This window comes from Hemibagrus wyckioides, unplaced genomic scaffold (genome assembly GCF_019097595.1).
Source record: "Hemibagrus wyckioides isolate EC202008001 unplaced genomic scaffold, SWU_Hwy_1.0 Contig1, whole genome shotgun sequence".
NCBI lineage: Eukaryota > Metazoa > Chordata > Actinopteri > Siluriformes > Bagridae > Hemibagrus > Hemibagrus wyckioides.
Window position 1 is genome coordinate 120912 of NW_026690769.1, and position 72089 is coordinate 193000.

Consider the following 72089-nt stretch of genomic DNA (forward strand, 5'->3'; position numbering starts at 1 on the left):
CATGTACTACTGCATCATGTACTACTGCATCATGTACTACTGCATCATGTACTACTGCATCATGTACTACTGCACCATGTACTACTGCATCATGTACTACTGCATCATGTACTACTGCACCATGTACTACTGCATCATGTACTACTGCACCATGTACTACTGCACCATGTACTACTGCACCATGTACTACTGCATCATGTACTACTGCACCATGTACTACTGCACCATGTACTACTGCATCATGTACTACTGCATCATGTACTACTGCACCATGTACTACTGCATCATGTAGTACTGCACCATGTACTACTGCACCATGTACTACTGCACCATGTACTACTGCATCATGTACTACTGCACCATGTACTACTGCACCATGTACTACTGCATCATGTACTACTGCACCATGTATTACTGCACCATGTACTACTGCATCATGTACTACTGCATCATGTACTACTGCACCATGTACTACTGCATCATGTACTACTGCACCATGTATTACTGCACCATGTACTACTGCACCATGTACTACTGCATCATGTACTACTGCACCATGTACTACTGCACCATGTACTACTGCATCATGTACTACTGCACCATGTACTACTGCATCATGTACTACTGCATCATGTACTACTGCACCATGTACTACTGCACCATGTACTACTGCACCATGTACTACTGCATCATGTACTACTGCACCATGTACTACTGCACCATGTACTACTGCACCATGTACTACTGCATCATGTACTACTGCATCATGTACTACTGCACCATGTACTACTGCATCATGTACTACTGCACCATGTACTACTGCATCATGTACTACTGCATCATGTACTACTGCACCATGGAGCCCACAGTGACACAAAACTCAAACAGACTGAGCTGTTTACCTGTTTCATTCAAATACAACTTACACTTTGACACAACTCCTAGACTTTGATATTTATTTGACTGCAAATATCAACATTCATCTTCTTACCTATGTTGGCAATGATTATTGTTTGAACAATCAATAAATAAAAATTGTATTAAAAAAGTAAATTTATTATTGAATTCTTTCTGGTAAGATTCATGCTGTTTATTGTCCTTATATAATACAAATACATGATTTCATCTTACATGAATTCAATAACCTTAAAATTGAATGTCTAATTCTTAATTAATCAGTTCAGCTTCCACCCTCATCCTCTGCAATAGCACTTAATCTAGAACATCCCTTTTTCTTTTTTGTAAAAAACCCTATAATAATTTTAAGTGTTACAGCAAGTGACCTGACAGGCCACAAAAATATTTATTTTATTATATTGTGTACCAACATTTGGGTACTCACATTTTGCGGTGACATTTCAGCATTATTGTAATAAACTATAGTCCATGATCTGAACTTTGCATATGTAAATTATGCATGAGGCATGTCTCTTTATCACACATGAAACTTCCATACAGCTTACTGACAACAAGTAAATATCAATGTCCTCTATTCTGGTATTATTTCCTCACTATATGTTCTTACCAAAAATAACCTTAACTTCATTCAAAATTGTCTGTGGATTCAAAGTGTCCTTGTAGAGTGTGGATACTATCCTTTGACCACTGTTTGATGGTCTTTACTACCTTCTTAGCCCTCTTGATGACTGGAATATAAGCAGGAGCAAGCAGAATGGTGTGGTGGTCAGCAGAGCCAAGAGGGGGGGAGGGGGAGAGCTCTATATGTGTCTGGAATTGAGCCATAGCATTTATCCAGTATCTTCCCCTGGCATGTAGTGCATGTAACATACTGCTGAAAACCTTTTAAGGACTTGTCAGGAGAGCAGTGGTTACAGTCCCCTAGGATGAACTTAGGAGAGTCTGGTGATAACTGTTCAATCTTATTCAGAGTGTTGGTGATGTGTTCAGTGGCTGTGGTAGCGTTGGCTCTTGGATGGATGAAAACCAGAATGAGAAAGAGTTGTAGAAATTCTCTGGAGAGGTAAAAAAGGGTGTAGTGAAACAGCCAGAAGCTCAATGTCTGTAGTGCACAGTTTCTCTCTCACTATGATGGTGGAGCACCAACTTTTGTTTACATACAGACACACACTGCCGCCATGTTGTTTCCCGGTAAGTTCACTGTTCCGGTCAAGACATAGTGGAGGGTTAAAGCCATCAATGTGGAGCATACTATCATCATCGTTCTTATTTAACCACGTTTCTGTAAAAGCAAGAACAGAGGCAGTTCTGTATTCATGCATGTGGTTAACGCAGGCTTGCAGCTCGGAGAGAGCGAACATTAGTCATGATGATGGACGGGAGCGCCCGTTGTTTACTTGTTTCCCGTTTCAGTCTGGCTCTGACACCACCCTTCTTCTTTCCCCTTATGGTTACCTTATGTTTGTTGCCAGTGGAGTTGTGTTGGTCGGAGAAGTCCCTACAGAGTATTTCCTTAGGAAAACTGTCTGTGTTCACGGCATGAGGTAACTGAAGTCCGAGCTGCATCAATAAAAATCTCTGGTGTAGCTTGTTTAAAAGCCCTGCTCAGGGACTGACCATGTGGCTTGAACACCATTCTGTCATTCAACAAACCAGCAACCCTTAACTACTTGAACCACCACATCCGAAGGATTCCTTTCAACATGCAACAACAGACTTCTGTACAGGATCACAACACAAAGGAAAGAAACCAGTGTCAGAAATGGGATTCCCACAGCTCCAGAGGAGACTGCAACCAAAACACAGTGCCTTAGACAGCTCAACCATCCTGACACACTGAAAGAGAACAAATTATCAACTAAAGGAACTGAACTAATATTAATTAAACAATATCTAATCAGCTTGACAGGTCCTCTGTTGAAGTGCAGGATTCTGTATAGGTTTTGTAGAACCACAGAAACTAAACTACACTATTCCAATACTCAACTGTTTTATTTGTTAATACTGATAAATCAAGTGTTGTAGTCATTCTAGATAACATTGAGATATTAGATGTTAGGAGAAATTGGACTGCTAATCTTTATTAGTTAATCAACTGGTCAATAAACAATAATCACCAGCATGAAATGGAATTTCCACCTGTTTTGTTGTATCCATGTTCAGTATTTAATTTCATTGTCAGGTTAAACTCCACAGTCGTGGTTAATGGCTCATATGAAAACAGACACTCTGTGCTTTGTAGATTTGGATTTTAATTTAATTAATTTAAATAAATTTTAGTATTTATTAATTAATAGTTTAGTATTTCATCAGTATTTCTGTTTTTATCTAGCCTACTAGAGGCAATATATTAATATAAAAGTTTCAAAAAACTAAAAACATTTACTGTTATGGTAAGAAACGAACATTACCAAAGGGTCCAAAGAGTGAACATAGTCTGTAGTTTGTTCACAAAAATACTTGACAGATTTATTTCATTTATTTATATTCTTCTTTATAATGGGCAGTTTAGCAGATTAAATTGGGCTGACCGATGAAGATGCCAACATTGTCAGGAAAGAAACAGACTCTGTTATTCTAAAATGTTCATACGAGTCAAGCAGTGATTACACTGAGCTTTACTCTTCTTTTCCTTTTACCAACTTAAGAGTCATGCTTTTCTCACAAGATGGAGATATTTACACTTTTACATTCACTTCATCATCAACCTTTCACATTAACCATCATTTAACCATCAAGTAGATGTAGTAACAGTGTAATTTAATAGGCACAATATTAGAGGTTACCTAATGTTGGTAATGTTCTTTGTAGAATAAAGCCCAAAACTTTGTAGAATAAAGACCAAAACTTCTCTAACAATTCCTCATACAGCTAATTTGTGGCTGGTTATTATTACATGAACCCAGTAGACGCTGTAGATCAGAAACCCTGTAAATGCTCTGTTCTGGACATTCATTTAGTTTGATGGAATCTGAAAAACACATACAAACAGGACTATGTCAGTTTTAAGCAGTATGATTGCTTAGTTTGTATTTAATTCGAATGTTCCAGATGTAGATGCAGACACCACTGATTATAAATATACGTGTTATTAAATGAAAAATAAGTGATGATTGCATAAGTATCATTTTATTAAGAAATGAATGAAGAAAGATTCAATAAAATTATTGAAATTTATTATTAGTGATTGCATAAGTATTATTTAAATGATTTAATTATTGCAATTCTTGCATTTTATTAACATTTCCTGATTAATATTTGTGTTTGCATAAAATATAGCTCCCTTAACTGAAGCTGAATGTAAATCCTGGATTCAAATGTAAGAATCAACAATCAGCCGCCATGTGATACTGCAGGGTGGAGCTTCAAGAAGCTTTATGAAGATCCAGAGAGCAAAAGGCAAGGAAAACATCCAAAAAATCCAAACAAAATCACATAAAAAAGAGAAAGTAAAGGTGAATCCACACAGTGATATAGTACACAAAATGAAATGAGAAAAAAATGAAAAAAATTCTGTGCATAGCTAACACAGGCTCCTGTGTTCCATGTTAATACACAACAAAGACAACACATTAGGGGACTTTAGTGCTTTATGACCTCAACTGTAAAATAATTGAATGTAATTTCTTTACTGAAGCAGAGTGATGTCTAAATAAACAACAACAAAAAAAACCTGTACATGTTACATGCATACTTTTACAAGGACTTTATAAAGAATTTGAAGTTGATTTTAAATAGATAGAATGTAATAAATTTTATCCATTTATCCAGTGGTATCCTGGCTAATCTTCCCTACTGAATAAATTTAGAAATTAACTTTATTCTACATTAAAATCATCTATTGAAAGTAATTGAAGGAAAATATTCAGAAAACAGCACCAGTTTCTGTTGTTCCACAAGGAGGCAGAATAAAACAATAAACCCAGCCACTAATAAACATGTGCTGCTGTCACTCTGTAACCATGTCTCTATCAGGAAATGTTCAAGAAACTCAACATTGTAGATTTTGTACCTATGATGTGGATTTTTATTTTTTACCCATTGGATTAATTTTTACATTGAAGATAAAGCTTTCAGATAAAAGGCAGTAAATGAACACATTTAAGTGTTGTGTTATTGGTCACAGAAATAAACAAACAAATGAACTGATTGATTGATTGTCTAACCCACTCGACATTGGACTAACTGTAATATGGAGTTAGAGACCCCTGGTATAATACGTAAAACCTTAATTATTAGATGAATGATAAATGTTTTGTTCCACATGTGAGACTGAATGTAATGTCAGGATGCAGTAAGTCAAGAATCTGTCAGTAAAACTGGTGACACTGTCATATGATGCTGAGGGGTGGAGCTTCATGAACCTCTGAAATGTTAATATAATAAAGTACAGAAAGAATATTTTCATTTTGCTAACACCATTCATCATGATCACTGTTATATTCATGTGTCTGTGGCTTTCATTAGGTAAGTTAACACTGAAAGAAAGGAAGTGTTAAATTAGTGATTAATTACCCTGTGTGATGTTAAGAAAAAAATGTTATTGTTATTTACCTCAAAAATAAAAAATTATTATGTACATATTTTCTCTATGACAGGTGACTCCATGGCAGATCCAATAGAGCCACTTTTCACTCATAAAGTTGTAGATGAAGGTGATGATGTTACTCTGTCCTGCAGCTACAAAGACTTCAGTGGTTCAGTAAAAAGCCTGCAATGGTACAAACAACATCCAAAATCTAAACCTGAGTTCCTTTTTTACATCACTCCAAGTGGAGTTAAAACTGCTAAAATTTATGATAAAACTAAACAAGTGGATCTGAACATCTCCTCTGCTGCTGTATCAGACTCTGCTCTATACTACTGTGCTCTGGAGCCCACAGTGACAGGAAATCCAGCTGCACTGTACAAAAAACCTTGAAAGAGCTTAAACTCAATAATTTACATTCCTTCAAATCAGGAACTCTGCTAGTTTTTGACTCTCACAAATTTTAAGTGAAATAAAACTCACACAACAGAATCAACTCATGAAAGGAATAAGTACATTTCCAAGTATGTATTTTACTTTATTTAAATAGAAAAGCTATACTTGTATTCAGGCTGTATAGGTAACAAGAGGTTTTGTGTTTTTGTTAGCTGATAATTCTGAACTACTGTATGAGTGCAGCATTTGACTCTGCAAGCTACTGTTATAAACAGCCATAGCTAATGTTAGCTTGCTAGCTAGCTATTGTTACAGTTACATCAGAGAACAAACAACTCCTGAAATAACTTAATATATAACTTTTACTGTTACATGTGACAGGTTACAAATGACAGTTGCAACATATACCTTGAGGAATACAAGCTAGCTAGAAAGAAATACTGAATGGATCATTAACTTAGGGAACAATCTCACTTAGAAGTTTCCTAAACAGACTTGCTTTCTTTTACAGGTTCTGAAGATGCAGGATTTCTATGGGGAACAGACACACACAACAGACAACTTATATCTCTCCACTATAGATAGTCTTTTTGCAGTTCCAAATTTATAAATAAATCAATTGTAAATTAAATAATTGCTTATTGAATTTGAAAGTTGTTAGTTTTTTATTTTAATATTTTTTTAATAGTTTAATTATTTTAATAGTTTTTATTTAAGTAATTACTTGCTATTATTTAGACGGTTATAGTTTTCTTTTTTTACTCCAACAGGGGAAATTAAAAAACAACCTTATTATTTAAAATATGTTGTTTACCCCAAATTAATGTTTTTGTTGCTATGTTTATGTATTGTATTGTAATTGTTACAATAATAATAATTACAATATTTAGAAAATAAATGTATCTACAACAGTCTGCCATAAGATGAGCACACTTCCATGTATTTATTTTATTTTGCTCTCTTTTGGTCACCTCATGATTTCTATACCCCAGTAGGATTTTAGCACCAAATTCTATATGCTGAAGCAAATTAGTGAGACTAGCAAGTAATTTTTCATCTACTTCTTATAATATTTTGCACGATCTTGCAGGTTTGTTATAGATGTATGTTTGTTAAAAATGGTATGAATAGTTTAATTGTGTTATGTGAAATTACTCTGCCCCTGAAAGAAAATCCTCCTAATTTGCTCATAATTTACTCCACTGTACATTAAATGCCCATCTTGAATTATCTAAGAGAATATAGCCTCCGGTCTCTCAGGCTTTGTTTCTGTTATTAGGTTTCAATTTTAATAATAATCACTGTTCTCTGTTGTTTCTATTTATTTTTTTTTTCTTTTAATAATCATATCTTGCTCTCTGAGATTGAAGATTTCCTTACTTGACCTTTTCAGTGCTGTGACTCCACTGGTTATGCTGCTATAATATTTTTGGATTCTAATAGAGGTGTGTCAAATGTACATCTGTCACCTTTTTCTTTCCAGCAAAGAAATTCTTCTTCTAAAGTTGCACGATGAGGCACTGATCTTTCATGACTGTTTACAAAAAACATCTGTGCCCTTTGGGGGTATCATCAAATGAAAATCTGCTGTGCATGCAGCTGGTTGTCACGGGTATACCAGACTCCCTCACCAACCAACGCACCCAATCACCCGAATATTAATCTAGCACACCTGCAGCTAGTTTCATAATCACTTCCACTCCTCTATTTAAGTACACCCTTTCCACTCAGTCACTGTCTGGTCTCATACAAGATTCACATTGAAAACTCCACGATTCTCCGCTACTAGCTGTGCTACCTTATGCTCACTTTGCTCCAGGTTTTTGTTCCAGCTCCTACCTTCTCCACTATCGTTCGCCTGGTCCTCCATTCTCCGAATCGAGGTATTTCCTGTTATCTATTCTCTCCGTCTGCCCTCCAGTCACCTCTCCATAAGCTACATAGTACTTACCACTTCTTTCGCTTCTCCACCCATTTTATGGACATTAATAAACATACCCATTTGGGTTTGGAAATAAAGACTGTATCCCGTCTGGTTACCGTAACACTGGTAATTTATGGGTGATTTCAGGTTATTTTTAGCTAGCTTGTATTCCTCAAGGCACATCTTGCCACTGCCTTTTAATATCTCATATGTACCAGTAAAGTTTATGTATTAAGTTATTTCAGGTGTTTGTTCTCTAATATAACTGTGAGAATAGCTAGCCAGCAATCTAACATATGTCTGTTTATAACAGTAGCATGTAGACTCAAATGCTGTACTTATACAGTAGTTCAGAAATATCAGCTAACAAAACACAAAACCTCTTGTTACCTATTGAGCCTGAATATAAGTATAGCTTTTCTATTCCAATTTCTACTTGAAATAATACAACTTTCTGTACATAGTGAGATACATACCACTGATTCTCACTCTAGCTACAGGTAATTACTTTTCATTTGTTAATCAACTGTATTAATAATTACAATGGATTTGTAATCACTTACTTAATTATATTAATTAATTTCCATGTTTTTATTGACCTAATTATTCTTATTATTATATGACCATAATTGATTCTTAAATCAATACTTGGTTTATAAAACATACTACACACTGATATATTTTTTCTGTTACTTTTCACACCAGGCAGTTTTGCAGATAAAATTGGACCGACGGATGAAGATGCAAACGTTATCAGGAAAGAAACGAACACTGTGAAATGTTCATATGAGTCAAGCAGTGAATACATTTATCTTTACTGGTACAAACAATATCCTAACAGCGCACCACAGTTTTTACTGTATAAAGGTGCAAAGTGGAAAGCTTCTGATGATTACAACCAGTGGAGGTTACACTAGTCTAACACTAGTCCTCTCACACACCTATTGCCTGCCTCTGGAAATAGCCAATTAGGCAGTGCATCACTGATACTGGGTTAGTTATTTTGTTAGTTAATTAATTATATTGCTTTTCACATTGCTCATTTTACTATGAATTGTATAAAAAATAAACTAAAATAACATAAAATAGGACAAGTTTTTGCTATATGTTGTGCCTATACAGTCATTTCTTATTTACGTGAAAAGTAGTTTGACGTTGAAAAAGAAATGATGGACAGCAGAAGCAGGAGAGTAAACTTCATCAAAACAACATCAAGTACATCTGGATGGGCATGAAGCAGATCACAGGCTCCAGTATGAAGGACCATCAGCAGGGGGCAGCTTGGACAGAGCCAACAAACTGAATGTGTTTTGTCGCTGTACTTACTAAAGATTTGTCGTGCTGCAACAATTCATCTCTTATGGCTGATCCAGTGGCTGGGTTGGTTCCATATTAAGGCCACAGTGAGAGAATGCTAGATCCTAGATGTTGGACTCTCTCTGTGTATCTTACATATCCACATCAATTAACTGATATATGCAATTGATTTTATTTTATTTTTAATATTTGACTATATATATCCCGGTAGAAGTTTTTAATCACACTCTCTGGTGTCACCCAGATAAGGATGGGTTTCCTTTTGAGTCTTCCTCAAATCATCTAATGGACTTTTTTCTTGCCACTGTTGCCTCAGACTTACTCATTAGGGATAAAGTTAATTTTCACCTTTGTTATTTCTATTCTGAATTTCTGTATTTCTGTAAAGCTGCTTTGAGACAATGTCTATTGATAAAAGTGATGTACAAATAAAAATGAAGTGAACTGAAATGAACTGAAGTGAATTTAATTACCTTTTGGGAACAGACACAGAAATTTTGTTTCAATCTGGATCCAGTTTCCTATCATGATCACTATGGATATTTGAGTCATTGAGCCTATTCATGACATTTGCAGTTCCACAGCAAAATATCATAATTATTTATACATATACAAATAATATAAACACCAAACAAATAGGTAAAGGCTAATAGTATCGTATAGATGATGAATCTTGAAATACAACACCAGCCATATTAATGACTCTAATGAGTTTTCTGTCACAGAAACTGTGTGAAGTGATGATCTGTACAAAGTTACACTACTACAGCATCACTTCCTGGGTGTGGCCTTCTAGAGACGTGTAAAGTTCAGCACATACAGCACTATTATACAGAATCCTCACAGAGCTGTGTTCAGAAATGGATCAACTATACAACTTACTGTACATAGTGAGATACATACCACTGATTCTCACTCTAGTTACAGGTAATTTATTTCATCACTTATTTAATTGTATTAAGTAATATTTTTGTTTTTAGAGTATATAGTAATTTTCTAATTTTCAGGTCAATATCTGGTTTTTAAAATGCCTTACAGTTTTTTTTCTTAATGTTCTTTACAACAGGTAGTTTTGCAGATAAAATTTGGCCAACAAATGAAGATAACATTGTTAGGAATGAAACAGAGACTGTTACTATGAAATGTTCATATGAGTCAAGCAGTGAATATATTTGGCTTTACTGGTACAAACAATATCCTAACAGCGCACCACAGGTTTTACTGTATAAAGGTGCAAGGTCATATAGTTATGCCAGCACTCCTACTGACACTCGATTAAAGACACAAACAAGCAGAGACTCTACTGAACTTACTATCAGAGGACTAAAGCTCTCAGATTCTGCACTCTATCATTGTGCTCTAAGAGTTGGAACACAGTGATACAGAGTCACTGAAAGACTTTACAAAAACGTATAAACCAGTATAAATGAAGATTCTAAAACCACATCAAAGATCCTTCCTTTACCAACCTGTTATCAGATAACCACAGACACAAACAATGTTTGTAGTAATTCTGTGGAATAACTGAATAAATAAAAATGTAAGCAAGCAAGCAAACTAATAAATAAAAAATAAAATGTGTTTAAAAACCACATAAGCCGCACATTCATCACATTAAAGTCACAAATCTACATTGTTATGAACAAACAGTATTTTATAGACACAGATCCATTGTTTTGGATGTTTGGGTGCATATGACATGAAATTAAGTTTATTGATCTTTTCTTGCCAGTTTTGTCCATGATTCACTGTAATTAATAGTCATTTGAAATCATCAAACAAACAAACAAACAAACAAATAAATAAAATGGTAGATTCATTTATTCCTTCAGTCTTGTGTGTTTTATGTTTGTACAGATCACTGTTACTTTGTTGGATGTGAGCTAGAGCAATGACCTTTTACAAACCCCTCAGAACAGATGTGAGTGATTGTAGAACAATGAGATTCATTGTACAGATACAGTTGTACAAATGAAATGAATAAATAAAGAAACTCCTATAGAGAATAGAAAGTTCAGTAGAAAGTTCATTGTCACATTAACTGCATGTACATTTGATTAATAAAGCTTAATGTGTCTTTTACTGTATATATACTAAAACATGACTGTGGGATTATGGATGTCTCTGACATTTGAGTTAACTCTATTCTGTTCCCACTAGAACTGTGACATTCAGGATTTCCTGAACAGATTCTTATCAGCCAGTATTTGTTATGTTGCAGCTGCAGGACACTAAGCACCTGTTTATGATGTTTAGAAGGTAAAGTGGGTTTATATGTGATTATATAATATGTTTATGTAGTTTTATTAATGTCAGAGACACACTGAATAGAAATTAAGCTACACATCTAATATGTTTAAGATAAAATAACTTACTTTTGAGGAAATACTTGACACAGTTATGTACATTTGTCAATTTCCAACAAACAGTACCGCTAATTGACCTCTTATAGCCAGCAATGAATAAAGTATTAGGGTTTAACAGAAGTCAGACAATAGTATGATGTTAAGGGTGACTTTATGAAACAGCTGAAAGGACAGTGTTCTGTACTGATACATTGTGGCTCTGGTGTAGTGGAATATCTGTATTGCTCTGGTAACTGCATCCATTCAAAGGTGAAACTATGTTATTGCTCAGTACATGTTGAATTGTATTCATCAAGTAAAACTATTTTCCATTATGTGCGACAGAATGAATAGAAAATGATGATATGGACACCCATAATTTAATATCATACACCTATAATCAATTCCAGTCCTTCTTTTCTCCTGAGTGAACAAAGTTATCTTGTCCACCATGTAATCCTTTGGACACAGTGGTTTAAAGTAATATTTTGAGTTTAAAGTGAAATAAAAATATTTGTAAAAATATGCTTCAAGTGTCCTGTATTGATCATTTATTTTTCATATAAAACCTCAGATGGAGTGGTGAGTGAGCCTGTTGGTCACATTAGGTGTTTTCAGGGTAAAATAATGAACAAAGCCTGCTACTGCTTTCAGGTCAGCTGTGTTGAACAAAGCTATCACCCCACTCAAAATACCAGTGACTGCCTTGTCACACTCAGTGGACTTGGGGCCGTCAAATTTATAAATGATAAAACCCACCCCATTTTTCTTTGTGTTTAGAAAATGCTTAAGACTGGTTGTGTGGTGCAGTAATTACAGTTAATAAACTCTGGCATCACTCTGCCCCCTGGTGACACATATTCTGATCAACAGTGTCAGCTGCAGGAAGTGTGGAGCTCCACAGACTATGACAGTAAACTCCTTCAGCTTTATCTTTCAGCAGATTACCATCTCTATCATGCTGCTCTTTAATCTTATTCTCTTAATACTTCTACTAGGTATGTTCGTTTTCATAGAATAATTACATTTTTTAATATTTCATTCAGTTTGTACATTTTTCTTTTCTCTTTTTTCCACAGGGAACACATCAATGTAAATGACTGAGCATCTTATAGCAGAAGAGCATGTCTTGGAAGATAATTATGTCATTCTGTCCTGCAATTTCACTGCTACTGCAGGTGATTATATACCAGAGTTTCGTGTCTCCATCTATGTATTTGATTCTGGAAAGCAGTCTGTCAAAGCTGAGAGATTGTGATTTTTTTTTTTGACATTGATATTTTTCAAATATATAACGTACTTGTAAACATATTCTGTATTTTAATTTTGTTATTCAGTGTAAAGAATGTAAACTCACTTTTATGCTGATGTATGCCAGGCAGCTGTGGAATTGTGTAAATAATACCTTACTTTGGATAAAATTAAAGGAAAGTTAAATAAAAGAAAACTGCAGTTTACCAATGCATGAGTTATGGTGTAGTATATGTACTAAACTCTGGAAAACACTCAAACATTATGAAAAAGATTGTGCTTGATGAAGACCCATATTAACAAATCTAGCAGTAAATGCAGTCAGTCTGCCTAAAGATGTCTAAAACCTGGTTAGTTATGCTGCATTTCTTCAGTGAAGATTTTATCCTGATCAGGGTCACGGTGGCTCCAGAATCTATCATGGACACACTAGGCACAAGGAGGAAACACACCATATCACAGGAGTGGAAAAAGTACTGAGAATCAAGCACATGGACACTAACACACATCATGAAGCCTTGTACATTGTGACTCTTTGTGCACGCCTATTTTTTATGCTGGCTACTGGAACCAGTGCTAGTCTATAGCATTAATGATGAAAAGAAACTTGTAATCAGTTATTTGTTAGCTGAATTTGTACATATTGTAAGACTTTTTCAAATTTAGATGGTGTTCATACCTTCTGAGACAAATGGGACTCATTTAGTCAAGTATTTGTTTACTCCAGCATAGTGAAACATTTTATTTAGGGAGTGCTTTATCAAGGGGAGGCTCATAGCATTAATTACATTGTGTAGCATGTAGCACTACAGAATAACTTAAATTAATTTAAATATATGGTTGAATGCAGTTATTAAATATAGACACAACATGAGATTAATAAAGGGTGTCTTATTCTAGTGAACTGCTTAAAATTATCATTAAATTTAGCAAAAATCAGCCTTAACAGATTTAAACATGACATAAAATATATTATGAAAATTCATTGCTTGTTTCAGTCAATTAACTTAAACAATGGATTTATTACATATGATACCAGAACTGACATGACTATGAGTAAAAGTGGGTGGAGCTAGATGTGGTAAGATACAGTTTAGAAAGTTTCACAGAGATCCTGCCATTTATACCTACTGCAAGAGAGACACAACAGTCATGTTACTCTTCTTTATTTTCATCGTTGTTAAAAACATCGGTAAGTCATTTATATTATACACAAACTTTAGGTGAATGCTGGAAATGAACTGATACTTAATCTGATACCTAAACATGATTAATTAACTTACACAATGAAAGTAGAAATGTTTATGTTGTTGTAATGTTTTACAGCAGGTGCTGTTGACAGCAGCATTACACCAGAACAAACCATCATATCTTCAAGTGAAGGCAGCAACATCACACTGACCTGCACATATGATGACTCAGCAGACTATCTCCACTGGTATCGACAAAAACCTCAATCAGAACCGGAGTTTCTCCTGCAGATTCATAAATCCTCAGATGGTGTCACTAAATCTGAACATGACCCAAGACTATCCACCAAAGTTCATAAAAAGGACAAGAAAGTAGATCTGGAGATCTTTCCTGCTGCAGTATCAGACTCTGCACTGTACTACTGCGCCATGGAGCCCACAGTGACACAAAACTCAAACAGACTGTACAAAAAGTCAAGCTGCATTTGTTTTTTTTCTCAGCAGGGGGAGATGTTTACCTGTTTCATTCAAATACACTTTTCTTTCTTAATTCTCAGACTTTGACGTTCATTTGCTTGAATATCAACAATGATCGTCTTGGATATGTTGCTAATGCTTATTGGTTGAATAACCAGAGAAGAATAGATCCTTTAAAAATAAATGTTAATATTTAATAAAAAAAATATTTTTGCTAATGCTCATGGTGTTATTTTGTTATTCTCCTGATGTAATAAAATATAATACAAGGTTTAATAACAATATGTATTTAAGTATTTTAAGGTGCTGATTTTTAATGTAACACTAGTGAACTGAAGACTTCACTCTTCATTATTTGGCAGATTATAAAATAGCACTTGAAATCACAAGTTGTAGTTGAAATGGAAATGGTTGCTCCACTCCAGACTCTCACTGTGCTGCCACATGTTCACTCAGTCTCCACAGCACTAAGTGCAGTTCTCATAGCCAGTGGTGGCAGCTTTATTAATATTAATTCTAAAATATGAATGTTTATTGTGCTTGAGATCTGACGTGTTCAATATATGTTTCTGTGCAGGTTTACTTTGGTCTTGAGTCTTGAATAATAAGAATGTCCACTAGTTTGATTTCCCAGTGTGTTTTTGACATTGATTGAAATACTTCAGCACTTAATTGCTGTTGGTTTTGGGAATATGTCTGTTACCCTCTGAGACCCTGCATCTGTGGAACCTGTAAAAGAAAAACCTTTCTGTTTAGGAAACTTATAAGTCAGATTTTTGTTTCAGGCCCCAAGTCACAGATGATCTTAATTATATTTGATAATAAATCTGTACTACTGTTAATAATTAGGGGTGAATCAATACTTTTCTGTGAACTGCAAAGTGCAGCTGCTGTGCCTGGATCCATCAGCTAAACTAATTTTTTCACAGTGGCTTTATTAAGCAGATGTCTATATCAATTACATTAAAATCAAAGTCAGATCAGAGTCAAATGACAACATAAAATAGACAAAGAAAGAAAAGAGGCTGGTTTGTTCATTACCTCAGTGAAATACAGTATAACAGGTTTATCACAACAAACAAATAAGCTCAATATATATATATATATATATATATATGTATTTTGGTTTCAAATATTATCTTGTGATTAATAATCAATTATTTAAGTAAATTTAAGGTAATTTTGTGTCTTTACTTCCCTGTTAGGACAAGATGTAGGACAGGACATCTTAATGACAGGACATCACATTCTTAATGGCCAATTCAGTGGAGTTGAGTTTTATAGCTGCTTTCAAACCCAACCCAGTGAAGTTTCTGGAATGTAAATCATTCTGACAAAATATAATTAGATGGCTACTTTTGTCAACTATAAACAACAGTTTGTTGATTTGGGAAAAATATTGTTGTTTTGAAAGATACTGTAGTTCCCTAGTTTACTCAGCTGAAGTTCAGAAGTTGAATAAAGTTATTTTCTGCAAATTATAATTTGTTGTTATGATTTGTGAATAAAAATAGACTTGTTTGTTAATGTCTTTCTCTTTTCTCCAGAAGATGGTGTAGTGAGTTATCTTATTGTGGGCCAAATACTAGAACCCTGCTCACATGCCCAAATATGTAGACTTCTGTGATTATACATAATTCTTTGCAAAATAATATAGACTCTATCTGTTGTTCAATCCTACATACATAGTGCTAGACCTATATGTAGAATTTGCAGTAATTACATACAATTTCATTAAAAATGTTTGACTTATATTTGTAATATATTTGTCTCCAGCAAGGACAAGCACATTACAGCTGCATTGAATAAAAAGGGCTCTGGACAGATTCTCTCATCATAGGATAAGAAACTTTACCCTTTCTTTATAAACACAGTTTCATGTTTAAATGACCAATCAGCAGATATGAGATCAAGTCAACTAGTTTTACACAGCGGTTTTATTAAGCAATGAGTTAAATGACAGTAAAGAATAATAGATAACAGAAAGAAAAGAGCCTGGTTTGTTCCTCACCTAATAAAATACCACCTCATGAAAATGTAATCCTATTTAATAAACATGCTTTCAAATACCTTATTGTCCAGACAACATTTATAAAATATAAAAAATCATAAAATAAAATATTTTACTCATTTTAATTATTAGTATTATTTTTTCCTGCTGTCAGTTTTGTTTTGTTTTTTGTTTACTATGTAAAGAGTTTCAGCACAGTTTCCCAAACAAGGCTTAATGTAAAGCCAGGATGTTTCACTGTCATCAACACTGGAGACACTGTCATGTGATGCTGGGGGGTGGAGCTTCCTGAACATTTATCATGGTAATATATTAGAGTACAGAAAGAGCTTTTTCATTCAGCTAAAACCAGTCATCATGTTCACTGTTATATTCATGTGTCTGTGGCTTTCACTAGGTGAGTTAACACCTTTTGTTAGTTTAGATATTATGTATTGTTTATTAATGTCTGGTGTTATAGAAAGCATGATTTCTGTGTGTAATTCTGGCTTGATTGTGTAAAACTTTATGTTCTCTTCTCTATGACAGGTGACTCCATGGCAGATTCAATAAAGCCACTTTTCACCCATGAAGTTGTAGATGAAGGTGATGATGTTACTCTGTCCTGTGAATATGAAACAAGTGCTACAGGATTCTCTCTGCACTGGTACAGACAATATCCAAAATCTAAACCTGAGTTCCTTCTTTATATTCACCAATATGGAGATCTAAGTGCTAACATTCCCCCAAGAATGAATGCTACACTTAAAGATAAGAAAGTGGATCTGATCATCTCCTCTGCTGCTGTATCAGACTCTGCTCTATATTACTGTGCTCTGGCGCCCACAGTGACAGGAAATCCAGCTGCACTGTACAAAAACTCTGACACAGTTTTCTTTCTCTCTCAAAATGTATATTTTTAATTTAGTTTATATTACTAGTAAATGTTGTATTATTTAGAGACAGCTCCTTTCTTGATGGGATGCCAGTCTTTCACAGTGCATCATGCACACACATTCACACTCTCCTTCACTCTTAGGGGCAATTTCTAATTAAATTAGAAGTGCACTAAAGACAAGCTATGGCTCCACATATATAACATTGAACTATATATAGCATCTAGGATAATTCACTCAGACCAGTGATGAGGTAATGAGGAAATCTCCAGAACTAAGGAATGAGTTTGAGGCTTTGCAGGATATAAGAATTAGACCTCTCATGCTTTGCTGCTTCTGTTGGGATGGAGTATATCTGTGTAATTTAACACTGCAGTGTTTTGTCAATTCATTTCATATGTTGTGTGTACTTTAATCTGTTTGTGTTAAAGCATTACACAGGAAACCTGCACTTCACATAGAATTATCTCTTCAGATGGTATAACCACTACAGACCAATTCCTGGTATTTTTACACAAGTGACTAGAACTGCCTTTATATATTAGTCCATCGTTTTTTTTTTCTCTTGTGCACAGTGTCCAGTTTGAGTTCAGTTCAATTCAATTCAGTTTTAACTCTGAACACTGTTACAAACCCAGAGACCACAGATTATTAGGTATGCTCTTGTCATGTAATGTTTCTGAAACAACCAATACAGTTTAGTTATTGAGGTTTATCACTGTTTTCAACAACTCTTTAAAACAATAACATGCCCAAATACAAACTCAGCAACATTTCAGATAGAAATACATTTGGAGTTATAAATCCATCAGACTACCCAGTGCTGTAAATGCAATTTAAATATATGATCTAATATAAAATTATTAATAGAGAAGATCTGGATGACGTGAATGACCAGAAAAAAATGAACCATGTCAAGCATGTCATATAAACATACATACATATATAAATATGTATAGGGATGTAGTTTCTTTACAGTTTATACGATTCATTGTAACAAATGTTTATTCATCTATTCAGACAGTCATTATGCATGTACACACAACTGCATGTTACTTTGCTGCATTTAAGCTAAGACAATGTCCTGATAATATTTGACCTGATTATAATACTAGTACTCATGCTTTACTGACAACATATTTTCATCCGCTAACATTTTTAAGCTGCAGTTGCAGGACAGTAAGCAGCTGCTTATATTGTTTATGAGGTAGAGAGGGTTTGTATGCACTTATCATGTATGTATACATGATTACACCTACATAACTATAACTGCTGTTGGTAGTGTCAGGAATCACTGGGACAGTTCCACTGGAGAGGTGCTGACAGGTGGATCGGCAGAGCCTGCTTTTCTGTTTGTTTTCCTTTGCACTTTGTGTCACACCCTTCCTATTGTTCTGTCTTCCCACCTTGTCACTGTCAAATGTTACTTATCCACCCTGTTATACCAGCTGTTTTTAATATCAATAAATCTATATTAACATGATGTACTAATTTCTATTTGAATGTTTTGAAGTGATTCATATTGTATGTGTATATTCATGTGTAAACAAGATTCAGACAAATTCATCTGAAATGCATTTAAATACAAATAGTTTAATAAGAGAAGCTCTGAAGAAGCAAACTACAGAATATATGAGCAAAGAATTGTGTTTAATAGAGAAAATGTATTCAGTCATAGCTTTATTAACTGCTGTTTATATTCTTATTGTATTATCTGACTGCAAATGAAAGAGAAAAGAACAATAATTCCCGACTGTGGTTATTCAGTTATAGTAGAATAATGTTGTATTGTGTTGGTGATAGTTCACTGATACTGTGTGAAGTGGTGATCTGTATACAGTTACAGCACAACAGTGTCACTTCCTGGGTGTGTCCTTCTAGAGACGTGTAAAGTTCAGCACATACAGCACTATTATACAGAATCCTCACAGAGCTGTGTTCAGAAATGGATCAACTATACAACTTACTGTACATAGTGAGATACATACCACTGATTCTCACTCTAGTTACAGGTAATTTTCATCAGTTTATCAATTAATTAATGGAATTAACTAATATTCATAGAATTAATTCATTTATTTTTAATGTCAGTGTTTTTGGTGTTACACAAAAACATTTTTTGAATGTTTTGATATTTGTATTATATCTTTATTAATAATTTTTCAATATAACAGGCAGTTTTGCTGATAAAATTTGGCCGAAGGACAAAGATATCAACGTTGTGGGGAAGGAAACAGACCCTGTTACTCTGAGATGTTCATATGAATCAAGCAGTGATAGCATTCGGCTTTACTGGTGCAGACAATACCCTAACAGTGCACCACAGTTTTTACTGTATAAAGGTGCAAAGTCAGCAAGTTCAGCTCAGCGCAACCCCTCTGGCTCTCGATTCAATACAGAAACATCCCCAGACTCTACTGAACTCACTATCAAACATCTGCAGATCTCAGATTCTGCACTCTATCACTGTGCTCTTAGAGTAGTAGCACAGTGATACAGAGTCACTGAGAGACTGTACAAAAACCTATGAAATAATTCATTTGAAGTTCAACGTTTAATATCAAAGATACTTCCTTTAGCAACTTATCAGTTAACCACAGACACAAAAGACATTTGTGGTAACATATGCAGCTGAAGAAAGAGAATAAAATAAAGAGGCACTGTGTCACTTGTTGCTGGTGTGTACTGTTTAAAATTTAATTCATTGTACTTTGCTGCAGTTTTTCCCATGATTAATTCGAATGAATTTTCATTCATGTATATGTACAAACACAAATTAGGATTTGTCATGTATTCTAAGAGGCACAATATTGTACAACTTGTTTGGGGATTCACAACATTCAGAAGTGTCTAATTTAAGAGGTGTAGTATAATCTAGGGAAGGAGAATAATATTTTCAAAGGTGTCCCAAAGTAACATTGTCAACCTTGCAGAAAATATCCCAATGGCATTTTCCCCCATTGTTCTCTTAAAGGTTTTGTGGAGGACAGGGGAGTCAGGGAATCAAACCTGAGGTAAATTTTATGCAATGTGCTTGATGATGATGATACTTATGTATTTTGATTAAAAAAAGCACTTGTCTGGTGCCTCCATTGTCTTGGACTTCCAAATGTCATCAAAATGCAGACAAAAGCCATAAATATCATTAAAATAAGTTCAGGTGCTCTAACTGGCAGACTGTTACAGATTTGCAGTTGCAGGTCACCATGTCAACATGACAGATGAAGAATATCAATATTGTATTTATACTACACACTTATACTGATCAATGCGTACTGTATCAGTGGCCGAGCAGAAGATACTGAATCAGAAGCAGTAGGTACTGATAAAGTCATTGAAAAGTAGGGAACAGGTGTGCAGTGGTGGGGCGGTAGGGTGCATACAACGTTAACAAAAACACATGGGAACATAATTAAACCCTGCCAGACCACCCTCTGGTGTCCTGACAGGGAACTGTCCAGCAGTCCATGACAGTAAATGCAGTCAGTCTGCCTAAAGATGTCTAAAACCTGGTTAGTTATGCTGCATTTCTCATTCTATAAATGTAACACTTTGATCAGTTTAATTATGTCTGTGATGGACCTGTATTGCCAGAGAGAAGAGCTTACACACTGTACAGATGGCAGTAGATAAAGTTTTAAAATGTTTTACTGACCTAAACAGAAGACGGGAAATTTTGCCAACAAACATAATTCCCAGGCTACAACACAAACATGTTAATTATGACTAATTATGTATTTACATGTGTATCATTACATAACTGAATTCCACAATGGGTTCATTCATTAATCTTCCTAATCAGAGTCACTGTGGCTCCAGAATCTATCATGGACACACTAGGCATAAGGAGGGAATACACCAGTGGTGGGTTATCAGTGTCAGCAAGGCCTTCTCTGCTGGCCTAAACAGCAGTGATCTGAATCACTGACTTGCATTTTAATATATTTAATATATTTTTCCATGAAAGTGTACTAAATTATTCCCAATTGTCTATTCTCTACATTTCATAGCTTTTCTCTTGGTTGCGCTGCTTCCAGTAGTGTATATTTATGATGAGAGTATTTATCCAATCATATTTCAGTCACTGGCTGACATCATGTGTTGCCAGGGTGAAAGAAATCTGCCTTAAGGCCTTCAGAATCAATAGTGCAGGCGCCCATAGCTTAAAATAAATGGCAATGGAATTGTTAAATTAACCAATCAGATTTCGAGTTGGTGTCACTGGGGCCATCTATCAGGCATACAATTACGTCAGCAATTTCCCGTCCTTTAATTGGATAATCAGAGAATATATACTTTGCTATTTAAAGGTTGATTAGTATCTATTGCCGTGGCGTCATAATGATGGTATAGAGGTGGATTAATTCAGGAAGGACACCAGTGAAGGCCTAGGTGTGAAATGCACAGCCCACCACTGGAATATACCATATCACAGGTGTGGAAAAAGTACTGAGATTGTACATGTACATGAAGCTTTGCACATTGTCACTATTTGTGTAAGTATTTTCATCTCTACTGAAACCAGTGCTACTTAATGAAAAGAAATTAATTTGTATTTAGTTAATGTTGATTGTTTGCATGAAATGAACCAAGGTCCTGCCACTTAATATTGGCTTCCTTTCATTCCTTTCTGTTCTTTGGGCACATCCCCAAGAACACTGCTTGTTGATGTCTCCTTTCCAACAAAATGGAGTTAGTGAAATTATTACAATAGTCATCAACTGAAAAGTTTAGCATGAGCCCATAGAACAGGAAGATGTACATTTGCAGGGTACAATGAAATTGCATCAGTGTACAAGTTCCCTGTCCAGGGCAATCTGGCTCATTGGTCTAGAGTTATGATTCTCACTTTGGGTGTGAGAGATCCCAGATGAGCCCTTCCTATATTGTTAAAATGTTACATGGAATAGCCTGAGTGGGACAAAACTAACGGAAACTTGGAGTGCCGGCTGCTTGGTTCTCATTTGGAAGCTTGTTTATCGAGAGGTCCCAGGAGGTGCAAATCCCATGGTGTATTTCACCAAATAACCTCTGAAAATCAAAGCTCCAACCGTGAGCCTATCCCAGGAATGCTGGGAGTAGGGTGGGTCCTTGGATTGAAGCCTCTTATAGGACACCATGCATGAACCGGGGGGCCTTTCGCGTGTTAGGCGAACGTAATAACCACTACACTACAGAAACTACAAAGAAGCTATTCGGGCTCTCATCTTCAAAATAAATCAATTAAACCAAAAAAGAAAACAAAAAAAAGACAATATCAAGACTTTTGTTCGCCAGTGCAAATGAGCAGAAAACGTGAAAACAGTCACGCTACAGAAACTATGTGGGAGTGGGGCCGGATCTCAGTTTCAGCTTGTTCCCAAGGCACGGGTGCTACAGAGCGCAAAACTCGAGTCTTATTCGACACAAAGCACAAGCCCCTGACCGCCAAAAGATGTTTCTGCCCGGTTTCGAACCGGGGACCTTTCGCGTGTGAGGCGAACGTGATAACCACTACACTACAGAAACAGAAGCGAAGGAAAGTGTTTCCTTTCGGCGGGGGAACCGCAAAGTAAGTAAATAAATAACTATTCGATCAACGCAAAGGCTTAAGCGTTCCTTCAACCGAGTAATGAGTGCGCAGCCTCAGGCGTTGGTGGTATAGTGGTGAGCATAGCTGCCTTCCAAGCAGTTGACCCGGGTTCGATTCCCGGCCAACGCACTACTTTTAAGCCGCATGTTGGAGCGTGGCAAATGTATGAGGGCCGCCCTTGAAAAGGCAAACGGAACAGGAAAGTCCGCCAGCTGCATTTAGCAGGCTTTGGCAAGAGTGTGACGAAGGCTTCTCTGCTTGTGAGAGGTCTTTCCACAAGTGATTTCCACTTGTGTTCTAAGTGGTTGCTTGCTGCCTGAGGCCAAAAAAAAACAGCCCTACTTGTTGCTCGACTCGAACAAGCAAACACTTGTTCATGCACTAAAGCCCATTTGAAGCTAGGCACCACATAGTGGAGAAACTGCTCTAGTCACCTTCAGGGTCCTGATAAGGACAAGTGGGCTCTTACTGGAGCAAAGCTCAAGGCTTGTTTCTGCCCGGTCTTGAAAGTCAAAACGGAACGGCAATGTTTCTGCCCGGTTTCGAACAGGGGGCCTTTCGCGTGTTAGGCAAACGTGATAACCACTACACTACAGAAAATATAAAGAAGCAGCTCGGGCTCTCATCTTCAAAATAAATCAATTATTACAGCTGGCATTATTGATATTAGAGAAATACGCTGACCAGCTGCTGTTCAGAGCAGTTCTGTATCTAAGCAGGTGTTCAGTGTAATCTATAGAGTGTACAGATTTGCTGGGTTTCCTTTATAATTGCTAAAATGGTCACTCTGACATCTCTTGGTGGGGACATGTTTTTTAAAATGGCAAGGTTATAGCTAGGTAGAACCTAGGGAAAGTTTTGTAGACTCAAGAATATAAATAGCATAAATAGAGGAAAAGAAAGATATGTTTCTTGATGAACACAAGATGGCGAACTTGGTTATCTTATGGTCTGACAAGTACAAGAGCACCTTCTGTAATATAGGCTCTGCCTGTTCTTCTATCATTCATACTGCACAAATATTTAACCCTTGCCATTGTTAATCTCAGGAGCTAAACTAATTTCAGACATATAAAACAACTGTTCACTTTAGACTAAAGTGTTTTTTTCTGATTCAACATTAAAGTCCATGGAGAAAAAAGGGGGATTTGTTCATCTCCTCTGCAACTGTATCAGACTCTGCACTATGCTACTCTGCTCTAACCCTAACCCACAGTGACAGGAAATCCAGCTGCACTGTACAAAAATTTTGACAGTTCTGTTATATTGAAAGTTTTACTGAATTGAAGATACATGTTTTAAGGTTTTTCTTCTTGATAAATAACCTGAACAGGCTGTGCTGGTTCAGCACCATCAATGTTTTGGATAGCAGAGGAGCACATGGCTGCGGTGTGGAGCGAGTGAAGCATGGCAAAGCTGTTGGAGACCGAAGAAGACATCCCTAAGCCATTGCACTCGTCACTGCTCCACCGTACCTGGACCCCTTTCAGCCCCTTTCAGCCATCAACCAAGGCTGTGTAACCATGTTTTCCCTATTTTGCTCCTTTTTCTATTTTCACTGAATTTTGTACTCAAAGATTCTTTTTTTCCCTATGTGCACCAAATAAATACACTGTGAATTTTAACCTTCGCTGTCTCATGTATGTCTGTTAAGCCCTCACTGCCTGAGTAGTGTGGGAGATAATTTTGTAAATGAGGATATATGTATGCGGTGTGTGTTTGATGTAGTGTGAAATAATCGGGGGACAGCAGGAGTGAGTTCTCAGGTAAGGTTTACTCGTTAGGTCGTTTGAGCTTAAGAACAATATAAGGTTTAACACGGCATGTTGGCCTGTCACGGGCCTTGCACACAGGCTGCAAGGGCTTTGAAGAACAAATAGTTGTATGAATGATGTCAGTCTGGCAGGCCTTCTCTGCGGTACCAGGCTTTCCAAACTTGGACCAATCAATGGCAGAGATGCACCCTAGATTATTATGGTCAATCTTCGCTCCGCTGGTACCTGGAGCGGCAGTGATCTCATCATGAAGTAAACGCAGCGCGTGCTGGATGGCAATGGTGGTACCAGGCGAAATATCTAGAGTACATACGTAGAAGACAGTGGATAAATCAGAAAAGCCGTGAAGTGTAGAGTGTAATAAAAGAAAGGGTGTTGGCCCCTGAAGGACTGAGAACTTACCCATGCTGTCTCCTGAAGAAGAATGAGGTGTTGGCAAGAGTGAGGCCGAAGACAATCCCACTGGTGGGGGCGGAAACGCCCAATTTGTTAATATAATGATGTAGGGAAGTTTTAATTATAATGGTATTTGAAAAGTTGTAAATTCAAAGATAATGGTGTAAAAAAGAGTCTAAAAGGTCTAAAAAAGAAAGATGGGTGGGATTGTCTAGGCAAAGAACCAGTGACGTGTTGCATTGGGAAGATAAGGGAAATGTATATAAAGGCTGTAGTTGGAGTTCCCCGAAGAGAGGTTGTTGGGACATTCATGCACGAGCATCTCAATTCTTGTGTCAGCGCTGATTACAAAATAAAATCTCTTATCTGCATTCATCTAGTCTGCTTGATTGGCTTATTTAGTTTTGAGGCCTTACTAACTATGAGTCTCACTTAGACTGAGCTGTCGGGTCAGTGTGGAGCTGGAGTCAGATTTTAGTAGTGAGTACAGTAGAATTTTTATTCCACAGTAGCTACAACCTGTATTCTCTAATAAGTTAAAGTCATAAAGTTTCTTCCTCATGTCATCTCAAAGGTTTCCTCCATGTAACTGTTTCCTTTCGGTTACTCATGATTGATTTAAATCTACAATTGCAAAGTATTTCATTAAATTAAAGTTTCTGACTCTGTTCACGTTCATTACATTAAAGTATCTATAATTATGTTATGAACCTGTTTACCCAAATAAGTAGCTAAAAAACTTTAACAACCATGAAACCAGGACAACAGAGAAACTAGTTTCACCAAGAAAAGATAACATGGGACATGCCAAAGAAATGAACAAGTGGGCCAGAAATAAAACCAGACCAAAAAACACATTTCCTCTTGAATCCGTTCATTTATCAGCATCTACATACTATATTCTGATTGTACACATGGATATATCGCCAACATACTGCATAATCTATTGAAAGACATACTGCAAAGAAATATACATTTTTAAGTGCTTATATATTTTTTTCACATTTTGTACTGTTACAACCTGGACCTGAAATGAACTTAACTGGGATTACACAGTATATCATGATTATATATATAATACTGTATATTAAATCATGTTTGTTGACTTATTTTGCCACCTATTGGGATAATAGAGATAAGATAGTGTTTTTCCCCCTGAATGTTTTCATTCAATTACTTTCAGAAATGATCATGATTTATAACAAAATTAATTTTTGTGGGCCATATTAGCCAATATCAAGCTATGAACATGGACTTCGAGCAGTGACAGACTGTAAAATTACATCCAAATTCTAACAGCAACATACTGTTTTTCCAAACAGTACGATACAGTAACATACTTGTAAAATCTTAAGCAGGTTACCATAGAATTTAACAGTAATATACAGTATTTTCTTTTTGTGGTATAGACCAGTCAAACACATGCACTGTAAAAAGTAATTGTTGAATCTACTCAAGAAAAACTTGTAAATTTAACTGACTTTTGAAAATTTGTTGATTTAAATTGATTAGACTGTGTAGTGTGAACTAAACTTAAGAGTACTTAAGAGTATTTATTTATTTATTTATTTATAGGTTCTGGGTCTTTTTCCCCTTTGCGCTATAAAATAACCTGGAAACCAGTAAGATTTAAGCTTATTGCCAATCAGCTGCTGCTACATCACAATCCACCATATTTGTATGAACAGAGCTTGATATATTTACTGGCCTTTGGTTAAGTTTCAGCATAGGACGAAACAATTACTATTACAATTATTATTACTATCACAATTAGAATTACTCTTCTAATTTCTTAAACACGCTTTTGTCTCATGCATGCGCAATGTGACAGAACACAGGTGTTTGGAGAAGACATTGACGAAGAAGAACTCAAAGAACAGCACGTTTTAGGGATGTAGTAGAATGACTAGGTATGCTCACAATGATCTGTTTATAAACATCAGTGTCTCTTACAACTTAAATACAATTTTATTTGCTAGTTGTGTGGAAAGAGGAAAAGACATAAAAAGGCACACTGAAGTAGTTTTATGTCAAATGTGACCAGTGCTACGTTGCAAAAATCGACTTTTACTGAACACTTGTTTTATTACATTTCTAAGCTATTTTAATCGGTTGTAAGTTCATGGTTTATCATTAATGATATGTAAAAACCTGTGTGGCCTTTATGAACATTCTTTCTAGAACGTTTGATCCGCACGTGTGGTTCACATGGAAATGAACAACATGATGCCTGAATTAAGATAGCTTAATTAACAAGCATGTACCATATTTTGTGTTTTTTATTTAGTGTATGCTTATTTTGGGGACTTAAATTCATGCAGTGGAAGTGTAGGTTTTGCTTGTTTTCGTGTGAAAAGTGGGCTCAGCTGTTGAAACACTACAGAATAAAACATGGAAGCTACACTAGAAGTACTCCAATTCCATGTCTCTACACAGATTGTCTGTGCTCATTCAAATCATTTAATGCAATAAGTGTACACTTAACAAAACATCATTCACATCAGGCACATGGTAGCCTATCCAGTCCATGTGATAACATCCCTTTGATATTTCACTGCCCACTTTGCAGTTTTGAGGCGCCCTGCACAGAGTCTATTTTTTTTCTCATTTGCGGCAGCATCTCAAAAATCATAGAACTGTGCAGTTTCCCTACAACTATTGCAATTTTGAGAGCAATATCTACTCTACATTTAATTCCCATAAATGTAGAGAGCATGGAGCATTTGATCAGAGGCAGTTAAAATCTGACGTTCTCTTGTATGTTGCTACACACAGTGTAGATAATGTGCAACAAGAATAGCCCTTGAGCGCTGATCCTGTAGATGAACTTTTGGAGATAAATGATATAGAGATTGAAAACTTTGATGAATTGCGTCCTCAGTTGGAGCCTCACGCTTTCTCAAATTATAGCCTCACTCTCTCAAAATGCAGGTGATTTTGCATGTTTCTGATTTGGCTGCACAGGAAATAATTCAACATATAAATCAAATTTTACTTCTTTCATCTTGACAATGAAAGATGGTGAGCCTCTTTCCACAATAAGCAGAGGAGCATCATATTTTCAGAGTGAATTTCTGATTGCCATGCCAGTTGAATACAAGCTTGATTCAGAGTCAGTCTCTTATGTGCCAGTTCTGCAAATGTTGCAGAAAATGCTAAACTGGGCTGACATTCTATATAGGGTTCTTTGCAATGATCGATTAGTTAATGAATTTAAGACTTACAGAGATGGCACTCAAGATTCAAGATTCAAGAAGCTTTATTGTCATTTCAACCACATATAGCTGACGCAGTACATAGTGAAATGAAATAACGTTTCACCAGGACCTGGTGCTACAGAAACATACAACATACAGATCAAACACAAAAAAAACACAGAGCTAGGACAGAAGTTTGTCTTAGCCACATAAAGTGCACAGTGTGCAGCTAGGTGCAAACAGATCGAAGACAAGACAGTGCAAAAATAATAAATACAAACAAAAGGCAACACAAAAACACAGGACACTTAGTGCCGAAAAGAAAGAAAAGAACATGTGTAATGGAATATAAGTGAAATAAAATAAGATAAAAAGAAATGATGTAAAAAATATTGTGCAAAAAAAATTCAACAGCAGCAGTTGAGGTAGTGCAAATAGAAATAAACATAAGTATAACTATAGCAGCGTATGACAGGTAGTGGTAGTGCCACAAGTAATGAACAATTTAAATTATGTGTGTGTGTATGTGTGTGTGTGAGTGTATCCATCCAGGTGAGAGAGAGAGAGAGAGAGAGAGAGAGAGTGTGTGTGTGTGTGTGTGTGTGTGTGAGTGTATCCATCCAGGTGAGAGAGAGAGAGAGTGTGTGTGTGTGTATGTGTGTGAGAGAGACAGAGAGTTTTGTACAGTTCAGTCTTGAGTGTGTGTGTGTGTTTATGTGTGTGTGTGAGAGAGAGTTGTTCTACAGTTCAGTCCTGGGTGTTGAGGAGGCTGATGGATTGAGGAAAGAAACTGTTCAACAGTCTGGTTGTGAGGGCCCGAATGCTCCGGTACCTCTTTCCAGATGGCAGGAGGGTGAAGAGTGTGTGTGAGGGGTGTGTGGGGTCATCCACAATGCAGTTAGCTTTGCAGATGCAGCGTGTGGTGTAAATGTCCGTGATAGAGGGGAGAGAGATTCCGATGATCTTCTCAGCTGTCCTTACTATCCGCTGAAGGGTCTTGCGATCCGAGATGGTGCAGTTCCCAAACCAGGCAGTGATGCAGCTGCTCAGGACGCTCTCGATGGTCCCTCTGTAGAACACAGTCAGGATGAGGGGAGGGAGATGGGCTTAACTCAGCCTCCTCAGGAAGTAGAGGCGCTGCTGGGCTTTCTTGGTGATGGAGCTGGTGTTGAGTGACCAGGTGAAGTTCTCTGCCAGATGAACACCAAGGAATTTGGTGCTCTTGACGAGCTCCACCGAGGATCCATCGATGAACAGCGAAGAATGGTCACTCTGTGCTCTCCTGAAGTCAACCACCATCTCTTTAGTCTTGTCAACGTTCAGGGAGAGGTTATTGGCTCTGCACCAGGCTGTTAGATGTTGCACCTCCTCTCTGTAAGCTGACTCATTGCTCTTACTGATGAGACCCACCACAGTTGTGTCATCGGCGAACTTGACAGTGTGGTTGGATCTGTGCATTGCTGCACAGTCGTGAGTCAGCAGAGTGAACAGCAGTGGACTGAGCACACAGCCCTGAGGAGCTCCAGTGCTCAGTGTGGTGGTGCTGGAGATGCTGTTCCTGATCCGGACAGACTGAGGTCTCCCAGTCAGGAAATCCAGGATCCAGTTGCAGAGAGAGGTGTTCAGGCCCAGCAGGCTCAGCTTCTCAATCAGCCACTGAGGGATGATTGTGTTGAATGCTGAACTGAAATTTATGAACAGCATTCGAACGTAGGAGTCTTTACAGTCCAGGTGTGTGAGGGCAAGATGGAGGGTTGTGGTGATGGTGTCATCCGTGGAGCGGTTAGGACGATACGCAAACTGCAAGGGGTCCAGTGAGGGTGGTAGCTGTGACTTGATGTGCCTCAGGACGAGCCTCTCGAAGCATTTCATCACAATTGGTGTGAGTGCGACGGGATGATAGTCATTGAGGCAGGAAACCGTAGACTTCTTAGGCACAGGGACGATGGTCGTTGTCTTGAGGCACATTGGGATGATGGAGCTGCTCAGCAAGATGTTGAATATGTCAGTGAAGACATATGCCAGCTGCTCCTCACACTCCCTCAGCACTCTGCCAGGAATGTTGTCTGGTCCAGCAGACTTCCGTGGGTTAACTCTGCATAGAGTTCTCTTCACATCAGCTGTGGTGAGACAGAGCACCTGGTCGTTTGGAGGAGGGATGGTCTTCCTCGCTGTTGTGTTGTTCTGTGCCTCAAACCGAGCGTAGAAGTCGTTCAGCGCATCTGGAAGGGAGTCGTCACTGTCACAGGCAGGTGGTGATGTTCTGTAGTTGGTGATCGCCTGGATACCCTGCCACATGTGCCGGGAGTCTCCGCTGTTCTGGAAGTGGCCATGGATTCTCTCAGTATCAAGAAAATGACTTTTTCAACACTGAGACCTTCAGGATTGTCCTAGGTCTTTATTTTGATGAATTTGAGCTTGCCAATCCCCTTGGCACTTCTCAAAAGAAACAAAATATTTGCTCTCTATTGGATTCTAGCCAACCTTTCCTCAAAAGATCTTTCATCACTTCAGTCAATTCAGCTAGCATTTTTATGCAGAGCTAGTGCAATTTAACATCATGGTTACAAAGACATCTTGCACCCACTTGTTAGGGACCTTGAAACTCTTGAAAAGCATGGTGTATATATTGAACAGTTAGGAGACTGTTTGAAAGGAAGTTTGCTTTTTGTTTCATCTGATAATCTGGGTGCACATTCTTTTGCAGGACTACAGGAGAGTTTCAGTGTTGAGCACCCATGTCGGTTCTGCTTTGCAAAGAGGAGTGAAATCCAGGAGAAGGAGGTCTGGTCGGGAACATGGTGTGAAAGGTGGCTGTGTGTTAAGTGAAAGGTTGGAACATTTTCACACAGTTGGTGGTTTTCCACCTGACATAATGCACAACCTTATGGAGGGTGTCATCCCTATTGAAATGTCCTTGTGCATTAATGATTTGGTATCAAGGAAATTAATATCTCTTGAATCCCTGACTCAAGCTATCAAGCAGTTACCTTACAAATTCTCAGACAAAGTTTATCAGCCTCAGATCATCCCAGGCACATTTGCCTCATAAGGTACCACTGGGGGTAATGCCCATGAGAATTGGGCATTTATTAGACTTCTGCCCCTCATGGTGGCCCTTGATATCCTGTCCTCACAGCATCATCTGTGAGCAATGATGGAATCAAGTATAATCCAGATATGGTTGTATCTGTTGGTACTTTTCCAGGCCTGTCTGATTTCAGACAGTTTTTTCAAAATTCTTGTCATCAACAGTGCTGTTCTGTTTGTGTGTAAAGATCTGACATGTTGGTACATTCAGCACCTGCGTTCTTTTGAACTTTGCTGTCATGTGCTATCACTGACAATCACCAAACTCTCAGAACTCTTATAAACTTCGGGGAAGGACCTGTGTTACACTCAAACATTATATCATATGCTGAATGAATGATAATTCAGGCTTAAAGAGACTTGAAATTATTGAAAAATTGTTTACTCTCATTCTTACTTGGAAGACAAAAAGGCTTATTTTTGTAATGATTTCTGATTGCTGATGTCTGACTACTATGTAAGAAGATAGCAAGCATTGCTTCTCAAACTTCAGGAGGACACAAAAGCATCATATAATTTCATTCAACTTCAAGTGTTTGAATAGTATCAATGGGTTTATTAAGAAACAAACTGAAATGTAATTCATTTTCTTTAAATGGTCATATCCTGCATGCACTCCTGAGAGAGCAGCAGTTAAATGCTATTCTATGTGAAGGGTTGATCCAGTGAAATGGATTATATATTGAAGTTGATTTCTCAGCAAACCAATTTATTTGCCTTAAATGCTTGGACTGTATGGCAGATGTCACATTAAATTATTAATTATTTTGTGTACTTTTTAAAGTACATTTAAACAAGGATGAGTGAAACTTTTCAAATCATTTTTTTCAAAGGATGGGTTTAGAATTATGCAATTGGACAACTGTTTTTCTGTTGAAGCTATTACTTTAATTTAAGAAAACCAACCCAATTCTTTAACCTTTGTAGAGAGAATAAATATGGAGACAAGGACTGTACTCTGAGTTATAGTTTGTGAAAATGACATCAGAAAAATCATACTTCCTGCGAAACCACAGACAGTTGACTCCCTGATGGAGCAACTTGAAGAAAAGCTTCAGTATGAAGATCCAGAATTCAGCAATTCCCTTGTGAATCTTACCTACATTGCTGACTTGCCAGATAAGCCCACATGGAACTGTGATGACAACAACCCCTAACACAGCTGACACTGAAGTCCTGTCTGTGGCTTCTGATGATCATTCATCTCATAGTCTATGGACTGCATGGCCAGAATATTTTGAGATCCCTACTTTTCCTGTTGACGTTGAATACAGATTACATCAGGGAAATCTACAATACATGCGAGATAAAACATATCTACAAGTGTCAGGAGAGCTCATCTAAGGGGCGGAATAGGTGGTATGATAGCCTCAGATGGAAAATGGGTAACTACCACTCAAAACTGCATCAAGCTGGATGTTTGGAGATATCCATAAATGGTTGGAAAAGAAGGGGACAGCAGCCTCAGAGAAACATCACAAGAGGTTTGAAATCAACTTTCTACCGAACTTCCCTGATGGTGAAGATGAAGCCAGCATGGAGTCTAAAAGGAAGGAGATGGTGGAAGACATGAAGAAACGTCATGTTAATTCTGCACTAGCCCAGAACATGAATTCTACATTTGCCTTGTGTAGAAAGGAACTGATAGAGAAGGAACCTGCAGTGAAGAATACAGTGGAAAGGTGGCCAGCCCTTTTCACACAGAGTCAGGTGAATAAATATTCTTGGTTTTATGGATCTTTAAAGAAATAGTTCACCCAAAATTAAAACTGTCATTTACTCAGATAGTTTCAAACCTGTATAAATGTTTTAGTTCTGCTGAACACAAAAGAACGTATTTGTAAGAATTTCAGTAACCAAAAAGATCTCATCCCCCATTTACTTCCATAGTATTTATTTTTCCTATTATGGTAGTAAATGGGGGATGAGATCTGTTTGGTTACTGACATTCTCACAAACATCTTCCTTTGCGTTCGGCTGGACAAAGACATTTATACAGGTTTGGAAAAACCAGAGGGCAAGTGAATGATGACAGAATTTTATCCAAACTTAAGAAGATTTTGCACCAGATTAAAAATGATGTAAGCTCCTCACACACATCACAATTTTTTTTTATATTAAAACAACTGTTGCTTTTGCTGTTGTTCTTTGCTTTGTGTTGTGTTAGTGCCATGAGCGCTATTAAATAATAATTTTCATAACTTTGCAGAAATCCAACATCAACGTGAGACGAACAGCCGTTCTCTATGGATTACCATTCCTTCTTGGAGAGGACCCCACCGATTTTTACAAGACCTGTTTTGTAAGTAGTTTCGACAGGCAAACTGCTCTTTAAACAGTTTTGAGATCTAAACAGTACGGAAACTGAAACACAGAAGGGGTAGAGCAGGGGTAGGTCCTAGAGAGCCGCAATCCTGCAGAGTTCAGCTCCAACCCTAATCAAACACATCTGAACAAGCTAATCAAGGTTTTCAGGATTACTAAGGCTACAGGCAAGCAAATCTTTTTTTCAGGGTTGGAGCTGAAATCTGCAGGACTGCTCTCTAGGACCGAACTTGCCTACACCTGGGGTAGAGAAAAGAAAGTAAAGATAAATTAAGAAAAAAAGACAGTAAGAAGACATTTTATAATACATAAAGAAAAGAAAGAAAACAATAGTAAGAAGGACAATAAACAGGAGGTTGGAAATTTAGACAGGTAGGAAGAATAAAGGACAGATGCAACAGAGATGAAGTCAGTAAAAGAGGTAAGAAAGTACAGTAAAATAAATATAAAATACAGAAAGGAGATTAGATTGAAAGAAAGAAAAATTTTTAAAAAATTCAGTCAATTCTCCTCCATAATTATGTATTTTGATAACTTTTCAAATATCAAATTGTGAGTTTTAGAATAGGTTTTAATTTATATAGCTGGCCTTCCGTTTGATTTATTGTCTTTTCATGCAGTGGTTTGAATGTCTGTATTCGTTCCTGCATCCACTGCTGTGTCCTGATTGAAAAGGCCTGTACATTTAGACATATTGTAGTGTTATTAATTTTGTTTCACATTTTACTGTGAGTATATGCTCTTAAAAGATGTTTTGTGTCTTACTTTGACCTTATTTTTGCTATATGCCCTGTTTTTAGGACTGTGATGACAATGAAGAAATGTCCGAAATTGCAATTGGAATTTTGACTGGTGATTCCCGAGCACTCTGCAACTGCAACACTACCCTACTCCCTGCATCTTGATGCCAAAACAACAGCTATCATTTTGGAAGGTACCATGGTTGTGGATGATGTGGAAAATCTTCCACAAGCAATGTGTCTGCTCTTTGGACTGATTTATGATCTAAACTTAGAGTATCCTGCAGCTCTGAAGAGCACATTTGATTTCATACAGAGAGTGATTTTGTCTCTTGGCCACAAGTCACTCAAACCTAAAATCCAATCACTAAAAAATCGCCTGATGCAGTAATAGTAAAATCATTGCTATGATGTGATTTTTCCCCCATGGTAAACCATTCCTGAGTTGAGCTAGAGTAAATAGAGCTGTCTTTAAGAGAACTCTAAAGGAAATTTTTCAGTACTACATTGATAGTTCAGTGATTTCCAATTGTTGAAAAAGAAAAATATCTATAAGGATGTTTTGAACAATGTCAAGTTTACCTAATGTTAAATTGGTCTTAGAATAGTTTTATTAGAAGACAATTTTAAAGAGAACTGAATTAGGAAAGCTGTACTAAACTTACAGACAATGTTCAGTGTTTGCAAGCTCTGCTTTTGACCACTTTGTAAAGAATTTTATTGTCCTTTATTTTATGAGTGCAGTATGTGCTTTTATTGTCTAAAATGTTTTAACTATGTGAGATATTAAACAATATAAAAACAAAAGGGAATGCTGTTATATCAGCACCCTGAGATCTGGTCGGAGGTAATCACAGCCGATATGTGTTTTGAGCAGAGTTGTGGTAAAAAATCTTGGTTTTAAATGTTTGATTTTATAGTGGAAAATTTATGGGAAGTAGCTAAGTAGAGTTTGGTCACATTATACCATTATACTCCCAAAGCAACTGCACTGTAAAAAATACAACGTTGACTCAACTTAAAATTTTAAGGCAACTTGCTGCACAGCATTTTTGAGTTAACTCAACTTTTAACCCAAGTAGTTGACTTACTCAATTTACTAAGTAAGGTCACAGGTCTCCTAACTAATATTCTTTTGTTAAGTTGATAGAGTTTTGATAGTTTAAAAGGTTTAGTAATTTAATAAATGTGAACTTATGTTTTTTGACATCCCTGATTTAAAAAATGTATTTGGATTTACTGAAGCAGGTACTTTGTTTTTAATTAACATTTAACATAAGGTTATGAAAAAAGCTATAACTGCATGCTTGAAAATTTGAAAATTTCAGCTCAGTGGCTAGCTAAGACCTGAAGCAACAGATTTGATCAAATTCACCAGCTTTAGCATGATTAACTGTATACATTAAAAAATGCTGGGTTATTTTTTCTACCCAAATGCTGGGTTGCCTCTGTTGGGTCATTTTTCTGGGTTATTTACAGAGAATTGGGTACTTTTTGTGTAACCCAGCCGCTGGGTTTGGGTTGGGTTAGCTAGTGACTGCTGACACATCACAGACAAGACCGCCCCTCCCCCAAAGTTCAGCGGTGTATTCAACAGCTGTGTCAACTTCGTGTCTTCTCTTTTGGGCTCCAACACCGCTGACGGTTCATCTCCCTCATGCATTTAAGCGAAAATAATGCTAAATACAAGGTCTGTATACACATTTTCTCCCACTTAAGTCACATATGACAGAAAAAATTATCATTGTGTTTGTAACATTTATTACTGTTACCGTGTTAACGTTACACTCGAACTTTCAGCCTGGTCTGAGCTATATAGCTTGATAGTTTAGCTGACTCTAGCTGACAATAGCTATTAACGTTACCCTCTCCCCATTTACTCCGTGATCAAAATTCTCCCGCATTTCTCCCGAGTTATGACAATATTATTATAACTATTATTATTATTATTATTATAACTAGCTTCCATGATTTTAATGTTGACAAGATGTCTTTGTGTTCTGTGTCGTTTTGTCTTTCAGATCAGGCAATAGATGAAGAAAGCTTTCTGCTTTTAGATGAGGGGACCATCAACTGCATAATCCCAAAAATTGGCCCAAGGCTAAAGTTCATGAAATACTTCAGAGAATTTGTAAGTAGTTACGGTCACTGCAGATGGAAAGGGCTTAATTTTCCCCACTTTTTGCACTATTATTTTAGCAGATCATTTTTTAAACGTTCCCAAGGCATATGTTTGCTTTTGGTGTAAAAGGCAAATTCCTGGGGATGTCAGGAGTATCTTTAAACATTTACAAGCAGTACACCATATAAACAGTTCATCAACATATTTCCAATGTAGTGAAAATGGTTGTGGCAGAACTTTTTCTTACATCAAGTCTTACAGAAGACACCTAGTGAGCAGCATGAAAACCAAGTTGAACAGATTCTTGATGAGCCTCTCGAACAGCTGGCCCAGCCTGATGATGAACTTAATGCCGAAGAGGAGTTAGGACAGGAAGTTGAGGATGAATGGGATGAACTACAGCAAGAGGACATTATCGAATGGGTGACCCTTTTTTTTTTTAGCTAATCTGAAGTCTAGATCTGCCCAGACATTTTCTAACTTAAACTTTGTGGTACAACAGACCTCTAGTTTAATCTTCGATATTGTGAGCAGACTACAATTGCAGACTATGTCGTTATTTAGTCAGTTTGGTCTTGATCAAAGCCCAAAAGTAGAAGAGCTCATGCTCTTGCAGCTGAGCCTTTCAGAGAACTGGAAACAGACTATAAACAGATGCAGTATTTTGCTAAATCAGGAAACTTTATTCAGCCAGTTGAGGAGTTTTTGCCTGGGGTTTCCTATGTACAGCAATGGGATTCCACCACTGGCACTGTCCGACAAGTTGCAGTTCCTGATTCCTATCAGCGTATTCCACTACAGTGCCTTCTTGTCAAGCTACTTGAAATTCCTGGTATTTTGAAGGCCATGATAGAATGGCAGCAGAGAGAGGGTGATGCACTTCAGGATGTCTTTGATGGGGAGTTTTGTAAAACGTATCCACTATTCTTGAGGTTTCAGTTCTGCTACTGCTCTATAGTGATGACTGTGAAACTGTCAATCCCCTTGGATCGAAGACTGGGATTCACAAGTTAGGATTTATATATTTCATCATGAAGAGCTTGCCACCAGACCTGCTATCAAGTTTACGGTCACACTTCCTTCTAGCAGTTTTCAAATCAGATAATGCAATTCAACCTATGGTCTTGATGCAGTGCTGTGCCCTATTGTTGAAGAGATCAGGTGTCTTGAGAGGGATGGCATCACTGTTGATACCCCCGAATTTCATGGTGTTGTTAAGTTCACAGTTGTCCAGGTAGTGGGAGACAATCTGGGCTTGAATGCCATTCTTGGCTAAACTGAAAGCTTCCAGGTATGGGGGTGCAAATCACCTAGGATCTTTTCTGGGCCAGAAAATCCCAAAAGCGATTCAATTTCCTGCAGAGACAGAACAACAGACATCTCCCTCAGTCTCTGAGTCCCAGAGTCTCAGAGCACAAGTACCTACAGCAGAACAAAAAAAACACTAGAAACATCAGGGTCTCTCTGACGTTTAAGATAAATATCGTAATGAGTAATGCAAACCTTTTAACCGGTAAACAAACCTTTCCTTTATTTTACTCAAGCTGTTTTTACTGTAAGGAACGTGACAGAATGTTAGATGTGTTATTATGAAACTGCGATGAGAAGAAGCACTTATGATGGGGCGGCGGGAGGAAATGTACAGTACATCATCTTTTTTGGAGAACAGGACATGTTTAGGCTTACATCCTGCTTCGTGTTAAGGTGTAAATTAAGTAGCCATCTAGAACACCATAAGTGAATTACAGAGATTTTTTTGTTTTCTTTACGTTTTAACAGGATGCAGTTGGCGTACAGCTGGCCTCCGTGGCTCCGATTCGGTTCCTGAGGACTCCTTCTCATCGGGACTCCATCAAAGCAGAGCTCTCCGGGTCCTGTGTAAGCTTATGAATGCCTGTGTAACATGACAGCTGTTTAAATCTGAAAGACTTTGATAATAGAGAACTCCATTAGGGCTCCATTATGTAAAGTTAATTTCTTTTTGTAACTTTTCTGCTCTCTGCAGGCCTACCACTACAACCTCGTGGACGTGTTTTACGAGCTGCTTCTCTGCGGATACTTCAGGAAGGGCTTAACGCCTCAGCCAGTAAGCGTCTTATCGGGAGATTTAAAAGCGATGCTTGAATGCAGTTTGAGAACAGGATCTATTTTATTTCATTTTGTTTTCCCATATTTTAAACCCTGGAATTAACAGAGCTTGTCGTCTCCCTTTCCTAAAGGTTCAGGGAGGACTCTCGGAGCGCCTGCTTGCGCTCATCAAGTGGGATGTAGACGTTCGGGAGCCTGGAGCAAAGATCTACTTCACAGTGCTTATTGTAAGTGTTCAAATATCTTCTGATGCCACGTTACACAAATGGTCAGCATTGTGTCTCTAAGACAGTGACATTACACTGGATTTGTGTTTGTGTAATTTGTTGATAGGATCAGCTTACAGGCCTTTTTGTGGTACTGTTCTCTCAGCCCCTGGAGCTCTACACCGACCCGCCAGCTTTAGCCAGCACGGTTAGGCATCTCCTCGGGCAGCATGTCGAGAAGAAGATGGTGAAGACTTTGGAGAGACTCTTGGCAATGTCCTTCCCTTACTTCTACACCTTCCCAGTACCCACCAACACAACACACACACACAAACACACAATTTATTGCACAAGTTCCCATTCCATACTTTGTTACAGTTCATATTTTGTCCCTACATTGCTCAAGCGCTCCACAGATGAGTATTAATTGATTTTGTAACATTTCAATTGTCACATATTAAAATATCTCTCTTCTTTTTCCCCTTGACAGGTCTGCACAACGATCCCAGGACTTTAGGACCAGAATTGCACAGTCAGTTGTAGCCTGTGTAGCATTTTATCATTCTCACTAGAAATAATTGCTTTCTCGTTACATTTCCAGGTTTAGTGTTAATGAATTATCTGTGTTTGTCATTTCAACCAATATTAACCCTCCTCTCATCATCCTCCTATCCTAACTCTAATAAAGTATTTCATTTGCATCTATTACAGCCTCGGTCAGATCATTTCTATACATCAAGATATGTGTATATATATAAAATGTTGATTTTCAACTCAACTCCAATACATGACATTAGGTTTAAACTTTAATTCATGATAAAGGCACATGGTTACTTTTTGTTTATTCAGTACACTGTTACTCTGAAATGTTCATATAAGTGAAGCAGAGACAACATTCTGCTTTATTGGTACAAACAATATCCTATAATTATATATCCTGTAATTTATTTTCCATTCATACATTTATTTATTCTTTCATGTGTTTATTATACCTGTGTGTATAAATGTATGTTACTTTACCAAATGTGAACTAAGATCCAGAACAAAATGTGAGCACTCCAGACCATAATTCCATTGTATAGTTACAAGAAGTTAAAATGGATGAATAAGGAAAGTGTTAGTCAAATGTGCTTTCCTTTTATTGATCATAATGAAATTCATCAAGATTGAGTGAAAATGAAATGAAAATGGAAATTGTGTATTAACATTTGTATTTTCAGTTAAATGGATGTACAATGTCTGTCAAATTTTAAATGGATCAGCAAAAATCCATTCACAGTTGCATTTCCCAGGTCTTAAGTGTTACGACCCTGACCTGTGGAAACAGCACTTACTCTTCCCTGCACCACCTTCCATTCACAAACCTGTGCTCCACCTCAGTCCTGCCTCCACATATGGCTTTCATGGAGGAGGTGAGAGGAAGAAACCCTTTCTCTCCAAAAAAATGGCAGCATCTTAACAAATTCAGGAACAATATTTTTTTGTACTGATGGTTAATCATTATTCATAGTTTCATGTTTGGTGAAGGTCAAACAGAGTTTATCACAACAAACACCTCATACCAAGTGTCATGTTGGTGGAGGGGTGAGGATTTGGTTGTTTTGCAGCCACAGGCTCTAGAAAACTTTTAATCATTTGGACATTGATGATCTCCACTTTATATTAGAATATTCTTGAGACAAATGTAAGACTGTCCATGAGCTTATGTTGTGCTGAAACTGGGTCATATTAAAGGACAATAATCACAATCACACCAGCAAATTTGTCTCTTTAAGGATGCTGAATCTGAGGACTTGTTTTTGTCTAGGTTAATGTCAGAAATACAGATAAAAAAGAAAAAGACGGGTTATTCTTGTGTTCTGATATGCTGAAATGCTGTAATGATTCCAAATGAATCTGTGAATTGAAACTGTGAACTATTCCCAGCGTGGTGAGCAATACTTTTGTTTTAAAATATATTGATGGTTCTTGATGTAAATAATGTATATGTCTATTTAAATTCAGCTCCTGCAGATGGCAGTACATGACATGAAAATACTCTAGAACTGAACCTGATTGGACCTGGACACAACAGAACCATGTGGAGTGTTAAAGTAGCCATGAACATTAAACCTGAACAAAGCTTCAGCACAGATACATGGTGTGTGGAGTGCAGTCCGACTGAAACACTTGAATTACTGCAGAATCTTGAGCTTAATACAAGATGCTTATGTATTTGTGCACATGCTCTCAAACACCACCTTGTTAGGGGTTTTATATTGTTATAATTTTATGGGGAATTTTTTTCAAATCCTATCAATCACTACAGTACCTCTGGTGTTTTGTTTAGACTTTAAGGGTGTACTATAAATCTGCTGAAGAATTTAATTTCACAATAAGAATTGTTTGTAATTGCAACAATATATTTTGTAGATTAGAAAAGGTTTAAGTTCATAGAAATAGGAAATACAGGAACTAAATATATGAATCTTTTGCTCATTAAATTCTTTTAGAACATGTGTGTGTATTTTACATAATGCGGCAAATCCTGCACTCTGATTGGTTAAAACAGAGGGAAGCTACAGTTGAGGCTTTGTACACAAGAAATGCTTAGATGCTTCACTGAAGACAGAGTAGAAGGAAACTTGACATTTACAATAACATAAAAAGGAAACTTTCAGAAGAACAGAGGAAATTAAAACATGATGGTTTTCTGTATGTTTCTGTTTTTTACCATGTTCATAGGTAAGCTTATATTTTATATATCCCCATATATCATGTTTAAATGTTTTATAACTAATAAAGAAATGTTTCCATGTGTGAGTGTTTTAGATTGTAAGCATGTACTGTATGTATACTGTATAATATAAAATGATAATATTCTGAAATAAATGTCCTCTTCAGGTGAGAGCACACAGGACAGCATTACTCCAACATCTTCTGCTGTCTATGGTAAAGAGGAGCAAGCAGTTACACTCTCCTGTGATTATAAATGCAGTGTTTCTATGAACAATCTACAGTGGTATCGACAATATTCCAATGCAGCACCAGAATTCCTCGTTCTGTTGACGGAATCGGGAGGGAATCAGACAGGTGATACTCCTCATCCTCATTTGTCTGCTAAAGTTCATAAGAGTCTGAAGCGTGTGGATTTGGAGATCTCGCCTGCTTCAGTATCAGACTCTGCACTGTACTACTGCGCCTTGCAGCCCACAGTGACAGGAAAGTCAACTTCACTGTCCAAAAACCTACAGAGACCTCAAACATGAAAGAGTTAAAGAATCACAATAAGAAGAAAAGACTGGAAGCTATGCATAACATCAGCATTCTGATTATTGATCCAATAGAAATGTATGTATATAACCATATATGAATACTTTATTTGAATTGAATAGACAAAACATTCTAAGTGAATCCAAATACAGATAGAAAAGTTAGGTGTGTGTTTGAAGAAGCCACATGTTCACTCACTCTGCAGTATTAAGTGCAGTTCTCATAAACAATAGTGGCAGGTTTGATGGTTTATTTACTTAATGACAGTGTAAAGATCACATGCTGGAAAATGTGGATATTGTAAACTTTTTTGACAAGCAGCTGATTTGACTTATTTTTTTTTTTTTAATTTATTTGTTTGTTTGTTTGCTTGTTTGTTTGTTTTACTGAGCATGAGATTTAATGTGTTCATCATGTGTGTCTTTGCAGGGTCTTTAATATATTTTTGAGAATTACAGGATACCTGAAAGTATGTATAACTAAGAATATGAATTGTGGAAAATAAAAACACAGTTTCCATCACACAATCAGGAAATAAATAAGCTCTACTCAAATAGTGCTCCATAATCAATTCTTGAGGTAGATGAGCTACAACAGCTAAAGACCACATGGGGTTTCATTCCTGTTCACCAAGAACAGAAATCTAAGACTACAGTAACAACCCTGTAAATGACAGAAATCATACTAAAATATTTTTTAAAATCCATAGCAACCACATGGGACTCCATTACAGCTTCCTAGTGTCACCCTATCGAACAGATGAGACCTTGTCACAGTTACCAAACCATACCCCACCAGCCACCTGAGTTTCTTTAGCAACCAGCTAATTCAATTTTATTACCAACTGGAATCATTTTTAAACTTACTGCAAATATCACAGAAACTACTTGAAGCCTCATAATATTCACCAAGCTATACTGGAGCAACAGTACAGTTTCCAGCAAAGAAGCTACAATCCTGTAAACTTGACCTAAACTGAAACCTCCACCTGACACTAAAGCAAGCTTGTTCTACAAGAATTGATTTTGATCTTCATGTCCACCGAGATTAATGACATATTTGGCCCAATGGCAAGAGCTGCTTACTTGGTTCACACTTAGCGTCTGCATTCCAAAAAGGTTCGAATCCCACAGGAGCCTCGCTTTATTGTTAACTTGACTTTGTGTAACCGAGTTCCTTTTACTCGGACCCCAGTCCATATGAACTGGAAGGTCACAGAGAGTTACAGAGTACAGTGAACCTCCATTGGCACACAGCCAGCCGAACAGGGACGACCTGGCTCGTTGGTCTAGGGGTATGATTCTTGCTTCGGGTGTGAGAGGTCCCGGGTTCAAATCCCAGACGCGCCCTGGTTTTACATGGAAGAGAGTGGGTGGGATAAAACTAATGGAAACTTGCACTGCTGCCTTGGTTCTCGCTTGGAAGCTTGTTTCTCCAGAGGTCCAAGGAGGTTCAAATCCCACTGTAATTACCTCTGAAAATTAAAGCTCCAACCTGGAGCCTCTCTCTGGAATACAGGGAGCGGGATGGAGAGTGTCACACTTTGTGGAGACATGAACCTCTGAAATATTAATATAATAGAGTACAGAAAGACCTCAGAATATTGTCATTTTACTAACACCATTCATCATGTTCACTGTTATATTCATGTGTCTGTGGCTTTCATTAGGTAAGTTATCATTGATCTTTTCAGAAAGGAGGGTAAAAGGTAAAACCCTATGCCACCACGTCTGTCTGCTAAAGTTGATGATAAAACTAAACAAGTGGATCTGATCATCTCCTCTGCTGCTTTTAATGTTTGATAATATACAATTAGAAGGTAATTTATTCATAATCACACTCTCTGGTATCACCCAGATGAGGATGGGTTCACATTTGAGTCTTCCTCATATCGTCTCAGGGAGTTTTTTCTTGCCGCTGTTGCCTCAGAGTTGCTCATTAGGGGTAAAGTTAATTTTCAACTTTGTAATTTCTATTCTGAATTTCTGTATTTCTGTAAAGCTGCTTTGAGACAATGTCCATTGTTAAAAGTGATGTACAAATAAAAATGAAGTGAACTGAATTGAATTGAACTGAATTTAATTACCTTTTGGTTATAGACACAGCAAATTTACTTATGAGAGATTTTGTTTAAATCTGGATCAGTTTCCTATGATTTTCCACAGCAAATTATCATAATTATTTATAAATGTACAAATAATTTAAAAACCACACAAACAGATAAAGGCTTATAGTATTGTATAGATGATGAATCTTGAAATACAAAACCAGCCATAATGACTCTAGATTTCTGTCACTGACACTGTGTGAAGTGATCTGTACAAAATAACACTAAAACTGCATCACTTCCTGGGTGTGTCCTTCTAGAGACGTGTAAAGTTCAGCACATACAGCACTATTATACAGAATCCTCACAGAGCTGTGTTCAGAAATGGATCAACTATACAACTTACTGTACATAGTGAGATACATACCACTGATTCTCACTCTAGTTACAGGTCATTCATTTTCATCAGTTTATCAATAGTTTTAACTATCACAATCATATTTAATCAGTTAATTAATTACATTAATTAATAACCATGTTTTTTTTTGGCGACGCTACCCATGCACTTGGAGGGTTGTGGGGCTGTGGTCAAGGGAGGCCTGCCAGGTCGGGAAAGAGAGGCACTCTGGCAGGCGGTCACAATGGTTGTACCACGCATGCTTCCATTACCAGACGTGATTCAAGATCCAAACCCAGGAAAGGTTTGAAAGGCTTAGGCTCTTGTTGACAAGGTTTGCTGATATGAACTTGCATCCCAGTCTGTTGCAATCAATTCAATTCAATTCAATTTTATTTGTATAGCGCTTTTAACAAAGAGCATTGTCTCAAAGCAGCTTTACATGAGAAACCACATCAGAAAACAACAAACATATGAACAGACAAACAGATAAACAGTCCTAGATGTTATCCCAAGTGAGCAAGCCTGAGGTGACTGAGGCGACTGTGGCAAGGAAAACTCCCTTAGATGGTATGAGGAAGAAACCTTGAGAGGAACCAGACTCAAAAGGGAACCCATCCTCATTTGGGTGACAATTGTGTGATGCAGATACAGCATGTGTATAGTGTTATGTGAATCAATAAGGAGGTTGTTGTCCATGGCGCTGCTTGAATATCCCAATCCTCACAAGCAGAACCCGGCTGGAGCTGGTCCATCTCCGGATGCCACTGGAGCCGGCACAGTCTCTGTATGCCTCGGGATGGGTAGAAGAAAGGAAACAATGGAACAGCATTAGCGTAGCTGCTGTTCATAATATTAGCAGTACTAGCTGAATGTGCATTTAATCAGATGTACTGGAGTGCAAGGTTATGGGAAGTGTTAGATGTATGCCTGACTAAAGAGATAAGTCTTTAGTCTACATTTAAACTGGGAGACTGTGTCTGAGCCCCGAACACAGTCAGGAAGACTATTCCAGAGTTTTGGAGCTAAATACGAAAACGCTCTACCTCCTTTTGTGGACTTTGATATTCTGGGAACTACTAGAAGTCCAGAATTTTGTGATCTTAAAGAGCGTGGTGGATTGTAATGTGTTAGAAGACTGGATAGATAGGTGGGAGCTAAACCATTTAGAGCCTTGTATGTGAGTAGAGCTAGTTTATAGTCAATTCTAAACTTAACAGGTAGCCAGTGCAGGGATGATAATATTGGGGTTATATGATCATATTTTCTTGATCTGTTAAGAACTCTGTCGGCTGCATTCTGGACTAACTGTAGCTTGTTTATTGAAGATGCAGGACAACCACCTAGTAATGCATTACAGTAATCCAGTCTGGAGGTCATGAATGCATGAACTAGCTTTTCTGCATCAGATACAGATAAAATGTTCCTAAGCTTGGCAATATTCCTAAGATGGAAGAAGGCTGTTTTTGTGATATTGTAAATATGGTTTTCAAAGGATAAGTTGCTGTCTAATATTACACCCAGGTCTTTCACTGTTGAGCTAGTAGTAACAGTGCATCCTTCTAGGTGCAAGCTGAATTGTGAGAGCTTCTGTGTACTAGTTTTTGGGCCAATAAGTAATATCTCCGTTTTGTCAGAGTTTAATGATAGGAAATTTTCGGCCATCCAATTTCTAATATCTTTAACACACTCAGTTAATCTAGACCAATTAGATATTTCACCTGGTTTTGATGAGATATATAAAGGCGCACGATCCGGGCCGCTGTCTTCGGGACCGTGCACTGCATTGATCTGCATGGATCTCCAGTGGCGACCCGTCAGCCTTGCAGCATCTGTGTCCAACCAACATGGAAATACAGCCCACGGTTGCGAAACACCTAGACCCAGGGCTAGCTTTTCTCACTCCCCTCTAGCACTCCGATGCATTGCGCGTGCAAGAGTTGTGGTAAAGAGGAGGTTAAAGGGCACACAAGCGACGAGGATGGGATTCGAACCCACGCGTGCAGAGCACAATGGATTAGCAGTCCATCGCCTTAACCTCTCGGCCACCTCGTCAGGCGCAGTTGGGGCACCCACGACCAAATGTCCACAGAGACCGCAACAATTCCGTAGAGGAGTGGTTGTTTGGACTTGCTGTTTGAAAAAGCAAGGTGTGAAACGGAGCAGCCGGCGTTGACACCAGTTGCCAAACCCTGGGAGCTATTTCAGCACCTGGGTCTGGGGGCTCCGGTACCGTGCGAGCTCTTTTTTTTTTTTTGCAGCCAGACAGCCAGCTAATGGCAACTCTTAAGCAAATTTGCAGAAGGCACAGGAGCCACAACCCCTGTAAAGCCTTTGTGGTGCCAGAGCCCACAACCACTGCCTTGAAAAGGCTCAGCTGGCAGCGGTGGGATTTGAACCCACGCCTCCGAAGAGACTGGAGCCTAAATCTAGCGCCTTAGACCACTCGGCCACGCTACCCGAGGGCTCAACACTTATAGACCTCTGTGGAGAGCACACTGACATACTGTCTGGGTGTGTGGTACGCAGACTGCACAGATGAGGACAGACAAACTGTGCAGAGGGTGAAAAACAGCTCAAAAAATCATCGGCTGCCCTCTGCCCTCCCTGGATGACATGTCCAGGTCCTGCTGCCTCAGCAAAATCAAGGCCATCACAGGAGACTCCTCACATCCTGCTCATCACTTGTTTGACCTGTTGCCATCTGGGTGGCACTTCAGGTCAACAAAGTCTCACACCACCAGACTTACAAACAGCTTCTTCCCCAGGGCCATTCAGACTGCAAACAATCACTGAACACACACACACACATTCTACCTAATAAAATGTTCAATTCTACTGTGCACTTTAATCTGTCTGTGAATTGAGTACAAGTTATACCTTAATATTGGCTTTGAACAAATTAGATTTCAAACAAATATATAACTGGGAACATTTTGTTGCAGCTTTATGAATGTCCTGCTTATATTGCAGTAGCCCTTTAAAAAAGGGTACAAGTATGCATATGTATGAAAGGAGAGTACATAACCTGAGGTACTGAGATATTGAGAAGGGTTCAGTATTTATATTAACATATTTTTACATATGTTTCTTTATTGACATGCACAACCAATTATTACAACATTATTACAACAATACTAATTCTAACAAAGTCCTGAATATGTACAATATGGCTATATTTGTGGACACCTAACCATCACACCAGTATGTGGGCATTCTCCAAACTGCTGCACGATTGTATAGGATGTTTTTATATTCTTACAAAAACATGTTCCAGCTCAATGAAGATGTTTATTACAAGTTTGGTGTGGAATAAAATGAGTTACCTGCACACAGCCCTGAACTCAAACCCACTCAACACTTTGGGATGAATTAGAATTCTGACTGCACCCCAAGCCACACATGCCTGATGTTTTAGGGCTGTATGGACACATGGACATACAGTATCTCACAAAAGTAAGTACACCCCTCACGGTTTTGTAAATATTTTATTATATCTTTTCATGTGACAACACTGAAGAAACGACACTCTGCTCCAATGTAAAGTAGTGAGTGTACAGCCTGTATAACAGTGTAAATTTGCTGTCCCCTCAAAATAACTCAACACACAGCCATTAATGTCTAAACCGTTGGCAACAAAAGTGAGTACACCCCTAAGTGGAAATGTCCAAATTGGGCCCAAAGTGTCAATATTTTGTGTGGCCACCATTATTTTCCAGCTTTGCCTTAACCCTCTTGGGCATGGAGTTCACCAGAGCTACAGGTTGCCATATATTTACAAAAATGTGAGGGGTGTACTCACTTTTGTGAGATACTGTATACTGCCACTTAGTGAACAATCATCTAATTTTTAATATTATTAGTGTATATTTTGCAACAAGTTTGAAGTAATATCTAAATAATGCTAGTCTAAGTAGATTGATTGATAATGTTAAATTGCCCCTAGGTGTGAATGGGTGAGCAAATGGCTGTGTGTGTGTGTGTGTGTGTGTGTGTGTGTGTGTGTGTGAAAGAGAGAGAGAGAGAGAGAGAGAGAGAGAGAGAGAGAGAGAGAGATAAACAATTTTTTTTTTTTTCAATTATATTTCTGCACATATTTGGTAAGTTCAAAAACAATTTTTTTGGTGTTAAGGTTTTTCTCTTCAGTGAACACAAGATGGCGCAGTCACTTATCTTAATGTTGGTCAAGAACCAGAGCACCACACAACCTGCTCACATTCTCTGAGACATAGAGTATACTTGTTCTTCTATCATACATACTGCTGATATAATATCCTAACCCCTGCCCTGGTTACTCTTAGTGCCTAAGATAATTTCAGAGATATCATTCTGATTAAACAACACAACTGTCCACTTAACACTAAACTGTCATAAGAATAAATAATCATCTAATGTCATTTCTTTGGCACCTGCTGTGTCAGAAACATTAAAAACTAGAAACTTATATGTGAATGTGCCTTTATTCTTCTTTCTCTTCTTCTTATGCTATTGTGAGTACAGGAAAGTTTTATTTTTCAGATTTAACTGTTAGAGCTGAGAAATAAGGGATTAATTCAACCTTAATTACCAAGGGAAAATACTCATTTCTTCCTCATTCTTAAATAAACCATATTCTCTTCCACTTAGTGTTTCTAACATTAATCTGCCTGCTGGTGTTTATACAAACTTTCTCTAATTTAGAGATATCACTAACATATGTAAAATAACATAAATACATTAATTTCCTGCTTTCAGTATGTGTTTACTTAAATGTGCTCTGGACAGGTTTCCCATATGAGGCTGAATGTAAAGCCAGGATGTTTCAGTAAGAATCAACAATCTGACAACAACATTGGTGACACTGTCATGTGATGCTGTGGGGTGGAGCAATTTTGAAGCTTTATGGTGTTAACATATTAGATTACAGAAAGATCTCCACTATTTTCACTGAGCTAAGACCAGTCATCATGTTCACTGTTATATTCATGTATCTGTGGCTTTCACTAGGTGAGTTAACATTGACTTTTTGTTATTGCAGAAATATTAACTATATTATATTAAATATTAGTCTGTGTGGTGATGCAGTGTGAAAATGTAGAGTGTGGGTCTGACTTAAGTATTTCCTGTTGATTATTTAAAGATTAAAAACATTATGTTCTCTTCTCTATGACAGGTGACTCCATGGCAAATTCAATAGAGCCAGATTTCCCTCATAAATTTGTAGATGAAGGTGATGATGTTGTTCTGTCCTGCACATATAAACCAAGCATTACTACAGGAAACAACCTGCACTGGTACAGGCAATATCCAAAATCTACACCTGAGTTCCTTCTTATTGTTGACCAAAAAGGAAATCTAATTTCCAACACTGACCCAAGAATGTCTGCTAAAGCTGATGATAAACAAGTGGATCTGATCATCTCCTCTGCTGCTGTATCAGACTCTGCTCTATACTACTGTGCTCTGGCGCCCACAGTGACAGGAAATCCAGCTGCACTGTACAAAAACTTTCACACAGTTTTGTTATATTGAAAGCAGTTCTACTGATGATGTTGAGCTGCTATTTACATGCTATTTTTGGCGAATTCTGTCTCTCTTGCAATTTATAAAGGGTTCATTTATATATTATAGTTTGACAAATGTTGGATTATTAGGAGATAGCTAATTGTTTTTTAAGCTTCATTAACCACTTTATCCTGTTCAGAGATCTATAGCTTTTCTTGGCAACACTGGAAATGAGAGAAACCTGAGCTCAAAGTAAAAATTAGTTAAACATTTTGCATTCATTAATTGTATAATATTTGGTTTAGAGAGGGATTATTAATATAACTTTTAAAAGTAGCTTTTCCTTATTTTGGTATTCAATCTTCTTGTGGATTTCTTTAGATGCTCTGATGAGTCTACATGCAGAAAGAAGAAGAAGAGGCTTAAAGCCATGTAAAAGCAACAATCCACAGGTTAAAAAATACATGACTGTTGGCATCACAGTGATGACAGTTTTTATGGTGCATCACATAGGATCTTATCTGAGCCAGAAAATCCCAGAAGTGTCTTAATTTCATGTAGAGATAGGAGAGCAGACCCCTCTCTATCATCCTCATCATTACATTCAGGGAAATATTGATAGCATCATGTGAAACTATTCAGCTGTTTAATATTAAACTGCACTCCATGTCAGAGCAGAAGACTCTATGGAAGATAATGAAAACCACTAGAAAGATGATTAGAGTCTATCTATCCACCACTGAGGATCCTTACCAGAAAATATATACAACTTTGTGGATGTTGCCTCCGAGCCTCTTCCAGACACTTTACTCAGATAGTCAGGTATACATCTTTATACACTGATGATACTATTCCATATTCCTTGATAACCTGGAAATAAAAAGTAAAAGCTTGGTTCAATCATCACAGCAGAATTTTACAATATACAATATACCAACACTATATCATGGAAGGCAGCACTGAATCTTTTGAGTTTGTTGCAGTGAACAACAGCAAGTTCACCACCACTGCCTTGAAGAGGCAAAAACTAACACAATGTATTACAGTGTTACAGAGAAAAAATCCTTTATAAATATATGAAGTGCAAAGTTTAAATACTCTTTTTGAAGACTCAAGCTTCTTTTTGTCTGTGAACATTTCTTTGTGTCTTAAGGGTTTTCTCCTTGATGAACACAAAGATGGTGAACTCAGTTATCTTATGATGGGCCGAATACTAGAGCAGCATATAAACCTGCACATTCTTTTCACATACTTTTCACAATAAACCCTCTGTGATATAGGCTCTACCTCTACTTCTATCATACATACTGCACAAATATTATCTTAACCCCTGCCATGGTTCATCTCAGTAGTAGATATAATTTCAGATATACCAGCTCACATAAAACAACTCTCCACAACTGTTTTTAAAATCTCTAGTGCAGTTGTACTAATGTTGTATTTTTCATATGTAACTACCTTTAACCTTGTGTTGTTAGAGTCTTCCAGTCCACCTCACTCCTGAATGTAAAGCCACACTGCTGACACTGTCATGTGATGCTGTGGGGTGGAGCTTCATGAACCTTTATGATGTTAAGATTTGCAAGTTGCAAAAAAATTTTTCATTCAAAAAATAAATTCAATAAATCCTGGATTCAAATGTAAGAATCAACAATCAGCCCTGTCATGTGATACTGCAGGGTGGAGCTTCAAGAAGCTTTATGAAGATCCAGAGAGCAAAAAGAAAACAAAACCTCCTAACAAGCTAAACAAAATAACACAAAAAAGAGAAAGAAAAGATAATGAATCCATAAAGTGATATAATACACAAAATAAAAAAATTAAAAAAGAATAAAATGGTGTGTGTAGCTAACACAGGCTCCCGTGTTCCATACACAACAAAAGACAAGACATTAGGGAATTTAATTTCTTTACTGAAGCAGAGTGATGTCTAGATCAATAACAAAAAGAACTGTACATGTTACATGCATACTTTTATAAGGTTTTATAAAGTAATTGAAGTTGATTTTAACAGAATGTAATGAATGAATATTAGCTATACAAAATTTAGCAATTACCATTTATCCATTTATCCAGTGGTATCCTGGCTAATCTGTCCTACTGAATAAATTTAGAAATTAACTTTATTCTACATTAAAATCATCTATTGAGAGTAATTGAATGAAAATATTCAGAAAACAGCGCCAGTTTCTGTTGTTCCACAAGGAGGCAGAATAAAACAATAAACCCAGCCACTAATAAACATGTGCTGCTGTCACTCTGTAACCATGTCTCTATCAGGAAATGTTCAACAAACTCAACATTGTAGATTTTGTACCTATGATGTGGATTTTTATTTTTTACCTAATGAAATTATTTTAACATTGAATGCTTTCAGATAAAAGACAATAAATGAACACATTTAAGTGTAATGTTGTTAGTCACATAAATACACAAACAATTAATTAATTGATTAATTGAATTATTGATTGTCTAAACCACTTGATATTTGACTGAGTCCAATAAGGAGTTAGAGACCCCTGGTATAATATGTAAAACCTTAATTATTAGATGAATGATAAATGTCTTGTTCCACATGTGAGACTGAATGTAATGTCAGGATGCAGTAAAGAATCTGTCAGTAAAACTGGTGACACTGTCATATGATGCTGAGGGGTGGAGCTTCATGAACCTCTGAAATGTTAATATAATAAAGTACAGAAAGACCTCAGAATACTGTCATTTTACTAACACCATTCATCATGTTCACTGTTATATTCATGTGTCTGTGGCTTTCATTAGGTAAGTTATCATTGACCTTCTCAGAAAGGAAGTGTTACATTAATGATTAATTAGCCTTTATGATGTTAAGAAAAAGTATAATATGAGTTATATAACTGAAAAATAAAAATGATTATGTTCTCTTCTCTATGACAGGTGACTCCATGGCAAATCCAATAAAGCCACGTTTCCCTCATAAAGTTGTAGATGAAGGTGATGATGTTACTCTGTCCTGCAGCTACAAAGACTTCAGTGGTGCAGTAAACAGCCTACAATGGTACAAACAACATCCAAAATCTAAACCTGAGTTCCTTTTTTACATCTTACTGTACAAAAACACTGACACAGTTTTGTTATATTGAAGGTAGATAAACTGCTTAAACTCAATAATTTACATTCCTTTAAATCAGGAACCCTGCTAGTTTTTGACTCTCACAATTTTCAAGTGAAATAAACTCACACAGCAGAATAAACTCATGAACAGGATATTATTGTACATCTCTCCACTATAGATAGTCTTTTTGGAGTCCTAATATACTAAAAAAAATCAAATGTACATTAAATAATTGCTTAAATTGACTGTTGTTAGTTTTTAAATGCATTATCATAGTAAATATTTTACAGTAATTCATTACATACAACAGTCTGCCATAAGATCAGCAAACTTCCATGTATTTATTTTATTTTGCTCTCTTTTGGTCCTCATCATGAGGAGACTCTTGCAGAAGACTGAACAGGAGTTGTTTGTTCCCTGATATAACTGAGGATAGCTAGCTAGTAAGCTAACATTAGCTATGTCTGTTTATAACAGTAGCTTGCAGAGTCAAATGCTGCACTCATACAGTAGTTCAGAATTATCAGCTAACAAAAACACAAAACCTCTTGTTACCTATACAGCCTGAATACAAGTATAGCTTTTCTATTCCAATTTCTACTCCAAATAAAATAGAAAAAACTTGGAAATGTCAGATATTGTGTCATTTTTTGTTAGATTCCTGAGACACAGCCCTGACCTCTAACTCCAAAAGATGTGTTTAATAGGTGAAGTCAGATGCAGTGGGTTGATCAGCAACAGTGGAATAGTTCTGTGTTGTATTAGTGACTCAGTTCACTGTCACTGATACTGTGAAGTGATGATCTGTGTAAAATTATGCTCCAACAGCATCACTTCCTGGGTGTGTCCTTCTAGAGACGTGTAAAGTTCAGCACATACATCACTATTATACAGAATCCTCACAGAGCTGTGTTCAGAAATGGATCAACTATACAACTTACTGTACATAGTGAGATACATACCACTGATTCTCACTCTAGTTACAGGTAATTCATTTTTATCAATTTATTAACAGACCTCATTATTACAATAATATTTAATTAATTCAGTGCATTAATTAATGACCATGTTTTCTATTATTCATCTAGTCATTTATTGATTTTTTAAGTCAATATTTGGTTTAAAAAAAACTATTCCACTTACATATTTTTTTATATTCTTTTCACACCAGGCAGTTTTGCAAATAAAATTGGACCAACAGATGAAGATGCCAACATTGTCAGGAAAGAAACAGAGACTGTTACTCTGAAATGTTCATATGAGACAAGCAGTGAAGACATTTATCTTTACTGGTACAAACAATATCCTAACAGCGCACCACAGTATTTACTGTATAAAGGCGCAAGGTCAGATAGTGCTGATGAGAGCACTCCTGATGATCATCGATTAGAGACAAAAACGAGCAGAGACTCTACTGAACTCACTATCAGAGGTCTAAAGCTCTCAGATTCTGCACTCTATCTTTGTGCTCTGCAGCACAGTGACACAGAGTCAGTGAAAGGCTGTACAAAAACAGTAAAATGGTACATATAAAATTTCTAAAACCACAGAAGATGAAAGAGACTCAATTTAACAACTTGTTGGTAAACCTCAGCTACAAACAACATTTGTGAAAACATGCAGCTGGAGGAAACAGCAAACAAAGAATACTGAGCGATTAACACAACTTCACATTAACCACATTAAATTTACAAATCTACATCTGCCAGGCGATATTTAACATATTTAATTTATAAAATATGTTCAGGAAAAAGGTACTGAAGCATCCAGGTCCTCAAACCAGACTGTGTAACAATTTCTTACCTCAAGCCAACAGACTCCTCAATACCCAGAGACTGGACTGACACACAAACACACACACACACACACAAACACACACGCACACACACACACACACAATTCTTCAAATGAGAGACAAAAATTCTTTGTGCAGTTGCATGTTCACCTCAAAAGCATATTTGAGTTATTATAAATCCAAGTATGAAAGATTGAGAACAGAGAATATAACTGCCAACACCGCTAAAAATGTGGAAGATAATTAGCACGATGTCTATTAGCTTGATGCTAACATATAATGGGAATTGCCATAGACAAGTTAATGGAAATTAGCATTGGCATCACGACCAAATAACACGTAAAAACATGAGAGTGTAAATCAACTATTTACCTTTACAAACTCAACAATGAACTCAGGATGTTGTCATACTTTCAGGCATATGTTTTTACTCTTTAAAATAACTTTACAACTCTGTAGTTGTGTACTGCTGCCAGTTTATTGTGTCTGTAACTCTTCACTGTTCAAATACATTGAAATTACAGACTGATCATTTCTTTGTCATTGGGCAAATGTACAAAATCAGCAGGGGATCAAAAAATTTTTTTAAAATGTTGATTTTCAACTCAACTCAAATACATAAAATTAATTTCTCACTTATTTACAAATCCCTTTTAAAGAGTATCAGAAACTTTGAGTCATTCACTACAGTGCGAAATGAAAATGTCAAAATAACAAAATACAGATAGCCTTCAAGACCCAACCTGTCAGGATCATAGTCTGAAATTCTAATTGTAAAGGATCAAACACCATTTTACACATATTAGTGGATTTGTTTACTTGGAATAGTATAATAGTTTCAGTTTTTGATTTGATTTGCGCTATATGGCGACGTTTTAAATGTGTTCTGGAGGAATTCACCAAATGTTTTCGGGTTTCTTCAGGTTAATCTAAGGGATTTCTGCCTTTTTTTTCTTAGTAGAGGAAAATAGGTTTAAACTTTAATTCATGATAAAGGCACATGGTCACTTTTTGTTTATATATGTTTAACAACGCTTTTATGAATCACTGTGTTTGATAGTGATGTGTCGTTCATGAAAGATTCGTTCATTTTGAATGAATCCGTAATATGATTCGGGAGTGATTCGTTCATTTTGTATTGACCGCGCATGCGCAAGATCCTATCTGGGTCTGTGCTGGGAAACTTGTTCGTCACGTGACAGCCTCATAGGCTACGGCTCTGCAGTCACTACCGTCTTCGGGTCGGATTCGTTCGTTCCTTCATCACACTTCCTGGCTCAGTATCTTACAGTCCATAATACTAATGTAATGTTGTATAATATTTAGGAATGATCATAAAATTATCAAAACTTCCGCGGATTTCTGCAGGACTTGAAGAGCTGGACACTGGGTGAGATCGCCTGTGCTGCGGGTCTGTCAGTGTGTGTGTGTGTGTGTGTAACCCATTTGTTTTGGGTTTTCTGTTTGTTAATGTATTAGTTATCACACTATGCATTTTGGGCTGGTATTTTATTTCATTTTTAAATGGACGGGTTTTAAGCTGTAGCTGGGCTGGAAATCTTAGGTCCAATCCGGAAATCACTGGTTACTATGGTTACCGCGTCCTGCGGGGAGAAAGAGCTCCTTCTGACAACACTCAGCCCCTCACGGTAGGACGATCTTTATCCTTTAATGTCACACTGATTTTACAATAAATGTACAATAAATATATAATATAATATAACATAATATACAATACAGTGTAATATTTACCCCAGTAGTAGGACACTTTCAAGAACCCTGTGTTACTTCCTCCTCTCCAATAACTCACAGTGGCAGGGTAGCAGTTTGGTAGTTCAGTGTTCGAAAAAAAGGATGAGACGGACAAAGTTAGCCGATGCATGCCATTTAACTTCCCTCAAAATTTACTCCCAGATGGAATAACTTACATGAACTCTAACATAAATAGCAAATAAGCTTTTATTTCTCTGCTTTCCAAACTAGATGAACCGCGAGCGTGCACACACTTCTGAGCACATTGTTCCGCACTACTCTACCCATAATGCATTTCACTCAGGACTACAACCTCCCCGTAGACAGTGGTCTTAAAGCAACAGCTCTTACTTTACCCCACTCCCGCAACACTACCCCCACTCTGGATGGTGATTAAACCCTTAACACCACTCCAGCAACATAGTATGACGGATACACGGCGCATCAACACACACATTAGCCATGATATTATCATAGATCTACGGTGTAAATGAAAGGCAGAAATACATTCAACACAATGTCCAACCATTGGCCTACCCCCCATTTGGTTGTTAACAGTCCCTGTCGAATCCTGTTGCAGCATGCTACCCCCACTCGACTGAACATTCTCTGTGTGTCCTGCTCTGTCATCGGTTCAGCGGGATTATCCATGCGAAGCGTGCTGTTTGTGCCACTGGAATTTTCAGTTTCCTCTGCTAAGAGACAAGACAGATTCAGGTGAAGTCCAGTTCCATCAGCTTCCAGGCTTAGGGCAGGAACTTCCTGAGGTTGCCAACCGTCCGAGTCTTTAAATACCCAGCTGTTCTCCAAGGGTTGCAGAGAATGGTAGGGTTTGTTGTACTTGAGAAAGCACAGGTCTGATTCCGAAATTGCTAGCATCTGTGTCCAGAACAAGATCACCAATGTCCATAGGGTAGCCAAGGATGGGGGTGGTAGTGAGCAGCTTCTTTAACTCATCAAATGCCTGTTGGCTCTCAGGGGTCCAGTGAAATTGGGCATGTTTCCTCAACAGGTTGTGAAGGGGCTTTGCAACTGCAGCAAAATCTTTGACAAACCGCCTGTAGTAGCATGCAAGACGCACAAACTGTTGAACTTTGTGAACACTCACAGGCTGTGGCCATTCTCGAATTTCCTGCACCTTCTCTGGGTCGGCGGCTATACCATGCTCTGAGATGATGTGGCCAAGGTAGACTACCTGGCAGCAGAAGAGACAGCATTTTGCAGGTTTCAGCTTCAGGTTCGCTTGGCGCAGCCTTTTGAACACCTGTCTATCTTACATTAGAGCGAGCAGAAAATAAAACAGGATGGCAAGAGAACATGTTACCGCTGCAGAAAGAGTGGTCATCCGGCACAAGAATGCTGGTTCAAAGACAAAGACTGCAGAAACTGTGGAAGAAAGGGACACGTTGAGCGTGCATGTCAAAGCAAAAAGCTGACCATAAATGAGAAAGTAAAGCCAACTAAACAGGTGGAACAAAAAGAAGGATATGTCAGGAAATTTAAAAAGAAACACATCAATCAAGTAGAAAATACGGGGAAACAAGAGGATGAATCTGAAGAAAATGACTTCTCACACATAATGTCTGTGTCTTCAAATTCTGATGGCTACTGGGTGACGCCACTGTTAAATGGGGAGGCCGTCCCTATGCAGGTGGACACAGGAGCAGCTGTATCACTCGTGACTGAGTCAACTTACAGAGAGAAGTGGCCATACCTCCATCCCAAGGAAGCAAAGCTGACTCTGAAATCATACACAGGAGAGCTTGTGCCTCTTTTAGGGGTGGTGGATGTAACTGTGAAGCTGAACAGCCAGAAGGTAAAATTACCACTATATATTGTGAAAGGTAGTAGTCACATTTGATGGGCCGAGCATGGCTAGAGAAAATAAAGTTAAATTGGCAAGAAGTGCACTTAGTAGCGAAAGAGTCTACCAGCTTACAAAACATCCTGAGGAAGCATGCAGAGGTGTTCGGAGATGAGCTGGGGAACATGAAAGACATCATTGTAAAGCTGGCCATTAAACCCGACAGTAAACCTAAGTGCCTTAAAGCCCGCCCTGTTCCCTATGCAACTAAGCCTAAGGTGGAAACAGAACTGGACCGCCTGGAGAACACTGGAGTACTGAAGAAAGTGGGCATCAGTGAGTGGGCCACACCTATTGTTCCTGCATTAAAAAAGGATGGAACGGTCAGAATTTTTGGCAATTTCAAGGTTACGATAAACCCTGTTTTAACTGTGGAACAGTACCCCTTGCCGTTAATTGAAGATCTTTTTGCTGGATTAGCGGGCGGCCAGAAATTCAGCAAAATAGACTTGTGTCATGCTTACCTTCAAATGCAGGTTGATCCTGCTTCCCAAGAGCTGTTGACCATCGTGACACACAAGGGCCTATATAGATATCAGCGGCTACCTTTTGGAATAACTTCGGCTCCAGCATTGTTTCAACGTGCCATGGACCAGATCCTGAGTGGCCTAAATGGAGTATAGTGTTATCTGGATGACCTGTTAATCAAGGGAAAGATGATGAGGATCATCTCCATAACCTAAATACAACGCTACAGCAGCTAAAAGAGCATGGTCTCCGGGTAAAGAAAGACAAATGTGAATTTTTCAAACCCACCGAATATCTTGGACACGTAATTGACAGCGCTGGTCTCCATAAAGCTCCATCTAAGGTAAAAGCTATTATGGATGCACCGTCCCCAAAGAATGTGTGCCAGCTGAGCTCATTCCTGGGACTACTGACATACTACGCAAAGTTCATGCCAAACCTGGCCAGCAGGCTTCGTCCCCTACACGAACTGTTGAACTAGTCCCAACAATGGAAATGGTCCGACAGATGTGAGAAGGCATTCAGGGATGTGAAATGTGTATTAACACAGTCCAAGGCCCTCACACATTATAACCCTTCTATACCAATGCCATCCGGTGAAGAAAGACCAGTTGCTTTTGCGTCAAGGACCCTGAACTCAGCAGAGAGCAATTATGCCCAAATTGAATGAGAAGCTTTATCGATCATATTTAGTGTCAAGAAATTTCATCAATACTTGTTCTGGCGCAGATTCACTCTACTTGCTGACCACCGACCACTTACCTCTATCTTTGGCCCTCAAACTGTCATTCCCTCACTGGCGGCAAATTGCATGCAGCGCTGGGTTCTGTTCCTGTCGGTACATCAATACGACATCAAATACAGGAGATCTGAGCAGCACTGCAACACAGATGGACTGTCCAGGCTGCCCCTGCTGGACACACCATCAGAAGGTGGTCAAGCTGACATCTTTTACTTCAAAGAAGTTCAAAGTGCACCTGTCACGGCGGCTCAAGTGAAACAATTCACCAGAACTGACCCAGTTTTGTCAGAAGTTTTGACCTGGATCTCTCAAGGCAAGAGAGGAGAGATGACAGAAAAATTAAAACCTTATCTGGTTCGGCAAAATGAACTAACTGTACAGTCTGGCTGCTTACTATGGGGTTATTGTGTCATTATACCCCTGACTTTGAGGAACATTTTGCTGAAGGAACTTCATGCAGGACATGCGGGAGTAGTGAGGATGAAGGAGATGGCACGCAGCTACTTCTGGTGGCCTGGGATAGATGCAGAGATTGAAGAGGAAGCAAAGGGATGTCCAGTTTGCCAAAATGTAAGAAACATGCCACAGATGGCCCCATTGTACCCATGGGACTTCCCAGAGGAGCCATGGCAAAGAATACATATAGACTTTGCAGGTCCAATAGAGAGTCACATGTTTCTAGTGATTGTCGATGCTCACAGCAAATGGAGGTAGCAGTTATGAACAGCACATCCTCTGAGAAAACCACTGAAGTGCTTAGATCCACATTCAGTCATTTCGGACTACCTCAGCAGCTTGTAAGTGATAATGGCCCTCAACTGGTGTCAGAAGAGTTTCAGTCCTTCCTGTGTGTGAATGGGATTCAACACATAAGATCTGCACCGTATCATCCATCCACCAATGGCCTGGCAGAATGTTTTGTTCAGATTCTGAAGAAGGCCCTAAAGACATCTCAGGGTAAGGGTTCCCTAAATCAGCACTTGAACACTTTTCTGTTCTCTTACAGGAACACTCCCCATGCAGTCACGAAAGTCTCCCCAGCTACAGCACTGTTGAAATGACAACTGCGCAACAGACTGGATCTGTTGAGACCAAAAGGAACCAAACAGGTGGTCCTGTTACAGCAGCGTAGGCAGCTGGAGAGACGACGTAAGTCAAAATTTAGGAGTTTCAGCAGAGGTGACAGCATACTTGCTCTTAATTACGGGAAGGGAGAAAAGTGGGTACCTGCAACCATTCTTGCACAGACTGGCCCTGTTTCATACATTGTTGAAACTAAGGACAATCAGACATGGAGGAGACACGTTGACCAGTTATTGTTTTCAGCAATCTCCAGTGATAATCCCAGTGAATGGGAATTTCAACAACAACACACGTCTCACATTGACTCTGGTAGGGATGTAGTACTAGAAATCTTGCCCGCACCACTTTCCAATAAAAGTCAGATAGCTGTTCCCTCCGAGAATATATCTCCTACACCAGTGACAACAGACACTGTTGTAACAACACCTCCCGTGTCTGATCTTCATCGTTATCCGACCAGAGTGTGGAAACCACCACAAAGATTAGATCTCTAGTTAGTGGTTGACCCACAATGTTGGGGCAGAATAATCCCCAGGGTTCAATCAGGGAAACAAGGCAGTCTACCGTCTTTCCCCTAGTGTTAGAAGTTTTATATATATATGTTTAAAAAAATGTATTTGTTGAGGTTGATGTTTAAAGTAAAAGGGGAGGAGTATGTTGTGTATTGCTATCAAAATTTTGCACAGTTTGGCCTTACGGCACTCTGTATTGATTCTGTTTTATTACATATGCGCAGTAGGTGTAAACAATGTTTTCCCCTCTTGTATCCGGTGCATAAGCAGTAAAGGTGTGTTATAGAAAAACTCCTGTCAGTCTCATCATTAAAAACAGTACATGGTCACTTTGTGCAGACGCAACAATTTACATGTATAAAAACAAACTAAGATTTGTCGTCAACAATTCACAACATTCAGAAGTGTCTAAATCAAGAGGTGTAGTATAATCTAGTGAAGAATATTTTCTAAGTTATCATAAATTAACATTGTCAATCATTCAGTGTGATGCAGTAATTTCAACTAAAACATTACATCTAAAAAACCCAGGAATCACTCTGCCCCCTGGTGAGACATATTCTGATCAACAGTGTCAGCTGCAGGAAGTGTGGAGCTCCACAGGCTATGACAGTAAACTCCTTCAGCTTTATCTTTCAGCAGATTACCATCTCTATCATGCTGCTCTTTAATCTTTTACTGTTAATGCTTCTTCTAGGTATGTTCATCTTAATATTAGTTCTTATGACCAAGCTGGAACATGAAGTGTGAGAAATAGCACAGGGTTATATATAGGAGTTAGAACAGAACAGTTGACATGACTCTGACTAAGTAAAAGTGGGTGGAGCTAGATGTGGTAAGATACAGTTTAGAAAGGAGTAAGAGCAAGAATCAAGGGGAAAGTGTACAGGACATTGGTGAGACCGGCCATGCTGTATGTTTTAGAGGCAGTGTCACTGAGGAAGAGACAGGAGTCACAGCTGGAAGTAGCAGAGCTGAAGATGTTGAGGTTCTCTTTGGCAGTGACACGGTTGGACAGGATTAGGAACGAGTACATCAGAGGGACAGCTCATGTTGGATATTTGGGGGACAAAGTTAGGGAGGCCAGATTAAGATGGTTTGGACATGTCCAGAGGAGGGAGAGTGAGTATATTGGTAGGAGAATGTTGGACATGGAGCTGCCAGGCAGGAGGCAAAGAGGAAGGCCAAAGAGGAGGTATATGGATGTAATAAAGGAGGATATGAAGCTAGTAGGTGCAAGTGTTGAGGATGTAGAAGATAGGGATAGGTGGAGAGAGATGATTCACTGTGGAGACCCCTGAAGGGAAAAGCCGAAAGAAGAAGAAGAGGTTTCAAATATTATCTTCTGATTAATAATCAAGTATTTAAGTAAATCTAAAGTAATTTTGTGTGTTTACTTCCCTGTTAGGACAGGATGTACAACAAGACTTTCTTAATGGCCAATTCAGTGGAGTTGTTAAGTTTTACAGCTACTATCAACATCTGTTAAAAAAACATGGAAATGACAAATTCCGCAGTATTTGAAAGAGAAATATATGGGGCCTATGAAGACATAGGTATTTGTATAAATATTTCTTCCATATTCCAAAATCAGTGTCACACAGTGCAATCCCAAAAACCACCTACTAAAGAAAGGAGAGAGAGAGAGAGAGAGAGAGACAGAGAGAGAGAGAGACCCCAAAACAAGTGTTGTAACTTTTAATGTCAAAATATCACAGAAAAATTGAGTAAATGGGATGAACGAATCCATTGCTTCTCAGGACCACATTGTTTTATTAATACAAAAATATTTCTACAAGCTTGATGTAAACAGTATTCAGAACAGCAGATCTGTCATGAATATACATAAATACAAGTAGGTGGAGCTAGAGGTGGAGATGTACATCAAATAGTAACACTGACATTCATTTCTAAAGCTAGAGGTTTGAACTAAACACTCAGGAAAGCAATGTTGTTCCTCTTCGTGGTGTTTTTCACTCTTGCTGATGTTGGTAAGTCATATACACTGCACACAAAATATTATTTTTTCTAATTTATAAGACATAATTTTTCATGTGAAATGTGTCATTTATGATTAAAATATCACAATATTGTTGTAATGTTGTATGACAATAACATTAAACCAGAACAAACCAATGTATTTTCAATGGAAGGCAGCAACATCTCACTGTCCTGCACATATACTGGATCAGTTAACAGTCTCCACTGGTATCGACAAAAACCTGGATCAAGACCCGAGTTTCTGCTGCTGATTTATGAAAGCACTGAAACTGTCACTGAGGCTCAACCACCTCATCCACGATTGTCCATAAAACTTAAAAAAGAGCAAGATAAAACGAATAAGAAAGTGGACCTGATCATCTCCTCTGCTGCTGTATCAGACTCTGCTCTATACTACTGTGCTCTGGAGCCCACAGTGACAGGAAATCCAGCTGCACTGTACAAAAACTTTCACACAGTTTTGTTATATTGAAAGCAGCTCTTCCAATGCTTTAGAGAAAGTTACATGTCCTTTTGGGGGATTCTATCATTTTCTCTATTGGTCAGGGTCATAGTAGATACAGAGTCTGTCCAAGACATGAGGTGGGAAAACACCCTGAATGGGATGTCAGTCCTTTGCACTCCACAAACCCTTTCACACACTCATTCACACAGAAGTGCAATTTCTCCTAGCAAATCTTCCTACTGTCATGTTTTTTTTTTGGAAGTGATGCAAAACTGCCCACAAACTGACACTAACCTAAACTCCTGTTAAAATCCTTCTGCTTAAAGTATTTTCTTGCAGTATGGAGTAATTTTTATAATAAAGAAAGATTTCTACCCTCATGGTACAATTCCATATTGACTGATAACAAGTGCACTAAAGACAAGGCTCAGGTCAATCCTCATAGCAGAATTCCACAATGCCAGTGGACTCATGATCCTCTCTGTTCTGTCTGGAGTAATTACACTGCAGATGAAGGGCATTTTATTGTCTAAGTGTAGTAACTTCACATATATAATAGTCAAACTAATCAGTTATAGCCCAATGTTCAACAAGTTCAACCTCAACAGAAGGAGATCATCTTCAAAACTAAGGATTATCTTATTATCAGCAAAGCATAATAAGATGTATGTGTGTGTGTGTGTGTGTTTAATCCCCTGATAGGAAAGGAAGTATGTCATGTGAACATAAAGTATTTCTCAATGGCCAGTTCAGTTTTGTTGTTGAGATTTACAACTCTTTTCAACATCTGTTTCCTTTTAGTTTTCTATTATTATTTCTTTTTGTGCTTTACATTAAATAACGTAACCTGGTGTTGTAAATACAATTTACATGTAAGTTCTAATATATAATTACTAATCCACAGTATGAATATATATGTATGGCTGTATGAACTGTTTACAGGTGTTTATTTTGTCCAAGTTAAGGTTTTTCTCTTCAGTGAACACAAGATGGCGCAGTCACTTATCTTATTGTGGGTTAAGTTCTAGAGACACTACCACACAACCTGCTCACATTCTCTGAGATGATGGAAGCTACTTTTCACAGTAAAACCTTTGTGACATAGAGTATACTTGTTCTTCTATCATACATACTGCTGATATAATATCCTAACCCCTGCCCTGGTTACTCTTAGTGCCTAAGATAATTTCAGAGATACCATTCTGATTAAACAACACAACTGTCCACTTAACACTAAACTGTCATAAGAATAAATAATCATCTAATGTCATTTCTGTGACAAGCAAAAGCACCTGCTGTGTCAGAAACACTGAAAACTGGAAACTTATCTGTAAATCTGCCTTTACTCTTCTTTCTCGTCTTCTGATGGTATTGTGAGATTAAACCTTAATTTTCAAGTAAAAAAATATTCCTTTTTCTCAATTAAACCTTATTCTCTTCCACTTAGTGTTTCTATCATTAATCTGCCTGCTGGTGTTTATACAATAATTCTCTAATTTAGAGACATCACTAACATATATAATTAAAATACTGACAATGTAATTATTAGATTAGATTTTTACTAGATTAAATTGATCATTTTTACATAAATACATTAATTTCCTGCTTTCAGTATGTGTTTACTTAAATGTCCTCTGGACAGGTTCCCCATATGAGGCTGAATGTAAAGCCAGGATGTTTCAGTAAGAATCAACAATCTGACAACAACATTGGTGACACTGTCATGTGATGCTGTGGGGTGGAGCAATTTTGAAGCTTTATGGTGTTAACATATTAGATTACAGAAAGATCTCCACTATTTTCACTGAGCTAAGACCAGTCATCATGTTCACTGTTATATTCATGTATCTGTGGCTTTCACTAGGTGAGTTAACATTGACTTTTTGTTATTGCAGAAATATTAATTATATTATATTAAATATTAGTCTGTGTGGTGATGCAGTGTGAAAATGCAGAGTGTGGGTCTGACTTAAGTATTTCCTGTTGATTATTTAAACATTATATTCTCTTCTCTATGACAGGTGACTACATGGCAGATTCAATAGAGCCAGATTTCAATCATAAAGCTGTACATGAAGGTGATGATGTTACTCTGTCCTGCAGCTACAAAAAAAGTGGTGGAACAGACGATCTGTACTGGTACAGACAATATCCAAAATCTAAACCTGAGTTCCTTCTTTATATTGCTCAAAGTGGGACTTATAATTCTGATCCTCCCCCAAGAATGTCTGTTAAAGTTGATGATAAACAAGTGTATCTGAACATCTCCTCTGCTGCTGTATCAGACTCTGCTCTATACTACTGTGCTCTGAGGCCCACAGTGACAGGAAATCCAGCTGCACTGTACAAAAACTTTCACACAGTTTTGCTACATGCCCTTTTGGGGAAGTCTCTCTTTCTTTCTTAAGATTTATAGAGTTTATATTATTATAATATTTGATTATTAGTAGACATTCATTCATTCATTCATTCATTCATTCATTCATTCATTCATTCATTCTTCTTCTATTCTTCTGTAACTATTCTATTTTGGCCAGGAAACCAGAAGTTACATTAGACAGAAAGTTAAACAGAAAGGTACTCAGAGGGTCCAATTGGGACCATTTCTGAACTTCAGTGAAGCAGCTGAGGCTCTGTACAAGTTCAGGAGTTGAATAAAGTAATGTTCTGAAAATTATTATTGCCATAATTTGTGAAAAAACAAACAATCAAACAAAACCATGGCTTCTTTTTCCCAGCAGGCTTTTTTATGTGCAAATTGGGATATAGTTTTAAGATTGAGTAAAAAATAAATAAATAACTAAGTTCAAACAGAAAAGACCTTGGTGTGTTAAAGTCTCTTTCCTTTCACCACAAGATGGTGGAGGCTGTTATCTTATTGTTGGACAAGTACTAGGATTCTGCTTACATCCCCCAGAGATGCTGACATTATGATTATGAATACTTTACACAATTATAAAGACTACAGCTATTCTTCAGCCTTACATAGATAATACTTTTATATATAAAAAAGTCTAGAACCAATCAGAATGTTTTAATAATCTCTGCTTGTACAATCAAGCTAATTAGTGTCATTTTCAACACATCATCAAGCCTTGAAAGGAGTTTGCTTGAATCCAGAAAGGAAACTGTACTTGTAGTAGGGCTATACATGCAATTTCTGTAAAAATGAAATGTACATGTTCACTTGCAATGGGATGTTTGTCATGAGATAATATAAATACTACACTCTTTATTTGTACACAGTTTCATGCTTAAATGAAAAATAATGATATAAAAATCCATCAATACAGATGATATTGATAAAAAATGATAGATTAGAGAAAGAAAAGAGGCTGGTTTGTTCCTCACCACAGTAAAATACTCCTCAACTGTTTGTAATCCTATTTAATAAACAGGTCATTAGGTCTACACACACCTAAATTTCCATTTCCCATCCTGCATTGTACCAGACTCCACTTCCCACAATGCACACTCACTTCCACATTCATTAGTTCATTTATTTTATTGAAGTATTTTTCATGCTATCAGTTTGTGTTTGTTTACCATGTGCTCAGGAAAATTTATCCATGTGAGGCTGAATGTAAAGCCAGAAAGCTTCAGTAAGAATCAACAATCTGTCAGTAACATTAGTGACACTGTCATGTGATGCTGGGGGGTGGAGCTTCATGAATGTTTATAATGTTAATATATCAGACTGCAGGAATTTTATTTTCATTTATAAGCTCATCCATCATGTTCACTGTTATATTCATGTGTCTGTGGCTTTCACTCGGTGAGTTAACATTGATTTTTGTAGATTCAGAAATTGTTTTTAATTAGATTTAATTAGTCTTATTAGTTATGTAGTATATCTGCATAATTTAACACTGCAATGTGTGTACTTTCATTCGTTTGTGTTAAAGCTTGACACAGGAAACCTGCTCTCCACATAGCAATATCTCTACAGATGGTATAACCACTACAGAACAATTCTGGGGTTTTTAGCAGTGACTATAACTGCCTTATTTATTAGTGCATCATTTGTTTTCTGCTCTTGTGCACAGTATTCACAGTAAAATAAAGTCAATTCAGTTGAAGTTGAACAATGGATACTGCTACAAACAAGGAGACCACTCGCGTGCGGTGCTGCGTGTGCCGCTGTCAAACCTTTATATCCTTTTATTTAGGAATAAATATTTTACAATGATAAAATAGCATGTCTGATGCAATGGTTTGTGAAGTAACAGTGTTTTTGTTCTGTGTTGTACTGGTTACTCAGTTCACTGTCACTGATATTGTTAAGTAATAACCTGTAAAAAGTTATACTACAACTGCATCACTTCCTGGGTGTGTCCTTCTAGAGACGTGTAAAGTTCAGCACATACAGCACTATTATACAGAATCCTCACAGAGCTGTGTTCAGAAATGGATCAACTATACAACTTACTGTACATAGTGAGATACATACCACTGATTCTCACTCTAGTTACAGGTAATTTTCAATCAGTTATTAATTATTACAATGATATTTAATCAGTTAAATAATTGCATTAATTAATAAGCATGTTTGTATTAATCTAGTAATTTCTTGATTCCTTAAGTCAATATTGGAATTACAAAAAATACTTCACTGACATGTTTCTTTATATTTTTGTCACACCAGGAAGCTTTGCAGATAAAATTTGGCCAACAGATGCAAACATTGTCAGGAAAGAAGCAGAGACTGTTATTCTGAAATGTTCATATGAGGCAAGCAGTGAATATATTTTGCTTTACTGGTACAAACAATATCCTAACAGCGCACCACAGTTTTTACTGTATAAAGGCGCAAGGTCAAGTGAAGGTTATGATAGCACTCCTGATGATCATCGACTAGATTCGAAAACAAGCAGAGACTCTACTGAACTTACTATCAGAGGTCTAAAGCTCTCAGATTCTGCACTCTATCATTGTGCTCTAAGAGTAACAGCACAGTGATACAGAGTCACTGAAAGGCTTTACAAAAACATCAACATGGTATATTAAGATTCTAAAACCACAGAAGATGAAAGAGACTCACTTTACCAACTTATCAGTTAACCACAGACACAAACAACATTTGTGAAAACATTTGCAGCTGGAGCTAAATTTCCCCTAAGTCTGAATGAGTGTGTGAATGTGTCTGTGCATTTTGTCCTGCATTAGACTGCTGTATCATCCAGGGTGTATTCCTGCATCATCCCTAGTGTTGCTGGGAGAAGCTCCAGATTCACCTGTCCAGGACAAAGCATGAATGAATGAATGAAGGTGTGTATATATAATGTATATAGACAGTTGTGGAAGTGTGACCAGGATAAAGTACTAAAAATAAACTCTGATTGAATGACCATTCATTAGGTTGCAGCTGCAGCTTATGGATCTGGGGCTTGGTTTTACTGTAGTTTTAGCATACTAAGATTTGCTAATTGTCTAGTAGATGAGAAAGAGTTGCTGTGTGAGGTAAAGCAGAGTTGTCATGAATATGAATAAATATGATGTTTATTTCAAAAGATAAACACAAACTAACTAAACACTCAGGATAACAATGTTATTATGCCCACTTGGTTTTCTTCACTATTGCTGATATTGCTAAGTCCTTTAGTTTGCAAGTTACAAACCAAAAGAACAAGTATTTTAATTAAGTTGCTTAATAATAAATTGTTGTCAATAAATTCAAATAAATTGGTGTATTTATAGTATAGGCTGTTGACAACAATTCATCCACCCAGAATACACTGTTTAATGTAATCACAATCATCTTTAAGTAACCAAACATAACTATAAAATAAATACATCAGTTTCTGATTGCCAGTGAAATGTAGTTAGAGTGAGAATGTTCTTTTAGCTGATTGTTTATAACAGACGTGTTCTTGAACATTAATGAGGAAAGGCTCAGGTGCACAGTTTATTCTCCTCTTGATCAATAGATGAAGAAAATTGTTGGAGGAAAAGTTTCTGTTCCTCTGCAGCTCTTTTTCTCTATAGACAATATTCTGTTTGTGAGACCTGTATGATTGTAATTAACACCAGTGCAATCATAGCTCCAGTTTTGTTCTTTGGTCACTACACTTAATTAACCCTACTGAATAAAATCAGATGGAAAAATATTTGAAGTGAACTGGAACAGCGATTTAGTCCAGGAACTCTATGGAACTCTGTATGGGAAGGCTATACAAAGAAATGCAAAAAATACTAAATATATACATTATATAATATTAATTATAGTTCAGAAGTTTATTTATTAATGTCATTAATAAATAAATTACCTTCAATTATCTTAAAAACCAAGTCTTTCTTATTTCTCCACAAGATGGTGTAGTGAGTTATCTTATTGTGGGTCAGGTGCTAGGACTCTGCTCACATCCTCCAAAGATGTAGACTCTGTTATAAATACTTCTTTGGAGAATAATATGAACTCTAATAAACATGCTTTATCACAACAAACAAATAAATGCCACAAGTCAAGGCACTACTTATAAAATATAAAAACTAAAATATTTACTCATTTTAATTGTTAGTAAATTTGTATAAAATTGAATAAATACAAAAATAGAATAATTTAAATACATTACATTTTCTTCTCCATGGCAGATTCAATAAAGCCACTTTTCCCTCATAAAGTTGTAGATGAAGGTGATGATGTTAATCTGATAAAATCGGTCCGTAGGATGAAGATGATAACATTGTCAGTAAGGAAACAGACACTTTCTTATGAGTCAAGCAGTCATTATGTTTGGCTTTAATTGTACAAACAATATCCTAACATTTTATTTCGGGGGCCCCTCTGTGCCACCAATATGACTAATTATAACTAATTATTGTCATTTTGTATAATAACCATTGTCCATTGACAGATATCAAAAAAAAGACGATGTCATTTCATGTACTCTTGGGGGCCCCCTGGTGGCTACGGGGCCCTAAGCAGCCGCTTAGTTCGCTTATGCCTTGGGCATAACCACTTCCTGACTCAGTATCTGACAGTCAATATTACTAATGTAATGTTGTATAATATTTAGGAATGATCATAAAATTATCAAAACTTCTGCAGATTTCTGCAGGACTTGAAGAGCTGGACACTGGGTGAGATCGCCTGTGCTGCGGGTCTGTCAGTGTATGTGTGTGTGTGTGTGTGTGTCTAAATAGTGCCCTTTGCACTTACCCATTTGTTTTGGGTTTTCTGTTTGTTAATGTATTAGTTATCACAGTATGCATTTGGGGCTGCTATTTTATTTTATTTCATTTTTAAATGGACGGGTTTTTTTAAGCTGTAGCTGGGCTGGAAATCTTAGGTCCAATCCAGAAATCACTGGTTACTATGGTTACCGCGTCCTGCGGGGAGAAAGAGCTCCTTCTGACAACACTCAGCCCCTCACGGAAGGACGATCTTTATCCTTTAATGTCACACTGATTTTACAATAAATATACAATAAACAATAAATATACAATATAATATAACATAATATACAATACAATGTAATATTTACCCCAGTAGTAGGACACCTTTAAGAACCCTGGCTACTGTTTAAAACTTAAACATGCTAAGTCTTGTGATTGGGCAGCTTGCTAGCTAGTGTAAATAATAAATTATAGATTAATGTTATCTACTGAGAGAGCTTGTCTGTTTGTTGTAATTATTACACAATTGTTTGGGTCAGTTGATGTAAATATAATATTTAGTTAGCCTGCTAGCAAACTTGCCTACTGGTGCTAATGCTAAACTCCTGAACCAAGCTATGTTATCTAGCTAGCGAACCTCGCTAATCATTTCATTTACACAATATCATATAGAGTGTAAAGCTTGCTGAACTCGGGTGAAGGTTTTAATAATTATTCCGTATAATATTTAGATAGATTTCGGATGATGGACTGGGACAGGAGGTTTTTGAGACTTTAATCAGTCACCGTGTACGGTGAATTACCCCAAGCTAATGCTAATGCGAGATAATGCTAACTAATGCTAATATTTGTCTGTTTATTCTCAGCTTAACTAGTTTACAAACTCACAGGTTCATTAACGTTTCGGCGTTAAAAAAGAAATTTTTGTATTTTTACGTCTCCCTTTTTTTAAAATATCAAAATCCTCTATTTCTGGGTGTGGGTGAAAAAAACACTGGTTTATCTACACTGTTAGCAAGCCTGGATAATTAACTTGGTAGCATCATTAAGATAAATATTGTAATGAGTAATGCAAACCTTTTAACCGGTAAACAAACCTTTCCTTTATTTTACTCAAGCTGTTTTTACTGTAAGGAACGTGACAGAATGTTAGATGTGTTATTATGAAACTGCGATGAGAAGTTAGGTGTGTGTTTGAAGAAGCCACATGTTCACTCCCTCTGCAGTATTAAGTGCAGTTCTCATAAACAATAGTGGCAGGTTTGATGGTTTATTTACTTAATGACAGTGTAAA

The 72089-nt window shown here is 37.4% G+C and overlaps 4 non-coding genes, 1 pseudogene and 1 gene segment (V, D, J or C); 3 read left to right on the forward strand and 3 right to left on the reverse strand.

The window, feature by feature from the left end:
- Positions 1 to 19177: 19177 nt before the first annotated feature.
- On the forward strand, positions 19178 to 19708 carry LOC131349638 (T cell receptor alpha variable 19-like; the record flags this gene model as incomplete). The annotated part of the segment is given in 2 exon segments: positions 19178 to 19244; positions 19407 to 19708. Coding segments are annotated over 2 exon segments (369 nt in total), but the record flags the coding sequence as incomplete, so codon positions are not given.
- A 2959-nt stretch (positions 19709 to 22667) lies between these two features.
- trnav-cac (transfer RNA valine (anticodon CAC)) lies at positions 22668 to 22740 on the reverse strand. The gene has a single exon. It is a non-coding gene; the product is annotated as a tRNA-Val (tRNA).
- A 121-nt stretch (positions 22741 to 22861) lies between these two features.
- Positions 22862 to 22933, forward strand: trnag-ucc (transfer RNA glycine (anticodon UCC)). Its single transcript has one exon. It is a non-coding gene; the product is annotated as a tRNA-Gly (tRNA).
- Positions 22934 to 46412: 23479 nt separating this feature from the next.
- On the reverse strand, positions 46413 to 46494 carry trnas-gcu (transfer RNA serine (anticodon GCU)). The gene has a single exon. It is a non-coding gene; the product is annotated as a tRNA-Ser (tRNA).
- A 323-nt stretch (positions 46495 to 46817) lies between these two features.
- On the reverse strand, positions 46818 to 46899 carry trnal-uag (transfer RNA leucine (anticodon UAG)). The gene has a single exon. It is a non-coding gene; the product is annotated as a tRNA-Leu (tRNA).
- Positions 46900 to 58102: 11203 nt separating this feature from the next.
- On the forward strand, positions 58103 to 60694 carry LOC131349621 (uncharacterized protein K02A2.6-like; annotated as a pseudogene).
- The last annotated feature ends 11395 nt before the right edge of the window (positions 60695 to 72089 follow it).